General features: G+C 42.0%; 12 protein-coding genes and 1 long non-coding RNA gene across 13 annotated transcripts; 2 read left to right on the top strand and 11 right to left on the bottom strand.

Annotated features, from left to right (window-relative positions):
- Nucleotides 1–10649: 10649 nt before the first annotated feature.
- Nucleotides 10650–11601, top strand: LOC308097843 (DNA-directed RNA polymerase III subunit RPC8-like). Its single transcript, XM_080445942.1, has one exon. The coding sequence runs from the start codon at nucleotides 10844–10846 to the stop codon at nucleotides 11495–11497; it is 654 nt and encodes a 217-aa protein (XP_080302068.1). The 5' UTR covers nucleotides 10650–10843; the 3' UTR covers nucleotides 11498–11601.
- Nucleotides 11602–14751: 3150 nt separating this feature from the next.
- On the bottom strand, nucleotides 14752–15126 carry LOC308097856 (histone H2B-like; the record flags this gene model as incomplete). Its single annotated transcript, XM_080445955.1, has 1 exon — nucleotides 14752–15126. The coding sequence occupies one exon, from the start codon at nucleotides 15124–15126 to the stop codon at nucleotides 14752–14754; it is 375 nt and encodes a 124-aa protein (XP_080302081.1).
- Nucleotides 15127–17226: 2100 nt separating this feature from the next.
- On the bottom strand, nucleotides 17227–25363 carry LOC308097873. The gene is made up of 7 exons (XR_013934242.1): nucleotides 25269–25363; nucleotides 23699–23846; nucleotides 23006–23060; nucleotides 21525–21678; nucleotides 20838–20983; nucleotides 18867–18915; nucleotides 17227–17762 (listed from the first exon to the last, which is right to left on the bottom strand). It is a non-coding gene; the product is annotated as an uncharacterized lncRNA (long non-coding RNA).
- A 1173-nt stretch (nucleotides 25364–26536) lies between these two features.
- LOC308097863 (histone H4) lies at nucleotides 26537–26848 on the bottom strand (the record flags this gene model as incomplete). The annotated part of the gene is made up of 1 exon (XM_080445962.1): nucleotides 26537–26848. One exon carries the CDS (start codon nucleotides 26846–26848, stop codon nucleotides 26537–26539), a length of 312 nt encoding a protein of 103 aa, XP_080302088.1.
- A 1659-nt stretch (nucleotides 26849–28507) lies between these two features.
- On the bottom strand, nucleotides 28508–28918 carry LOC308097851 (histone H3.2; the record flags this gene model as incomplete). Its single annotated transcript, XM_080445950.1, has 1 exon — nucleotides 28508–28918. The coding sequence occupies one exon, from the start codon at nucleotides 28916–28918 to the stop codon at nucleotides 28508–28510; it is 411 nt and encodes a 136-aa protein (XP_080302076.1).
- A 1064-nt stretch (nucleotides 28919–29982) lies between these two features.
- On the bottom strand, nucleotides 29983–30366 carry LOC308097852 (histone H2A-like; the record flags this gene model as incomplete). Its single annotated transcript, XM_080445951.1, has 1 exon — nucleotides 29983–30366. One exon carries the CDS (start codon nucleotides 30364–30366, stop codon nucleotides 29983–29985), a length of 384 nt encoding a protein of 127 aa, XP_080302077.1.
- A 1398-nt stretch (nucleotides 30367–31764) lies between these two features.
- Nucleotides 31765–38538, bottom strand: LOC308099355 (uncharacterized protein; the record flags this gene model as incomplete). The annotated part of the gene is made up of 4 exons (XM_080448100.1): nucleotides 31765–32382; nucleotides 32498–32552; nucleotides 37949–38154; nucleotides 38242–38538. The coding sequence occupies 4 exons, from the start codon at nucleotides 38536–38538 to the stop codon at nucleotides 31765–31767; spliced, it is 1176 nt and encodes a 391-aa protein (XP_080304226.1).
- LOC308097860 (histone H2B-like) lies at nucleotides 34225–34599 on the bottom strand (the record flags this gene model as incomplete). Its single annotated transcript, XM_080445959.1, has 1 exon — nucleotides 34225–34599. The coding sequence occupies one exon, from the start codon at nucleotides 34597–34599 to the stop codon at nucleotides 34225–34227; it is 375 nt and encodes a 124-aa protein (XP_080302085.1).
- LOC308097866 (histone H4) lies at nucleotides 35772–36083 on the bottom strand (the record flags this gene model as incomplete). The annotated part of the gene is made up of 1 exon (XM_080445965.1): nucleotides 35772–36083. The coding sequence occupies one exon, from the start codon at nucleotides 36081–36083 to the stop codon at nucleotides 35772–35774; it is 312 nt and encodes a 103-aa protein (XP_080302091.1).
- A 2445-nt stretch (nucleotides 38539–40983) lies between the features above and the next one.
- On the bottom strand, nucleotides 40984–41394 carry LOC308097850 (histone H3.2; the record flags this gene model as incomplete). Its single annotated transcript, XM_080445949.1, has 1 exon — nucleotides 40984–41394. The coding sequence occupies one exon, from the start codon at nucleotides 41392–41394 to the stop codon at nucleotides 40984–40986; it is 411 nt and encodes a 136-aa protein (XP_080302075.1).
- A 314-nt stretch (nucleotides 41395–41708) lies between these two features.
- Nucleotides 41709–42092, top strand: LOC308097855 (histone H2A-like; the record flags this gene model as incomplete). Its single annotated transcript, XM_080445954.1, has 1 exon — nucleotides 41709–42092. One exon carries the CDS (start codon nucleotides 41709–41711, stop codon nucleotides 42090–42092), a length of 384 nt encoding a protein of 127 aa, XP_080302080.1.
- Nucleotides 42093–42889: 797 nt separating this feature from the next.
- LOC308097864 (histone H4) lies at nucleotides 42890–43201 on the bottom strand (the record flags this gene model as incomplete). Its single annotated transcript, XM_080445963.1, has 1 exon — nucleotides 42890–43201. One exon carries the CDS (start codon nucleotides 43199–43201, stop codon nucleotides 42890–42892), a length of 312 nt encoding a protein of 103 aa, XP_080302089.1.
- Nucleotides 43202–45352: 2151 nt separating this feature from the next.
- On the bottom strand, nucleotides 45353–65917 carry LOC308097834 (serine/threonine-protein kinase/endoribonuclease IRE1-like). Its single transcript, XM_080445919.1, has 13 exons — nucleotides 65893–65917; nucleotides 64116–64188; nucleotides 62938–63492; nucleotides 61204–61279; nucleotides 52127–52205; nucleotides 50915–51110; nucleotides 50607–50712; nucleotides 50361–50482; nucleotides 50093–50234; nucleotides 49752–49876; nucleotides 49382–49505; nucleotides 47647–47711; nucleotides 45353–47043 (listed from the first exon to the last, which is right to left on the bottom strand). The coding sequence occupies exons 1-13, from the start codon at nucleotides 65913–65915 to the stop codon at nucleotides 46807–46809; spliced, it is 1923 nt and encodes a 640-aa protein (XP_080302045.1). The 5' UTR covers nucleotides 65916–65917; the 3' UTR covers nucleotides 45353–46806.
- Between the last annotated feature and the right edge of the window lie 5012 nt (nucleotides 65918–70929).

Here is a 70929-nt window from a genome sequence, read left to right as displayed (position 1 = left end):
CCGCGTCATCAGCGCCCATACCCTAGGTGGGGTTGGCGAAAGGGCCTACTCTGTGTGGAGTTTGCATGTTCTCCCCGTGTCTCCTAGGGTAGTTAATACCCTCACAAAAACATGTAGTAATCCTGGTCGCTATACCGCCTCCCCCATGACAGCCGGGGCGGCTGATGGAGGGGAAGGGAACTGGTTGGAATAACGTGTTCCTTCCATGCGCTACGTCCAACCAGGGAAACTCCCCCCTGTCAGGTGACAAGAAGGTCAGTTGGCTCTCATGCCTGAAGGAAGCATGAGCTCGGCCCTGGCCTCCCTACTGTGGGGGACTGGTGTAGTGCTGGTGTAGCGCCCAGGATCACTTAGGAAATTGGCACCGGGTGAAAAAAATGGGTTACAAAAATCGCGGGATAAAATCGGGAAAAAAACTAAAATCGAGAAGAAAAAAAATAAAATAATAATGTTTCTATCAGTTTGTTTTCTATAGACACAAGTAGAAATATTATCTACCTCTCTCTGTACTAATACATCCAAGAATGACACTGATTCTCTACTAGACTCTAAAGTGAAGGATATCGATGGCATTCTAGAATTAATATAAACCTTAATATAAACTCCTCCAACTGTTCCACTGACCCAGAAAAAAATAAAAAAAACTTCATCAATATATCTAAACCAACATCTTAACCAAGGAGAAAAAGGATTGTTATTGTACACAAAGTCACCCTCAAATTTTCACATAAATAAATTGGCATAATTTGGGGAGCAGGGACATCCCATGCTCATCCCTTGACACTGTAAATTTGAAATAATTTTTGTTTAACACAAGTCGAGTCAGATCAGTGAGAAAATCGGTAGGGGGAGTTTTAGCCTCTCTCTGGTTAAAAAAATAAGTCAGGGCCTCGAGCCCTTCTTTATGAGGGACATTAGTGTACAGGCTAGCCACATCCATAGTACACAGGAGATCTGAGTTAAGAGTGTTCTGAACCGAATCTAATTTGTTTAGAAAGTCTGTAGTATCTTTAACAAAAGAAGGAAGCTTGGCTACCAACTGTTTAATATGTAGATCTATATATTTGGACATAGGTTCAGTCAAAGACTGAGTTCCTGCTACTATAGGACGGCCCGGAATCGGTTCAACCAAACTCTTATGTATTTTAGGAAGAGAGTAAAAAATAGGTCGCACAGGATGTATTTGAAAAATGAAGTCATATTCATTTTTTGAGATGAATTGGTCGTCCAGTGCCCTCTTAAGAAAAAACTCTATTTCTTGTGCGAACTTTGCAGTAGGGTCACTGCTTAAAGGTGTATAAAAGTCACTATTACTCAACTGTCTTGTAATTTCAGCTCTGTAAGACATTTATTCAACAACACTATCGCGCCACCTTTGTCAGCATTACGTATAACAATTGTCTCATCTTTAGCTAAATTAGCCAAAGCAAGCCTCTCTTGAGGAGTTACATTAGAGTTAACCTTCGACTGTTTGTTAGCATGAAAAACAGAAAAAACATTTTGTTCAACAAGTCTGCAAAAAGTGGCTACAGAGTGATTAAAACTCGGAGGGATAAAAGTACTTTTCGGTCTCAGAGTTCGTATATTTTCAGAACGAACAGGTTCTTGCACTCGGTTAATTTGTAGTCCATGTGTCGTATTCGGATTTCTACATCGCAGTATTGATACTTTTACTTAAGTAAACACCGTTGATCGCGCAAGATGCACAGCCATTTTCACATCGCTGCTGCACTAAACCTGATCCCAGGTCAGTCTAAAACATCACACACAAGTTAAACAGCACTTCATTGCGTTTCTCTCCTGAGTAGTGCAGCGGATCAGACCCGTACGGGTCTCGGGTCCTCTCGGGTATTTTCGGAATCAGGGGGGCTCTGAAGAGCTCTACTAGAAGGTCCTGGGTTCGATTCCCGCCGGGGATGCTGTGGGTGCTGGGGGCGTGGTCTCTCCTCCGCGTCATCAGTGCCCATAGCCTGGTGGGATTGGCAAAAGGGCCTTTCTGTGTCCCCTAGGATAGGTACCCTCACACAAAACATGCAGTAATCCTGGCCTCTATACTGCCTCCCCCTGGTCAGCCGGGAACTGGTTGGAATAACGTGTTCCTTCCACGTGCTACGTCTAACCAGGGATACTCCCCACTGTCAGGTTTGATAAGAAGCGGCCTGCTAACTCCTGTGTTGAAGGAAGCATGAGCTGAGTTCGGGGCTCTCCCCAGGCTGGCAGAGGGAGAGCAGCGCCCAGGATTACACGCTTAGGCATTGGCACTGGGTGAAAAATAGTAGTTACAAAATCGTGGGATAAAAAAAATGTAATTATAATAATAAAAACTGAACTAAACTAGCTTTAAAACTAAAATCGAGCAGGGGCACGGTGGCGCAGTCGGTAGCGCTGTCGCCTCACAGCTAGATGGTCCTGGGTTCGATGCTGTGGGCGCTGGGGGCGTGTCTTCTCCTCCGCGTCATCAGCACCCATACCCTAGGTGGGGTTTGCGAAAGGGCCTACTCTGTGTGGAGTTTGCATGTTCTCCCAGTGTCTCCTAGGGTAGTTAATACCCTCACAAAAACATGTAGTAATCCTGGTCGCTATACCGCCTCCCCGCTACAGGGTAGGCGCTACGTCCTACCGGGGAAACTCCCCCCTGTCAGGTGACAAGAAGGTCAGTTGGCTCTCATGCATTGAAGGAAGCATGAGCTCGGCCCTGGCCTCCCTAGTGGGAGACTGGTGTAGTGCTGGTGTAGGGCTGGTGTAGCGCCCAGGATCACTTAGGAAATTGGCACCGGGTGAAAAAAAAATGGGTTACAAAAATCGCGGGATAAAATCGGGAAAAAAACTAAAATCGAGAAAAAAAGAAAAATAAACTAGACAAGTCTCCGCCAGCAGACCCGTGCTATTTTAATATCACGGGTCGTCTTGGTAGAACGGGTCGTCTTGGTAGAATGCGCGTGGTTTTTGGTGTTCTGCAGGGGCGACTGAATATGTAGTGTCTGCATCTAAAAAATGTTCTTCTTGAAGCAATGTGTCATATGGGAGTCCTCGTAATTGACTGGTTTGTTCAAATGCTTGTCTGTCTTCTTCATCTTCATTGTCTTGAACAGTTTCAGCAGTTGATTGGTGTGTTTGATCTATGTCAGTTTTTTCTAGTGCTACATAATGTATTTGATCAAGGTGGCCAATTGTTACAGTATTAAGACTTCGGCCTTGTTGTGGGATCAATTCAACTCTATAGTCCTCTTCTGTGTTACTGTTGTAGATGAGTATGCTTTCTTAGCTTTGGCCTTCTGCGCCTTTGCTTGACCAATGTTAGGTGTTCTCAGAGGGACAAACGCACGGACGGGTGATTTGTACTGGAAGGTACTGTTCCAATCAAGACTGATTGATCCTGTCTTACCTCACTTCAAAAACATAAATGGCTTTTTGAAGTGACACACCTATTTATAGGATTTTATTTCGTCATGCGTCCCTCTAGCCAATCAAAGGCATTGGTGTCAACATATTGACAAGTGTCACGTGGAGCTTGACCAATGTTAGCTTGGCTAGGAGGGAGGTGAACACACGGCGGGACGAAGCGAAAACATACTCTCCGCCTCCGGCGGAGACAATAAATAATGAAAACTATAATAACCTTGGTGGAGACTGTTGTCATCAGTTGCTGTTGGTAGTCATGGCTGCCAGTTCCCACCTAGTGTCATGGGGGAGCTCTGACTGCTCCAGACCATACTGAATAACTGCTAGCTTGCATAACGTCTTCAGACTAGGATTTAAATCTAAGATATATAGCTCATCAGAGGGATTTTCTCCGTTGAATCCTCCAAAGGTGATGATATGATCTCCCACCATGCAGCAGCGTATGCTTGTAATAGATAAACCTGGGCCTTTCCCCTTTGCCTCAACCTTCTTCCAGGACAAGGTCTCTGGATTGAACTTCAACAGATAATTTTTCGAGTTTTGTACGGCAAATATGCACAGCTCTCCATTGTAGGCAAAAGAATAATACAACATATGTTTTTCTGGAGGCTGTGCAGAAGGTGTGTTCATCCAGCAGTTGGTCTCTATGTCAAATATTCTGATGCTGTTGTCAAATCCGTTGCCCTCAGCAAATACAAACATCTTTGTCCCGACGACGGTGGCAGAGTGCGTTACTACCGCGTAATATTCCTGAGTGCCTCTGCCATAAATTGAAGACCAGACCATTGTGGTGGTGTCCAGCTTGTACACTAAGTCTCTGGAGGCTGGATCATATGTTGTCTCTGACCATACACAAGGTACCCTTATATACCCTCCATAGATATACATGACCTTTCCGAGGACACAGGCTGAGTGAGCACACCTCGGTGCTGGAGCGGTCCCTGATACCGTGGGCTTGAACCATCTGTGGGTGTCGACGTCAAGTGCATAAACCACGTTGTAAAAGTCATTTGTTTGCTCATCATTACCCCCCCAGATGTAGGCGATACCCTCTATCAGCACAGCTGTGTGCCCGCAGCACAGTGGGGGAACCTCAGGCAAACGCTCTCCTCTTCCAGTTGTCACCGGAGGCAACTTCATCCAGCATAAAGACACTGTGTTGAAGATACACACACTAATCTGATCATGGGTGACGTACTCCTTTCCGAAACGGTTACATCCAAAGCAGTACACTTTGTTCCCCACTGCAATAGAAGCACCATGGTTGTTATGTAGTCCTCCGTTCAGATACACTGTGAAGCGCAACATCTCATAAAGCAGAAACAAACAGATGAATGTTAAAGTCCAGTTGTGTAAATGAGTTGAGTCCCACCGCGCATGCTAGCACTTATTTAACACCGCACAAACGACAAGCACAATCTGGCCAATCCACAAAGCCGATGGGTTGGGTTGGGTTGGCCAATCAGGGAAGTGGATGCCTGTTGACATTGTATTTATGTAAAGATATACTGGGAAGACTCCCACTAGACGTTCGGCCCGCATAGCCGGCCGAACTTCTAGTATCTTTACATAGGAGTGTTGCTTGATCCTGGTGGGCTGTTCTCACGCTGGTTGTTGAACTGCAGGGTGGTGGGGTTGGGTGTGGGGGGGGGGGGGGGGTCACTAACCCCTCATGACCACGCAGAACAGATACACAGTGTCACTTAAGCAGATAATAGGCCTGTTGTTTAGGCCACTGGCTAACATCTTGACTTCGCAATGGACAAATTCTACTGTAAAGACAAGATGTTAGCTTCTAGTGCAGGGGTCCTCAGAGCTACTATAGGGGGTCCACCAAATCTTTGTGTGATAGGATGTTTTTTTTTACATTAACCACTTGAACCCTACCATCCCTATTCTGAGGGAAACATTAGCCGAACATAGGAGATCTACAAACTCACATCGCGCTGCGAGGCGAGGCGGTGTGTGCTTGTAGATCGGCTATTTTCGGCAAAGAGGTTTTGAGGGAAAAGGGAGCAAATCGAGGTCTAAGTATTGAAGGTTTAAGTGGTTAAATGTCTGAAATGAACAAAAAACATTAATTTACACAACACTGATGATAGTCAATGAAGCTATCTATGAAATCTATGATAAAGTTGAATCCGCAACACAATTTTATACAATATAGTGTGTGTGGGGGGTCCCTGCTTCATCTCTCTCTCAGCTAGGGGGTCCTTGGCCTGAAAGGCCTGAAAAACGTTGAAGACCCCTGTTCTAGTGTAAAGACAAGGTGTTAACTTCTAATGTGAAGGCAAGAAGGTAACTTTCAGTGTAAAGTCAAGATGTTCAACTTCCGGTGTAAAATCACCAGTTTCACCATGTACTGTGTATCACAATATACTGTACTGATATACTGTCTTATCATGTGTCTCCCATGTTGTCCCTTTCTCTCTCTGTCCCTGCTTCACCCAGTCACTGATCCTCCTAGCGTGCGTGGGGGCGTTGGGTTTGGCTCTGAGCCTCCTGCTGCTGGCTGGGTACCTGTGCTGTCTGTGCTGCTGCCGCAGGGATGCGGCCGACGAGACCAAGAGACCCCATGGCTGCTGTGTCACCTGGGTCGCTGTCATCACGGGCCTCATCATATGGTAGGTCTCTGTGCTCGTCTGTCTTGTAGCCCAGAAATGCAAGGGAGAGTCCCAACAGTGTCCTCCTCTCTTGTGCGTCTTTGTTTCAGACTAAAATGAATAAACAATATTGCAATTTAATTGCTGATTGATTATGTTAAATTGTTAATTTTCTACCAATTTAGCCGTTGTGCCAATGGCCAATTCCCCCCCATGCAGTCCCTGTCACTGCTGTCCGCTACTGGTTTGTCTTGGTGAGGGTATATGTAGACCTTAAGCACTTGCCTCCTCAGATTCACGTCCGCTTCTTTTTACCTGACAGTGATGAGTTTCACCAGGAGGACCACGGTATTCTACCCAGTTCACGATTATGTCATTTTACTTAACGATTAATTGTTGTTCAAATAATTGCGATTAACGATTTAATGTCTGTTTAATGTTTCTGTAGTTGAACGTTGGAACATTATAAATACAAATTACATTTCTGTTTGGCTTTTAGATTTCGTAAACAAAATGTGCACAGGGCAGATATGATAACATACATAATGTAATAACTTTATACTTTATACTATAACTTTATACTATACTATACTTAAAACATGAATAGTGGACATAGCCGATCTACAAGCTCAAAACGCGTCACAATGTGACGCATTTGAATTTGTATAGATCTGCTATTTCCACTATTCTCAAAAATGGAAACCATGGAAACATGGAAACCACTATGACGATTATGCAAGTTGTGATCAAATAATTGTGATTAAGCGATTGTGACAGAGATCGTCCTTCCCACCACGCTTCACACACACACACACACAATCATGTTGGTTGGAAGAACGCCCTACCAAGCGAATCAATCCCCAGGCTCCAGGTGGGAAAGAATTGTACCCCTGCCTGCACCACTTGGATGCCGTTGGACAACTGGACAACACCACTGGACAACACCAAAGGCTTGGCCTTTGGTGTTGTCCAGTTTTTTTTTAGGCATTCGTCTTTAATGCCTGTGGCTCAGGGGTAGAGTGGCCGGGTATATAGAGTGAACTGGAAACCGCAAGGTTCTCAGTTCGATCCCGGGCTGGGGGGCTCCCCCAGAGTTAGTATCGAAGTGTCCTTGAGCAAGACGCTGAACCCCTAATTGCTCCCGATGAGCAGGTTGGTGCCTTGCATGGTTTCCATCGCTGTATGAATGTGTGTGTGAATGGGTGAATGCAATGCACAATCTATGTAAAGCGCTTTGGATAAAAGCGCTATACAAATGCACAATTTACCATTTGCCCTTAAAATTGACTTTGCCCCTAAAATGACGAAATTCCAGGCCTGACCACTGCACAAACCTACCCGCTGTAACACAGAAACACAGAGGACATGCTGTATAAGAAAGGAAATTCTAAAAAAAAATCTCTCCCCGTAAGACAGTTGAGTTAATGGCGCTTTACTGTCTTTTAAATCCCTTCACTAATGTGCCCAAAGTTGTGTGGCATAGGCCTATACTCAAAATACAAATTCATTCAAATCCAGTGTCAGTATCAGTGTTTATTAAAACTATAAGGAATATCCTTGCAGGCCACTTTGCCTTTGAAGAGGTGCACACAAGAAGAGGCAGAAATTGTACAGCATTTGTTACCATGCAGGGGTCTTCAACGTTTTTCAGGCCATGGACCCCTTAGCTGAGAGAGAGAGAGATGAAGCAGGGACCCTCCACTACATTGTATACAATTGTGTTACAGATTAAACTTTTTGCCAGACCCAGGGGGTCGGCCTACATGAGGCTTTGTCGGTCGGTCGGTCGGTCGGTCCCTCTTTTCCTCTGCACACGTCATGCGAAGTCCGGCCATTCAGATTTCAACCACTAGGGGTCTGGCAGTACCAGGTCTCCTGGTTCCCTAGTTAATGGATAGCATCAGCGTTGTGTAAATTAGGTCTAGGTCATTGGTTCTCAAAGTGTGGTCCAGGGTCCTTGCGGGGGGGGGGGGGGTCCTTGCGGGGGTGGGGGGGGGGGTCCCCAGCTAAATTATTTAATATAGCATCACAAACATTTTAACCACTTTAACCATATTTTATACTTTGGTTATTCAAAAATTGTGAAAACAAATATTTGAATACATATGTATTTTTAAAGTGAACATTTATAACTCTATACCAGATAGAAACAAAAATGTACGATGTAGGTTTGAGATGTCTTGTCATGTATGACACTTAATGTTTTTGTGTTTTTTTCCCCCAGACATTTATCCACTTGAACCCTCAATACTAATTAAACTTGACCTTTGGTTCTGTACTTTTTGCTCCTTTATCCGTTCCACACCAAACCTCTTTGCTGAAAATAGCAGATCTACAAGCTCTGCGAGGCGTTGTGAGCTTGTAGATCTGGTCATTATCTGCAGGGACAGACGGTAAAGAAAAATGTACTCTGTCTCCCGGTGGGAACTAGCTCCTCACTGGCAGGTGAGTCAGTAGCATACAACAGCAGTGACAACCATAGGCGCCGATAGCGTGGGGGCGTCGGGGCCCCCACGGCCCCACCCGCAATTGATCAGTCCCCACATCAATCTCAGATGTCAGGCTCAAACGTACAGTACCATTAGCATTACCATTACTATAGCGGGGCGCAGCTGGGTGTTAACGTGCAGTTAACACCTAGAACAATAAATACTAACTCGACAACATGTTGATAACATGTTAATAAATGAATGCACCTTAAAGCACCTTAGTGATTATCTATGTACCTTTTAAATGAGTAGGAAATGTCTCCTCTCAGTGAGTTAACGGTTGTCTCATAACATTGGCAACACTGGTATATTGTATATAGACGGGAACACTGGTGTACTGCTGCTATTGTGTACAGTATATGTACAGTATATACTGCTACATTGTCTGAGGAGCTGAACAATAACGCTTTTCACTCGTATGAACCTGTACACAAGACATAACAATAAAGCCTTGAATCGCCTTGAACCATAACTGTAAACTGATCCTAAATCCTCAATTATCAATGTAAACATATACCACATATTTAAGATATCAATCAAGCTCACAGAGAGGCCGGTTATATATATTTCCATTGACTTAATATAATACGGTCGAGTGCTGAATATTTAGCTGTGTAGCTTGATATACATTTTATACTTGCATATATTTATAAAAAGCCCACCTTCTCTTCTTCCTGAGGTACATTTCCATTGTCCTCTATGCTCTTTCCCTCTCCTCTCATGTGTCTGCAGGTCTGGTTCCCTGTGCAGAGCAGAGACAGTCACTCATTCATATAGTGACATGGTATTCAAATGTGTTCATAATATGTATTTGGCCACAGACCCCCATCTGAAAAGATTTTGTTCCAGGTCTCTCTATAAGACAAGATCTGTGTTTTAAAAAAAAAGTTATTTCAAAGATGTTTCAAAAATATTCTATAGCCACCATTTTCGAGTTTGCTGGGGACCCCCTGAAACCCCCCAATTTGACCCCCTGGGGTTCTATTTGAGAACCACAGACTTACAGCAACAGCGATCTGACAGTAGCCTTGGATCAAGACTGACTTTTCCTAAAGTCAGACTCGATAAAATACATCTATGATGATAGTCTTGATCCTAGGCTAATCTGACTGTAGCCCTGGAACATTCATGGATGAACTTCAACCTGGTGTTTGCTTTTTCTCCCTTTTTGGCCCGAACATTTACATAAACGTTCAGATTTCAAATATGAAGTAATCGCCCTATGGCAAATGGCTAATCGCCCTATTGCTACAATTATGTACGGGCCCTCAGAAGTACCCATATTTTCCGTATTGTTAAATAAAAAGCATTTTAATCCGATCGGTGGCCATGTTCTCTGTATTTTTGCCAAATGCTTTCAACTGTGCGACCCTATCGGTTGGGAGGTGTAATGCACTCTGTTTACGTTATAACTATATGAGAAAATGGCCACCAATCGGATTAAAATGCTTTTTATTTAACAATACGGAAGATACAGCTACCTCTGAGAGCCTGTATATAATTTTAACATCCGTGTTCATGGGTTAAGCACTTTATATTTGAAATCTGAACGTTTATGTAGATGTACAGGCCGTAAATGTAGAAAGTGCAAACACCAAGTTAAAGTTCATCCATGACTTCAACTTCAACTTCTAGTTGTTCCATGAGTCTGACGAACACATAAATAAACCACCCTGATCACTAACAGTGTTTAGACCAGACATAATGATGTTGAATTGATGTTATCTACACTACACCGATATGAAGTGTTTAGTTGCTTCCAGTTCCCGTCCTGCAGGTGTACCAAAACAATCCAGTTTGAGCCACACAACACAAATCTCACTTCAGATTTTGAATAATCACAACAGAACTGGAAACACAAAATCCTACATCATGAGGACACTGTTAATTAGATCCCCATAAGCTCCGCCCATGACTTAAACATGTATTATTGGGACTGATGCCGTTTGTGAGGACAGTACACGCAAAACAAACACAAGCACTATAATGAACTATTTAACAGTTAATTTAGGCATAAAGGGGACATGGACTGACAGATACAGAGATCTCCATATATGGGCATAAAAGGAACTGACAGATACATATATCTCCATATATAGGCATATCGGTATGCCCATATATGGCCATACTGATGACATCAGGGATCTCCATCACGCATGTGATGAAGCTGCATGTTGATTTTGTTGAAGATTCTTGCAATTGCAGTTAATTTACTAAGACTAACGTTATCTTAATTGTCAAATGTGTTAATGGTATTTGTGATTTGAACGTAAACAGAAAATGTCTTCAAGATCAGAAAGGAACAACTAAAACGTGACCACAGACAGACCCAGCTGAACCAACCTCATCATGTTCGTGGTTGTAGAAATGGTCGACACGGTCAAGATTCCTCCATGGAATTTCCAACGACAACTCAACGATGCAATAGCAGAAGAGCTTAACAAGAAATTGGCAAACAAGGTGGTCTACAAAGTTGGTCTCTGTATCTGCTTATATGACATCACCAAACTGGAGGACTCCTATATTTTCCCAGGCGATGGGGCATCCCACACTAAAGTTCATTTCAGGTATGTTGTATTTCACCCTTTCCTTGACGAGATCCTGGTTGGAAAAATCAAGTACTGCAGTCAGGAGGGAGTTCATGTGACCATGGACTTCTTTGACGACATTCTCATCCCGCCGGAGGCACTGCAGCAGCCTGCTAAGTGTGACGAGAAAGAGCAGGTGTGGTTGTGGGAGTATGAGACTGACGAGGGCGCTCATGACCTCTACATGGACCAAGGGGAGGAGATACGCTTCCGTGTCACAGAAGAGATCTTCTCTGATACATCTCCGACAGGCCCTGCTACCGCCAAGCCGGACGCTCCAGCACAACCGGGACAGTCCACCGCTCCTCCTCCTCCTCCACCAGTGGAGGAGGAGCAGAAGAAAGAGGCGCCATACACTCTCATAGGCACCATCTCTGAGTCGGGACTGGGGCTCCTATCATGGTGGAACAGCTAACGAAAGGAAGCTCTTTTGGAAGCTCGTATTGTTTTGTTTTGACAGAACAGTTTGAAGAGACAGCAAATAAACTGAGTGGGGGTGTAGCAGGTTTCCAGCCAGAATGGAACTGGAGACGTTGTAATTGGAGTCTGTGGTCGACCTACTACCAGGTCATCTATAGGCCCGCCCCTTTTCGAGTTATTTTTATGCAATATCATGGATAGCATGATGGTTGATGGAACCTGTTGCCATGGATACCGGACTGTTGATTACGGAGTGTCCTGAACAGAGGAACCTGGAGTTGCATCACTGGGGCTACACGGTTTAACTTCATTAATTCAATGTTTAAAAAAGAGAGAAGAAGGGTCGTTAGGTTACTGTGTCTTACTACCACTACACCTGCTAACATACCAGTATTTATGATTTGCTCGAGACAGATTCTTAGTTTCCAAATATGCCTCTGAGCTCACGTTGACATGTAAACTTTGCATGCATAATGTGAACAAGAAGTTCACATCAGGCTACATGGCTGGATTTCAAATAAGAATGTTCAGGGGGCACGGTGGCACAGTCGGTAGTGCTGTCGCCTCACAGCTAGAAGGTCCTGGGTTCGATTCCCGCAGGGGACGCTGTGGGCGCTGGGGGCGTGTTCTCTCCTCCGCGTCATCAGTGCCCATACCCTAGGTGGGGTTGGCGAAAGGGCCTTTCTGTGTGGAGTTTGCATGTTCTCCCCGTGTCTCCTAGGGTAGGTACCCTCACAAAAACATGCAGTAATCCTGGTCACTATACTGCCTCCCCCTGGCCAGCCGGGGCGCCTGATGGAGGGGAAGGGAACTGGTTGGAATAACGTGTTCCTTCCACGCGCTACGTCCAACCAGGGAAACTCTCCCCTGTCAGGTGACAAGAAGGTCAGTTGGCTCTCATGCATTGAAGGAGGCATGAGCTCGGCCCTGGCCTCCCTAGGTTGGCAGAGGGAAGGTAGTGCCCAGGATTACATAGACAATTAGCACTGGGTGTAAAAAATAGGGTTACAAAATCGTGGGATAAAAATTTAAGTAAAAAAAAAAAAGAATGTTCAGTTAATGCCACTCATAGCTATCCACACATGGATAGCTATGAGACTCACTCCACTAAAATGTATATTTGGTTGTACAATTAACCAAATATATGACATTTGAGTCTAATAAAAAAGAAATAAAGAAGAATAAAAAAATAAGAAGATAAAAATGAATGGTTATTATGTATGTGGACAATCAAAATGTGTACATGAAATGTGAATGTTAAAAATGAATGTTCATATTACGCCACACTGACTATCAAGAAAATAAAAACATGCCACTTCATGTCAGAAAGGTTGCCGACCCCTGCCATATACTCATGTCATCAGAGAACTCTGTATATGGGCACAAAAGGAACACAGATATACAGAAATCTAAAAATATGTGCATAAATAAAACATTGCATAACTGGGTGGGGCATGCATTTGTTATTTTATTGTTTGCTTAGGGGCATGAGTGCTACCACAGTACCACTTAAAAATGTCAACATATAGCCTAACCCTGTTTACAGCTATTGATAATACAAGCCTAGAAAATAGCATTAGCAAATATAGAGGAAGCTAAACCTGTAACTGCCATGCTTCCAGAAGTATTGAACCACTTAAGCATTACTCCTACAACTTGTATCACATACCATTACAAATCCATAGGCATTAATATGGAGTTGGTTACACTTTGGTTCTTTAACATTGGCTTTGATCTTGAGAATAGCTCTCCACACACACACACACACACACACACACACACACACACACACACACACACACACACACACACACACACACACACACACACACACACACACACACACACACACACACACACACACACACACACAGTGAAATAGAGTTTGACTGTGGAATTCACTTGAAAAGTTGGTTATTGTGATCACAATTATATTAAACAACATGCAACCTGGGATGTGGCAGCTTTCCTTTCAGTTTTCAAAATAAAACTTGCCAGTGCCACTGACACACTGCTGTTGATGGCCTGTTATCTCAAACATGATCAAATAACTGATTTGGCGCGCGCGCGCGTGTGTGTCAATGCACTGTGCACACACATAATAATAATAATAATAATAATAATAATAATAATAATAAAAATAATATTAATATTAATAATAATATTCAAATGTATTCCTCATTTGCATTACACCCATTTCACCAGCAGATGTCAATCACGTTGCATTTAACTCTACAGTGATCATTTTCATGATAGAAATGGGAAAGAACAATATGTGTTGGCTAGTGGGGTGCGCTCTAGCGAGACATATATACTTCATCGCGCAACGGTATTGCGTGCCGAGAACAGCTGACATACAAGCTCACAACCGCGTCACGGATGAGACCGCTGTGAGCTTGGAGGTCTGCTATTCTCGGCCGTTCTCTGCGCCTTCGCGGGATGGAGCATAAATAAGGCTCAGCTGCGCGAGCCAAGCAGGTTCTGGTGCCATGATCATAGAGCACTCCCTCCGTTCTGATGACAGCCACTGGAGGTGGGGTTTGGGGGACAACTGCTTTGAATTGTTATTTGTAGTTTGGGCCGGGCCTACGTTTATAGGTTATTCATAAATCCTTTTGCACATTGTGAAGACAGCAATGGATAAACACGACGCAGAAAAATGAACGTATGTGTTCGAGTGGAAACCATAGAGTTCAAAAGATAGGTGGAAACACTTTTATTCTTGGAATCTTTTTTTTGTCAGGTGGAGAAAGAAGAAAAGGTGTGGAAACTGTCTGAAACTGATGAACGTTGCTGCCCTCTATAGGTAGGTTGGGGCATGGCAGCATCAACTGAACGCTGCATACACGGATTTGCCATCATCTCCATCTTCCTTTTGACTCTATTATGTTTGACTGTAGGCTATGCATATTGTGCAATAAGATAGCTGAGTAAATTGATATCTAGCCAACATTAATAATCTGTGAACAAAATCTGGCATAAAGATAAATTGAGTCAGGGGCTCACAAATACGTGTCAAACAAAACAGAAGCTACTCAAATAGACCAGTTCAATAGCTTTATGAACACTCGAGGCTATTAATGTACAGCCAGTTTGTCAAGCAAGGCCTATTTCTAAGTAGGCTGATGTTTAAATGTTCAGCTTCTAATGCACTTGTAATCCAGTTTATATTTATAAATGCGGATCAACTCTTTCTTGATAATATGGGTGGTCCTTAAAAGGACCGTTGTGTTTAGAGCAGACTGTAATTTACTTGGAGCTGGTGTACTTGGTCACAGCCTTGGTGCCCTCAGACACGGCGTGCTTGGCCAGCTCACCGGGGAGCAGCAGGCGGACGGCGGTCTGAATCTCCCTGGACGTGATAGTGCGGCGCTTGTTGTAGTTAGCCAGTTTGGAGGCTTCACCGGCGATGCGCTCAAAGATGTCGTTGACAAAAGAGTTCATGATGCCCATGGCCTTAGAGGAGATACCGGTGTCAGGATGGACCTGCTTCATCACCTTGTAGATGTAGATGGCATAGCTCTCCTTCCTGGACTTTCTGCGCTTCTTGCCGCCCTTGGCAGCGGACTTCGTGACGGCTTTCTTGGAGCCCTTCTTGGGCGCTGGCTTGGCTGGTTCAGGCATGGTTTTGTAGTGAAGAAGTGGTTCGAAGCCAGCGTTGCACCAGCATTTATACCAAGCCAATGCAAATGAGGTGTGCTACTCCCAGCACATGATTGGTGCCACTGCCTATGTGACCCACAGAGGGAGGTGTCTTACACTGTCTTTGTCTCTGCATAATGTTTTACCGCCTGCATCTATTTGTCCCGCTAAAATATAGACATGGGATAAAGTATAATAAACATTTAGGGTAAATTCATGTTTTAATTGGAATTAATAGTTCTATTCCACGCTCCAATTTCAATCCAGACACCAGTTGTAACTTCCCAGACAGCACAGCGACATAGCGCCGATGTAGTGCCTATGCCTACGTCCCTCTGTAGCATTGTAGGGGCTATGTCGCGTGGGGAGCGTTTGCTCACTGGGAAGATGTCTCCGCGACGTCGCTGGCCGCTTTTGCGCCGACATCGCTGCTCTCTCTGTGCGATCTTAATTCCGACGGTTGGACGCTTATCCTCCCTTCACCCTCTCCTCATTCTCTCCTCGTCCTCTCTTTATCCTCTCTTCTCACGCTGTCAATTCTACACTTATTCTACACTACTCTACATGTGCAAACATTGTTTTATGATGGTTAATATTTTCCAAAAATCTAAAATGAATATATCATTTATTAAAACAAAAACATTTATTAGAAAAAGTCCTTACCTGCTGTACCTGGTAATGGAAGCCTTTCATATGATAAATATAAATTAAAATGTCTTGGTCTCTTACTGGATATTTAAATATAAGTTAGTGGAAGTAATAGTTTTCCATTGTTTAGCCTACCACTGCATAGAAATGACACATTTTCTTACTATACCTTTTAAAACTGTTCTGCAAAATTCTACTTCATTCACAATGTCATTTCAACAAAGAAACATTTAGCAAAGCTTTGTACGAAACCTTTTTCTTTATGTAGTCTGTTATTTTCAGTGCAAATATAATCATAATATACAGAGCAGAATATACAAATAAAACAAGTCCAAAAAGTGCAGTGTCACAACACCAGTGGTGGAAAGAGTACTCAAATTTTTTATTTAAGTAAAAGTATCAATACTGCAATATAGTACTCAGTTACAAGTAAAAGTCCGGAATTCAAAATGTACTTGAGTAAAAGTACAAAAGTATTGGCATCAAAATGTACTTATTAAATGTACAAAAGTACTCATCATGCAGAATGTCACAAATGTCAAAAATCACAGGCAATTTTTAAATAGTCTGCATTGTGGCTTGCAGGGATCCCAGTCAAAAGCTTTATTGTATGATATACACCAGGGGTCTTCAACAGGGGCTCCGGGACCCCTAGGACCCCTCAGAGATACTGAAGGGGGGCCGCCAAATCTTTGTGTGATAGGGATTTTCTTTCTCATTTTTTACATTAACCACTTGAACCCTTGCATCCCTATTCTGGGGGGAACATTAGCCGAAAATAGCATACGAGCTTGTAGATCTGCTATTTTCGGCAAAGAGGTTGTGTGTACAGGGAAAAAAAGAGCAGGTCAAAGCTCAAGTTTACAAAGTATTGAGGGTTTTAAGTGGGTAAATGTCTGAAAACACACATTTAACATGAATCCAGTATGTAGCGGGGGGTCCCTGCTCCATCTCTCTCTCAGCTAAGGGGTCCTTGGCCTGAAAAATGTTGAAGACCTCTGATATACCCAATAAAGCTTTTAACTGGGTGCCCTGCAAGCCATAGTGTGCAGACTATTATTTTAGAATATTTAGTAAATTAATGCCCTACTTTGACATACAAGAGCTGGCTATAATAATTCCTTTCCTTTTAACAGGTCGTTCATGAAAGTCCTTGCGGTCTTGTTTCCAATGAGAACCTGTGAGCAATTGGGGTTAAGAGTCTTGCTCAGGGACAAATTTCATATCATCGGCACATATGCTGGGATAGCCTGGAATCGAACCTGGGGCAACCAGGGCCAGCTGGTTCCCTAGGCGGGCTCACTAACCACTCAGCTATGGCCGCCCCTAAGTGTCATAAGTGTCCTTGAGCAAGACACTGAACCCCTACTGCTTCCGATAGTAGGTTGGTGCCTTGCATGGTTTCCCTCCGCCATCGGTGTGTGAATGGGTGAATGTGAAGTACATCGTACAGCGATTTGAAGGGCCGGAAAGACTATAAAGCCGTTAAATGCATAAATGCAGTCCATTTATCTGTGCACAAGATGTAACAACATAAAACAACCTTGAACCATGAGTTTAAGTAGCAAAAACAGTGAATCCACAAGCTCACAACGCATAGCGACAGAATGTGAGCTTATAGATCTGCCATTTAAAAAAAAAATTTAAGCGAAAGTGGTCAAGTGTGTCTGTGGGTTTAAAAAATATTTAACCAATGAAAAGAGCTTGTGACTAAATACTACATTGGAACACAGGTTATTTTTCCCCATTTCCTGAAAACGAAACAGTTTTAGACATGCAAGGTTTCTGTTTCACGGCTTGATAAAGCTGAGGAGCCCACAAAGACAAGAAGACCACTTCATTCTGTTGTTGATTGCAGTCAGTTTCTTTAGCCCCCACCACCACTTTCGACCTGAAGCCTGTTTGAAGTGATCGGTCATGGCGCTGTTGACTTGATGCTTTGTAGCATGTACATGTAGTCCCAATGGCTTCTGCAATGAAAAAACAAACAAACAAAAAAACATCAACAGCAAATATACTGTAGATGTCGCGTAGTACAGACAAGAAAAAAAAATCCTTCATGACTATACATCTTATCAATCACATGTGTACACCGTGAAGAAGCAATCAACAGATAACTCTTCCACTGACAGAATGGATGGCTGTCTTTCTTTTTAAGATATTTTTGGGGGCTTTTTCTGCCTTTATTGATAGGAAAGTAGACTGACAGGAAACGGGGAAAGAGATGGGGGGTGACACACAGCAAAGGACCACTAGGCCAGCGGGCGCCCCAGCGGCTGTCTTCCTTAAGGCGCTCTTCCCATGTTGTAAAACAAAAAAGGCTTGCACACTGTGGGCTCCTGTTGCAAAGTGCTTCATTGCACCCGAGTGCTGCTGTGACGTTTCAGGCTTTCGCCATTCTCCCGTTTAAGGAGAAGAGCATTAATATGACCACCTCGTCGTGGAAGCCTCCCAATATGGTGTTATATACACCAGTGGTTCTCAACCTTTTCAGGCCGTGACCCCCCAAAATGATCATATTTGAACGGGACCCCCTCACCCTGATAAGCACTTGGAATGTAAGGAGTTGAGGCATTCAATTTAGTTTGACTCGGTTCCACAGATAAATATTGTGAAAATAGCAGATCTACAAGCTCAAAATGCCTCGCGTTGCGAGGCGTTGTGAGCTTGTATATCGGCTATTTTCACAATTTTGTTATATTAGGCTATAGCCTAAGGCTATAGCTGATCTACAAGCTCACAACGCGTTGCAACGCGACATGTTGTGAGCTATAGATCGGCAACTTTCACAGATGGTTTGTCTATTATGACGTGTCCAGAATAGGGACTATAGGGTTAATGTGGCTAAAATGTACCTTGTGCAGTCTTCACTCTTTGCTGTAAAGGAATATGGCCCCAATGTTGAATACAAAATACAGTTTAACACTTTCCAGCTCTACAGATTGTTAGCCCTGTGCCGTTTTCTTCAAGAGGGCCTAGAGCATATTTAGTTTTTGGCCTGATAATGCATGTGAGAAAACGAATGAACAAAAACAGTCAACATAAACAATATTTTAATATATACATATAGATACCTTGTGCTTGTTCTGGCTCTTGATGTGCAGTAGAGAGTACTTTCAAGATCTACAGCAGAAAACACAATGAAATAAATTCAATGTTATGTGGTTTGACATTTATACTTATAGCTGCTGTAAAGATTGACATTACGGTATCAAGCTATTTTGATTGATTGAATACATTTCTGGTGTCAAGCTTAGAAGACTTGTCTAGGACCAGTTGCAAATTGCAGACAGGTGCTCTTTATGGCGGTTTTGAAGGAGGGTACGGAGTCTCACTTTTTGATGGGTGTTGGTAGGGCATTCCACATTTTGGTGGCATAACAGAACAAATTTAACCCCAAGTTTGTGCCGAATCTGGGTTGAACGAGTTCAGTGGAGCTCCTTCTGGTGTTGTGCCTGCATGTGTCTCTCACGTTGTTGAAGCAGTTAGACAGGTACATGGGCTCAATGATCCCTTGAGTATCTTTAAGACCAGGCCCATTGCAAGTTGCTGTACTCTGTCCTCTACCCTGAGCCATCCTGCGAACAGCCTTTTTGCATGTAGTTTAAGCGCAAGGTGGCGGGTGGGGAGAGAGCCTGGCCAAAGATTGTTAATATAGAAAGATACACATTCTCCATTGGAGCCACTAGAGGCGAAGTAGTACACAAATCCTACAAATGGTCTCCTAAGTAGGCGTAGTTGTCTTCTCCCCCGACCATCCCACCACCCTCCCCCTCCCCTCTCCCTGGCTGACAACGTCATGTGGATGTGTATTTGTGTATTTTCTTCATTAAAGAAAATAAATGCTTTACATGTTTGAAAGTGCACTGTTATTGGCAAAGATGATTTTAAAGAAACCCCCAAAAATCCCACCACAAACTCACACGTATTATTCAGTCTTATCTTCTGCTATATATGCTCCTAATTCTGCTCAACATTGTAACAGGTCCTTTTATTTATAAGGTATATATTTTACCACTATAGACTATAATGTGTTTAGCATGAATGTTTAGCAAAATGTCATGATTCCCAAATCATACCCATCAACCAAGACAGTTAATAATGGAACATGATATTATTGAGCATTGGAACACACATTTTATTTAATTTTTGAAATGTCCATAATGATTTCACGTAGGCCTACCACATTCACATATAGAATCTCAGTTTATTAGTTTTTAGAACATCTTATGGGGACAGAGCATAAGAGTTCAAATCTAATATAATAATACAATATAAATAGTATAAGGGACAGACAGAGCCCTCTATGTCTCGTCCGTCAGACTGCAGATGGACTCTTCTGATATCTTCCCAGATCTCGCGAGAGTGTGTTGCTAGGATAGAGAAAGGTGGATAACAAAGTAGATTTTATCCTAATTTGTGTCACCAAAAAAAAAAGGCATTTTAGTATGAAAATCGTGCATATTTTGTGTCTTGTGACGATCGGGTCCAATATTTAGTTCAGTGACCATGGAGCTAAAGAATGGTTCAGAAGCTGTGTTCACGTTGACTCTTCCATTGGAATCAAATAGACTCCAACTTGCTTCCTGTCTCCTAAAAAGGTGTCCACCTACGTCACGCAGAAAATAGGAGAAACGGGAAGTAAACCGGAGAATGCGCCTCTTGCTATTTTCCTCTTGGGCCTGGCGACGCGAGCTATGTTAGTGCTATGTTAGTGCGTCCTGACTCTTCTAATGTAGAGGAAAGAAGTCCCCACCCGCGTGCCCGCCCAATAGGGGAAGCCTCGCCCCTTCGGGGGGTTAGGCGAGTCCTAGGTGTGAGGTTTAGTTAGTAACCTGATCAGTTTGTTTGGGAGTTAATCAACATAGCCTTTCTTTAAGTATACCTGGTGTTGAGGTGTGGGGAGGGGCTGTCACCAGCATATTTGACATGGCCGGCATGTACCTGGGAGGACACTTATTCTATATGTACAGTGGAATACAGTCTTCATAATTGGCTACAATGAGGACACGTTGAATAAAAAAAGATACAAATTGAAAACTTACATTTAGGTGTCTGGTGTTGGCTGAGCTGCTCTCAAGTCCCCTCATGCCGTGGTCGCCTGCCGCTAGCTGCATATCCTTGGTCTTCTCTGGTCATATGTCTCGTTTATAGATCACAGAATCAGTACCAACAGCCATCAGACAAAAATCTTAAGGCACCAAGCATGACACACAATAACAGATAAATGTCAGTATTAACAGATGAAATGAACATATGGTACTGGTTGCTGTGTTTCTCTGTACCTTTATCAGTCTATTTTTAAATAAACATTTGTTTATCATTCAATTAGTTCTTTTTTGTCAAGAAACATCTGTTTTTTGGTTAGTTTTTACACACACACACACACACACACACACACACACACACACACACACACACACACACACACACACACACACACACACACACACACACACACACACACACACACACACACACACACACACAGTAGCTTATTAAAAACGGCTTAGGTGGTAGGGATCATAAGTCAATCAAGATAGCCTTTCTTTAAGTACAGTATACCTGGTGTGGAGAGGGCTGTCAACAGCACAACAGTGTCATGCTGGCATGGCCAGCATGTTACCTAGAGAGGATAATTATTACAAATGTACAGTGGAATAGATAGTCTTCAGTCTTCAGCTACAAAGAGGACACCATTGAATAAAAAAGCATCAAAATTAAAAACTCACATTCAGGTTGTTGGGATACAAGTCTCAGAAATGTCTGGTGTTGGCTGAGCTACTTAAAAAGAAGATGGGAGGCCTCGAGTCCCGTTCCCGACGATCTTTACTGCACGTCTCTCCCCATCTCTCACATCTTTTTTCCTGTCCTTCTCCACTATACCTATAAATAAAGTCAGAAAAGACCCCAACAAAAATCTTTTAAAAAAGATGGGAAAAGAAAAATGGAACACTTGGCAATACAACAAAGGTTTACAATTGAACAAAGTTTACATTTTGATGTGTCAATATAAGTAGTCAGTGTAGTATAGACCAATTATTTGTTAACAAACATTGACACTGGTGACTGCTTCATGTAATCAATTCCCAACAGATCGCCAAACCTGCTGTTTTGGGGTGCGCTGGTTTTAGTTCATTCAACTTGTGTGTTGGCTAGTGAGGTGCGTCCTAGTGAGACATATGTACTTCACCCCGCAACGGTATTGCGCGCCGAGAACAGCTGACATACAAGCTCACAACCACGTCGCGGATGAGACTGTTGTGCGCTTGGAGGTCTGCTGTTCTCAGACGTTCTCTACGCACCTTCGCGGACGGGCTGCAGCTGCGCGAGCAAGAGCAGGTTCTGGTGCCATGATCATAGAGCACTCCCTCCATTCTTATGACAGCCACTGGAGGTGGGGTTTGGGGGACAACTGTTTTGAATTGCTATTATTGTTTACACACAACAGAAACCAAGGATTATATATTTCAAGAGCGAGAGATCACAGTAACAATCCTAAGCATTCTTCCTCCATACTGGGAGAAAAACAGCATCTGAAAGTTTAATGGGATGCATTTTTACGCGTGAGGCTGTGACCACTTTTACATCGCATCTTATGAGCGGTGGGGTTCAGTTGGTGCTAGCCTGCGTGCGCATACTGGTTCTTATTAGTGTGACGTAGTCTGTTAAGGCGTCTATATAGTCGCTGGTGAAGTCTAGGGTGGTAAATGGTAAATGGTGCATTTATATAGCGCTTTTATCCAAAGCGCTTTACATTGATTGTGCCATTAACCCATTCACACACACATTCATACACCGATGGCGGACGAAACCATGCAAGGCACCAACCTGCTCATCAGGAGCAATTAGGGGTTCAGCGTCTTGCTCAAGGACACTTCGACACCAACTCTAGGGGAGCGCCCCAGCCCGGGATCGAACTGGGAACCTTGCGGTTTTCCAGTTCACTCTACCCGGCCGCTCTACCCCTGAGCCACTGCCGCCTGCACTGCAGATCTACTTTGAAAGCTCAACGTGTTGTGAGCTAGTATAATTGGCCATTTTTGCTAAATGTTCACCCCAGAATATGGACTCTAAGGTTCAATGTGTAGACACTAGTGTAGGTAAGATTACCTTCACTTGAATAGAGGACACTTATGAAGAGAACAACAATTTAAGCTAACATGTACACCAGGAGATTAATTGTGCAATGTATAGACATCACTGAAAATACCTTTTACTTCTGCGATGGTGGGACAGATGTTGGTCTGGTCACCAAATATTTGAGCCTGAAAGACATTTACACATTTAAGACGTAAGTGCAATGAAAAATAAGTTTATCACACTTTAGAGCATATCTGAGGTCTTAATGTCCATATTAAGACCTCAGATATGCGCAGCATGTTTTCGTTCACATGATGTATTTAAGATTGGACGATAAGATTTTGATATACAAATACACAAAACATTTTTTTTTGGCATCTGTTGTTGGGTATGTCCATATTAAGACCTCAGATATGCTCTAAAGTGTGATAAACTTCTTTTTCATTGCACTACGTCTTAAATGTGTAAATGTCTTTCAGGCTCAAATATTTGGTGACCAGACCAACATCTGTGCCACCATCGCAGAAGTAAAAGGTATTTTCAGTGATGTCTATACATTGCACAATTAATCTCCTGGTGTACATGTTAGCTTAAATTGTTGTTCTCTTCATAAGTGTCCTCTATTCAAGTGATTTTGTGCTTTTTCCAGAGCAGCCAAAGGTAATCTTACCTACACTAGTGTACATTGAACCTTAGAGTCCATATTCTGGGGTGAAAAATGGCCAATTATACTAGCTCACAACACGTTGAGCTTTCAAAGTAGATCTGCAATTTTTGGCAAAAAGATTTAATGTAGAGGGACATATAATAGCAGAGTACGTACCATATGCACAGCATACTTTCTCAGCCTGGATCTCTCGTGCCCTGTGGTCGCCGGTCACTGACTGTATGTCCGTGGTCTTGTCTGGTCATGTGTCTCATTCGTAGTTCATAGGTCACAGAATCAGTCCCAGCAGCCATCAGCCAAAAATCTAAAGGCACCAAGCATGACACACAATAACAGTTTTAACAGATAATACTAGTTCTGTACCAGTACCAATCTCTTCCTTTTTTTCCCTTATTTTTTTTGCATTTTTCAATTATATAAAACAGTATGGCTCTTATGGTATGGAAAAAAAATGCCTATAAACAATCAAACAAAAACAGAGCAGATAGACATCACATAAAAATACATACACAACATTATAAAAAATAAATAACAATTTATTTATCATTCAATTTGTTCAAGAATCATCTCCAACATGTCAGGTTAGTACACACACACACACACACCTCTCTCTCAAGGCCAAATATATACACACAGTGACCCTCACTCTCCACGATAGCCCTGAAACATGACTGTCATACCATGACGCTTGTATACAAGCGTCATGTGAACCATGGCTATCTCCACGATAGCTTTCGTACAGAGTGAGGTTCCAAACAGGGCTAGGAGCATACCATAAGCTAAGCCTGGCACTCTTTTCCTCATGTGTACAGTTAGCTGTAGAATACAACTCTCGTAGACGTATTTATGATTCTGACGTTTTCAATCTACGAGAGTTGCAGGGTTCACGCCCCATGGACACAGGGACTTTCTGCACTATGCCCCGTAAACACTCCAAACATGTACAAATTGAAAATAAAGGTGCTTACCCCCAAGCCCCATATGTTAACTGTCTCTACGCGGTAGTAGTTTAATGTAATAATCCATATCTTTCAATAAAGAAGTGTTTTAATGCCGTCTGTGGCCGAACGCCATTTTTTCACCCTCGTTTACTTCCTGTTTACATTTAGTGTAATTCCGGGTTTCACCGGATGCGCCCCGTCACTACCTATCACTACCCCCCATTGGGAACTTCCCGACAGAATCGGCCACAGACGGCATTAAAACACTTCTTTATTGAAAGATATGGATTATTACATTAAACTACTACCACGTAGAGACAGTTAACATTTGGGGCTTGGGGGTAAGCACCTTTATTTTCAATTTGAACATGTTTGGAGTGTCTACGGGGCATAGTGCTGAAAGTCCCTGTCTCCATGGGGCGTGAACCCTACAACTCTCGTAGATTGAAAACGTCAGAATCATAAATACGTCTACGAGAGTTGTATTCTACAGCTATGTACAGTACAATGTGTCATTTTGAACCATTATCTTAAAAAATAAGCTGTCAATGAGTCGAATATTAAATAGAAAAACATGTGTAGCCATAAACCAGGTACTGCCCTGTGTAGTGTAGTGTCTAGTGTAGTCTAGCGTGGCGTACGGTACTTTACTAACAGAACTGAAGTTTTCAGCTTGATATAACGTCAAAAATAAACATATTTGACATATCATCGATGAAATTATGAAGTTTAGAACATAACCTAACCATTTCTAGTGCATAACTGTGATGTTTTACATTACAAACCTGTTTTAAACAGCTGAAATGAGGAGAAACGACGGTCGGCCGGAGAAAATGTTGATATTGTTAATATCACCACCAGCTGAGCTCAGAGCAGCTCAGTAGTAAAGTGGGAGTGGTTCACAGCTCCTCCCTGTGGCCTGGCAGGCAAGTGAGGTAACTGTTTAAGTTTGATTAAAATCCATCCTGTTGACCGCGACATAGCACCGATGTAGCAGCAACATAGCCCCTACATAGCCAACACAGGGAAAATAAGTCGCTCTGCCGATCCCCTAGCAACACCCACGCTATGCACATAAATCGAACGCGATGTATCGGCGATATGACGCTCTTATTCTGACGTCGCAGCGACGCTGGGTGCTGTCTGGGTTGTAACACACTTTCTATTGATGCATAATTTATACAGTATAATCAGACAATCACAATTTTGAGGTATTCAGAGGCAAACATTGTACTTCTACTCCACTACAATTATTCGAAAACTTTAGTTACCAGTTACTTTGCAGAAATAAATGATTACACTATAAAATATACATTAACCACTTCAGCCCTATTTTATGCCTAAGCTATTTGAAAATAACCGATTAACAAGCTTGGCATCGCAATACATTGTGAGCTTGTAGATCTGGTATTTTCAAACCGTTTTTGTACTTTAAGTACATTTTAATACCAATACTTTTGGTATTTTAACAATCAAGAATTGCATTTCATCATGTTCATTATAGCTGGGATGGGATTTGGATTCAAACACAAAGGTGGGTGTGAATTTAATCTGCATTCAACTGTTATAGTCCTAAAAAATAACAAATAAAGTCACTCTCCAGCATTTTCCTATATTGTCTAGTCTAGTCTCTAGACTAGACAATATAGAAAAAATGCTGGACTCATGGACTTTGGTTTCCCCATTTTAATTCCGTATCTTAAAATAAAGCATCTTTAATTCCGTATCTTAAAATAAAGCATCTTATAACAATTACAGTCTTGTTATATTAATTATCAGCCTAGAATTTACTGCGTAGCTTGCTGGAAGATTTCAATGTGCAAAGTGAGTTTTACCGTCTTGATAGCCAGATAAGGGAGATTGTGTCAAGACCATGTATCACGGTTCTTTGTAGGCTATACTGCAATTGTATACGAGGCAAACTATTACATATCTAAATAAAAGTTTCGCTAACTTAAATTGCTCATGATTCAATACTGGAATACACTCTGTAAAACAGTGTGGGTGGCTCTTAAAAGAGCCTTTGTGTTGTTGGTAGATCAAGTCAGCATTATTAACCCCCGAAGCCGTACAGAGTGCGTCCCTGTCTCTTCAGAGCATAGACAACATCCATGGCGGTCACGGTCTTTCTCTTGGCGTGCTCGGTGTAGGTGACGGCGTCACGGATCACGTTCTCCAGGAAAACCTTGAGGACACCGCGAGTCTCCTCGTAGATCAGACCGGAGATACGCTTCACGCCGCCACGGCGAGCCAGACGGCGGATAGCGGGCTTTGTGATTCCCTGGATGTTATCACGAAGCACTTTGCGATGGCGCTTGGCGCCTCCTTTTCCAAGACCCTTTCCTCCCTTACCACGTCCAGACATATTTGCTCGGTAGATATTACAGACAGAAGTGCTGAGAAACTTCAAGCCTCGTCTATATATTTGGGTTCTGAGGACGTATAGGAAGACAGGCAGCCTGCTCTGCACTGGGCGTTGCCTAAACAGTTGCAGCCCACCCCCTTTATTCTGTGTTCTGCATGACAATGACCTCTCCAACGGTTAGAACATGGTTATAAAGCTGAGACTTGGTGGAAGCATTTAACTATTCCCACTTTTAACCGGCACTATGTATTCAATGTCTTGTTTAACAATACAGTATTATAAATCATTATAATTCAGGCATGGACTTCAACATGAATAGTGAAAAATGTACATAATATACAGCTATCTATCTATCTACACTGCTATTTTAAAACAATTGTGAAAATGAAATCCACATTGACTGTATACAAAAGTTATATCTGACCATTATATGTTTATATAACATCATATGTTACTGTTTAAACTTTGTGGTGCTGCTATTCTTGTCTCTCTTATAAATAGAACATTTATTTCAATGGGACAAACATGGATAATCTATCCTAGATGAGCTCTAGAATATTTCAAATGCATCACCTGGGGCTACCTTATGAGACATTGAATCAATAAGCCATTTAGAAAGACCAACTTAAAATAGGGGGTCCCCAGATGGCAGTTAAGTGACAATTTAAGGACTATTAGGACAGAGAGAGAGAGAGAGAGAGAGAGAGAGAGAGAGAGGGGGGGAGGGAGGGAGGGAGGGAGAGCGAGGGAGGGGGAGAGAGAGAGAGAGAGAGAGAGAGAGAGAGAGAGAGAGAGAGACTAATATCTACTACAGTGAGTGTTGCAGTGTGTGTGTGTGTGTGTGTGTGTGTGTGTGTGTGTGTGTGTGTGTGTGTGTGTGTGTGTGTGTGTGTGTGTGTGTGTGTGTGTGTGTGTGTCTCTGTGTCTCTGCTGATGATGTCACTGCCAGGGGCACATCGAGAGAGAAGCAGTTTGTTCTACTGTTGCAGACACAATGTCCATCTCTGGTCATTGTAATATGCAAAGGTAAAAGGCAGTGAATCAGGCAAAACAGCGAGGACATGAATAACAACACAGAGATTTTAAAAAAATCAACCAAAAGCAAGAGTGAAGAAATAGGAATGCATCATGCAATAACCGTCAGCAGATTACCGTCTGTCTGTGTCCCTATAATGCCTATGCAGATGTCGTAACCCCGTTATAACTCAATTGAGCATGTTAAGACTCTTTGAAAACACACACCCATGGTCTTGGTGACCATTATTTTTCATAAAATATATTCTTCTTTAATCGACAAAACAGAAAGGTGGCCCTCTCACGCATTAGGATAGCAGTAACCAGGGGAGATAATGGTCTTTAGAGGGGATCTATATTCGAAAAAAGTTTTATTTTGTGTTTACAAGGGCTGCAGATGGAGGGGAGACCCGTCACTGATAGCTCATATAGCCGAGTAGAGCCGTTATGGGAATTGTCTTTTAATAATGGTAAACAAAACACAAATGCCCTTTAAAATATTAGTAAATTATACTAGTGTTTATATTTTCACGGTCTTAAGGTTATGGCTGATATGACTATAATGGTTTTAATAAATGGAAATCTTTTAAAGAAATGAGTGGGTGGCTCTTAAAAGAGCCGTTTTGGGGGTTGTGGCAGATGAGTTTAAGCACGTTCTCCGCGGATACGACGGGCCAGCTGGATGTCTTTGGGCATGATGGTCACCCTCTTGGCGTGGATGGCGCAAAGGTTGGTGTCTTCAAACAGACCCACCAGATAAGCCTCGGCAGACTCCTGGAGAGCCATGACGGCGGAGCTCTGGAAGCGCAGGTCGGTCTTGAAGTCCTGGGCGATCTCCCTCACCAGGCGCTGGAAGGGCAGCTTACGGATCAGCAGCTCGGTAGATTTCTGGTAACGACGGATCTCCCTCAGAGCCACAGTACCAGGCCTGTAACGGTGAGGCTTCTTCACTCCACCGGTTGCCGGCGCGCTCTTACGCGCTGCCTTGGTGGCGAGCTGCTTCCTGGGGGCTTTGCCGCCGGTGGACTTACGAGCGGTCTGCTTGGTTCTTGCCATGGCTTTCCTGAGGTTGAGAGTAGAGTAGTAATGCAAGAACAGAGCAAACTGCTGCCTTTTATTAGCGCTTCTTGAGACGCCGTCGTTCTCTGATTGGTCTCTGGTCAGGAACCTCCTTATTTGGGGAGGTACCATATACGTCACTGGTATCGATTGGAGGAGGGGATCTCTTACAAACTTCATACTGAACTATGAAATGGTCGTAATGACTTGCAGGCATTTAATATCCTTTACATATTTATAGTTAGAGCCACATTGCATGGATTACATCAGTGCCTATTATTCACTGCCTAAATGCAAGGTAGTCCTCAATCCAAAATTATTTGTAGTAAAAGCAGTCATTGTCCATATTGGAAGTTGACACTTGTTTGACAACATCAATATGTTGTGAATCGGATGAGTGTTACATTTTGATTTAATTAAGACAATATGTGCCTACTTATAACTCGTATACACCATAATCCTTGTGTTTTGTCACTCAAGTAGAAATATTTATTTCTTTGCCCCATGTCATAAAACTCACAGCAATGTATTTTCACTTTGCTGTAAACTAGTAATATTATCAGTGGTGGAAGAAGTAATACAAAAATGTAAAAATACTCTATTACAAGTAAAAGGCCTGTGTTCAAAGTGTTACTTGAGTAAATGTACAAAAGTATTGCTATCAAAATATTAGTACCAAAAGTAAAGTTACTGTAATGATTGACATTTGCAGATCTACAATGAGCTTGTAGATCGGCTATTTTCAAATGGCCCATGTATAAAATAGGGCTCATGTGGCTAATGTAGGTTTTATAATACAATCTGCAAATTAACTAGTTTTCAAATAATCGTGGAGTACAATATTTGCCTGTTATAAGCAGGGTACAAGTACTGTATTTAAAATACTTCAGTAATGTATGAGCTACTTTACACCGCTGCATAACAGCATAACATTATGCTGAGTCGGTTTATATAAACTGAGCACAGTCTATATAGAATGGAATAGAATTCATCTTTGTATTGAATGAGTGGGTGGCTCTTAAAAGAGCCTTTGTGGGGTTTGTTAAATGAATGAAGCAGATTTATTTCTTTCCGGCTTTCTCGGTCTTCTTGGGGAGCAGAACAGCCTGTATGTTGGGCAGCACACCGCCCTGAGCGATGGTCACTCCACCCAGCAGCCTGTTGAGCTCCTCGTCGTTGCGGACGGCCAGCTGGAGATGACGGGGGATGATGCGAGACTTCTTGTTGTCACGGGCAGCGTTTCCAGCCAGCTCCAGGATCTCAGCGGTCAGGTACTCGAGAACAGCCGCCAGATAGACCGGGGCGCCGGCACCAACACGCTGGGCATAGTTGCCTTTACGCAGCAGCCTGTGGACACGACCCACGGGGAACTGGAGCCCAGCGCGGGATGAGCGGGTCTTGGCCTTAGCCCTGGACTTTCCACCGGTTTTGCCTCTTCCTGACATGGTTGGGTTTTATTTCTTGAGACGTAGAGAGAATAAATGTGTCTGAGGAGAGGAATACAGGACTATTTATGTCCTCAAGTGGGCGGGGTTAAGTTTGTAAATGCTCCCCACCAATCAGAACCAGTGACGTACTGTTCCTCCCCCAGGAGGTTCCTGACCAATCAGAGAATGACGGCGTCTCTCAGTCAATGTCCAGTTTAGACAGTTATCAGGCACTATTCATCCTAAATGTGTGATTTACATTTTACAAAGTGCACAATCAGAGACGACATATAGTAAATGGTCACATAGATAAAGGACAACGATTTGGTGCTACAAAGTTTAACTTTGAAACTTAAAATGTGGCATCTGTATAATAGTGCTACTAAAATAACATTGTCAGTATTAGTGGTCAAGCTAAATAAAAGGTACAACTAACCAACATGAACAGGCTGCTGTGAATAGGATCCATTGTAACGATGAACATATTTTAAAACATATTACTGGGACTTTAGAGTGACGTGTGACAATATTACATTGTTAGTACAATTGTTATAATTAATGTTATTACGTTGTAATATAATCAAAAGTAAAACGAACTGTTTGCTGAACATAATGCCGTTTCTGTGTGATGTATCAGTATGTAGATATGCCAAGGCTTTAGATTTGATTAAAACATAAAATTGTTGAATTCATATTGAATATGCATATTTATATTGTCTCTTAATATCTATTGCCACACTATATTTTGTATATTAATCATGTTTTCTCATGTATCACTTTATGTTCTCTCTTGGACATCATGCACCTATATTCGATCATAATGATTTTATATATATTATTACATGTATATGTTCGCATGTAATATACATATCAATAAATATCAGTGTTTGTAAAATTACCATATTTAATTTGTAGACAATCACCCTGATTGCATGGGCAGCCTTATCTGTATTAAAACTCATACCCAATGCTTGTAGCTGTTGTCTTTGTGTTGAATGTTTTAAATGGACCACAGTGGGCTTTCATCCATTTGGTGCTTTTTGTTGCACTGTGTACTTTTAAAGATTGTTACATGGGTATTTATCCATGTTCGTGAAAAGAGATCTACAAGCTCACAACGCCTACCGACGTACAGGCTTTTGCGCTCATGTGGCCTCTTTTGGGGCTAGTTTTCATATAACTCGTGCTTATTTCTCACGCAAAACCTAGAAACATTGATCATTAGTTCCCACTGCTGACAATCACATAATCCCACCCCTTCTCTCTTTGCTCAGTTGAGTTAATACATTGATAACCAATTCTAAATGTCAGCGCCAAGACATAGAACAATAATAGATAAAAAGGAACTCTTTAAATACAGTTGTTGGTGGCTCTTAAAAGAACCTTTGTGGGATATACAGGTTGCTGTGTGGATGTTTACTTCTTCTTAGCGGCTGTCTTCTTGGGTTTCACTGCCTTGGGCTTTGCTGCTTTCTTTGCTGGTGCTTTCTTGACGGCAGCGGGTTTCTTCACCTTCTTGGGACTCTTGGCCGCCTTCTTGGGGCTCTTGGCTGCTGGTTTCTTTACAGCTGCAGGCTTCTTTGCCTTCTTGGGTGATTTCTTAGCGGCTACGGGCTTCTTGGCTGCTGCCTTCTTGGGGGATTTCTTTGCCGCGGCGGGTTTCTTGGCTACTGGCTTCTTGGGTTTGACTGCCTTCTTAGCGGGTTTCTTCACCTTCTCTTCGGCCTTCTTGTTGAGCTTGAAGGATCCAGACGCACCGGTACCCTTGGTCTGGAGCAGGGTGCCCTTTGCCACCAGGCTCTTCACGGCGATCTTGACGCGGCTGTTCTTCTTCTCCACGTCGTAGCCACCGGCGGCCAGAGCCTTCTTGAGGGCGGCCAGAGACACGCCGCTCCTCTCCTTGGAAGCGCTCACAGCCTTGACGATGAGCTCCTGGACGCTGGGACCGACCTTCACGGGCTTGGCCGCGGTCTTCTTCTTGGCTACTTTAGCCGGGGAGGCAGCTGGGGCTGGAGCGACTTCTGCCATGGTCTTCTGGTTGGTGTTTCAGATGCACTGAACTAAAGTCTGAATAGAGAGAGACTGATGGAATAGAGGAGGAGGGGGTGGAACTTAAAGGATGTGTGAGAACCATGTAGACTCAACCCACTGGGTCAGTGCTCTGTGTGCTGCAGAATACTGAGACACTTGTGTTTTCTCCACAACTAAAACCAGATAAAATACAGACGTAGAAATGGATTTAAGTCAAAACAACAAATGGAGCAGATGGCAGACAAATTTCACTTCATAATCAAATCATGTGGAGCGCTGAGGACTCCTGCGTTTTGTTGGAGACGTTAAAAACCTCACATATACACCATTACAAGGAGAGGAGTTTGCCAGCTTTCCTCTGTCATTTGTCGTTTAAAACAGTTTAAACATAGAATATCAAATTCCCTATTTGCTGCAGATCAAGCTGAGATGTCTGACTTTGAAACAACAGTTAAACAGATCCTCTTTGGCAAAGCGTTTTGTTTTAAATTTCAAACTTCCCAGTGTCTGCAAACACAGTGCTGCTGTTGTCCTTCCTGTGGCATGGAGACTTATGAGAGGATGGCCAGTTGAGAGCAAGCTCCACTTTTCCAATGGTGCCATTTACAAAACATATGGCATATTACATAATTATGACTTGACATCATTTAAAATGTATAAACACAGCACACCATTTATTTACAAGCAATTTACATAGCACATGTATACCCAGATTGCTTCATAATTTATTATAATAGGCAAAATGGGTATACAATATATCTTCTTTAATTTGATCAAAAGTAATACGGTAGCCAAGGAGCACAGCAGAGGAAAAGAAACACCACACGTGTTTCAGTTAAATGTGTTAATGTACATTAGCTGGCCACCACTGACACCTAAATTAATGATGGCAAATAATGCCATGACCAGTGTTCAGCTGTCACGCTCATGCACGCTCATGCATATCATGCTTATGAGGTCTGATCACTCGCTATGTGCGTAAGACTACACAATGTATGTATAGGTATATACTATATATAGGCCTACTCATTAATAAATTACCCTACTAAAGTGTTCACAATCACCCATTGCATGGACAGATCTAAACATCACATCATAATTTATAAATGCTAAGTTTATTTAGAGTGTTTACATGGAACACAGATTGTAATCCATTTTAGGTGTTTTTTGTTGCACTGTGTACTTTTTAAAGGTGTAACTGTAAGGTCCATTCTGCCATCTTATGGCAAATATAGTTGCTTGTTTTTTTTCATATTGTTCATGAAAGGCGCTAAATAAAGCTATCATTATAGCGAGTCCAGCGATTTCCCACTAGATAAAAAATACGCTTGGTGTCCACTACATTGTTTTAAGTCAAGCCTGGTTACATCAAGGTCTATTTTGAATGAAGGACAATCAGCAGAAACCACTCCAGTCAAAATCAAGACAATCAATGGGACACTAGAATATGCAAAAGAACCCTCATGGGGGGTAAAGTAGACTACTCATATTATAGTACAAGAAGCCTACTGTAGGCTATTTTTTAACAGTAGGCTACCTACAATCCATAATTTTATTTGTGGCCGTGTACTGTTTAGCTAAACTTTCTCTTAACATTGATTATTTAGGTATAGGTTTTAGGCATTTATATTTGACCATTTTTTAAGGCAAGAAATATAGTACAAGAAACGCTTTTGTTATCAGTTTAAACAAATGGGGGGGAGGGGGTACTTGACAGTCAAGTATCCACTGCATTTCTAATAAATAGCCCAACTAGTTCAAATTAAAATCTATATGGATATGCCCTTTCTTGATAATATGGGTGGTCCTTAAAAGGACCGTTGTATTTAGAGCAGACGATGTCGTTTACTTGGCACTGGTGTACTTGGTCACAGCCTTGGTGCCCTCAGACACGGCGTGCTTGGCCAGCTCACCGGGGAGCAGCAGGCGGACGGCGGTCTGAATCTCCCTGGACGTGATAGTGCGGCGCTTGTTGTAATTAGCCAGTTTGGAGGCTTCACCGGCGATGCGCTCAAAGATGTCGTTGACAAAGGAGTTCATGATGCCCATGGCCTTAGAGGAGATACCGGTGTCAGGATGGACCTGCTTCATCACCTTGTAGATGTAGATGGCGTAACTCTCCTTCCTGGACTTTCTGCGCTTCTTACCACCCTTGGTGGCGGTCTTAGTGACGGCTTTCTTGGAGCCCTTCTTGGGCGCTGGCTTGGCGGGTTCAGCCATGGTTCTTCCTACGAGGGTTGTAGTGGAGAGAAGTGTTTCTCCTAGGGCGTCGCACCAGTACTTATACCAGGCCAATGCAAATGAAGTGTGCGACTCCCAGCACATGATTGGTGCCACTGCTTATGTGACCCACAGAGGGAGGTGTCTTACACTGTCTCTGTTTCTGCATAATGTTTTCCCGCCTACTAGGGATAAAGTATAATAAACATTTAGGGTAAATCTATATTTAAATTGGAATTAATAGCTGTTCCACGCTCCAATTTCAATCCAGTTGTAACATACTTTTCAATCGATACATAATGTATACAGTATAATCTAGTTAATCCACTAACTGCAGACTATTGCTAGTTTGCTACTAATCCGAGATGATACTTCTATCTGATATAAATGAAGTAGATGGTTGTACACATTCCCGTATGGTCTAGCGGTTAGGATTCCTAGTTCTCATCCAGGCGGCCTCGGTTCGACTCCTTAGTCTCCCACTATGGGAACTTATTCCAAACTGAATCAGGGAGCATGACATGGTGCTGGCAAGTGAATGTGAATTTCATCTGCGTTCAAAAAATAAGTATAATAGCCTACCACGGTCAAATAAAGTCACTCTCTGCACTACTAGACAATATAGAAAATGCTGGACCAGTGGACATTGGTTTCCCTATCTTAACTCCTTATCTTAATCTTGACAAGCTTTTATAAAGCTTCTTATAACAATTAAATTCCCTGGAATCTATTGTATAGCTTGCTGAAGATTTTCACAAGTTAAATGTGAAGAGAGTTGTACACCCTCAACTTTGAGTCTCATCATGGCCACTGCAGTGTACTTTTCCTTGATCCAACCCTGTCCCCCACTGGCGACTCTTTGAATAGCTTACATACAAATGAAAACAGACAGGTTATCTTGGCTCGGGTATGCACAACTAGGATGTACATGTTGGGAGATTGTATTTAAACCCGTTCACTATAGCCTCGGGAATCCATGCCTTTTTAATCTTTCGATAGAAAACACCCGTTCACTGACCATTAATCATTTATACGAGGCAACCTGCAATTCATTTGCTTTAATAAGTAAAACCTGAAAGTGCTCACAATTACATAATGGAATAAACTCTGTAAATACATGTGGGCGGCTCTTAAAAGAGCCTTTGGGTTGTTGGTGGAAGTCAGTCAGTCATTTACCCGCCGAAACCGTACAGAGTGCGTCCCTGTCTCTTCAGAGCATAGACAACGTCCATGGCGGTCACGGTCTTTCTCTTGGCGTGCTCGGTGTAGGTGACGGCGTCACGGATCACGTTCTCCAGGAAAACCTTGAGGACACCGCGGGTCTCCTCGTAGATCAGACCGGAGATACGCTTCACGCCGCCACGGCGAGCCAGACGGCGGATAGCGGGCTTTGTGATTCCCTGGATGTTATCACGAAGCACTTTGCGATGGCGCTTGGCGCCTCCTTTTCCAAGACCTTTCCCTCCCTTTCCTCTGCCTGACATTTTGATGATGCTGTTGAATTCAAGTAATTATTCTGGCAGAAGCCATGCCATCTTATCTGTGTTCTGAGGACGTATAGGAAGACAGGCAGCACTGGGCGTTGCCTAAAAAGCTGCAGCCCCCCCGCCCCCTCTATTATGTGTTTTGCATGACAATAACCTCTCAAACGTTATATGGGCATGGTTTTAAAACACAGACTTGGTGGAGGCAATTAACTATTAAAAGGGCTACTATCTCTCTATTTATACTGCTATTTTAAAACAATGGTGAAAATGGAATCCACGTTGACTGTGTACAAAAGTTATATCTGACCATTATATGTTTATATAACAATATATGTTACTGTTTAAACGTTGTGGTGCTGCTATTCTTGTCTCCCTTATAAAATAGAACATTTGTTTCAATGGGACAAACATGGATAATCTATTCTAGGTTCACTGAGCTCTAGAATATTTCAAATGCATCACCTGGGGCTGAAGTGACTAAAATAGACCTAATGAGACCTTAAATCAAAAAGACATTTAGAAAGACCAACTTAAAACAGTGGACTGGATAATTAAATGATCATTATTAATAAAATAAATCACAACAAATCACCCTAGTTTCTGGGGCTTTCATCCATCTCCCTTGTCTTTTGTAATGGCTTCTAAGTAAGGGTTATAACCATAGTTATAATATATCGGTTAAAACAGCATCCCTTTCTGAGTTTGCCCTTACCCTTAAGAGTTCACACTTGCAACTAAGCGCAAGCACAAATGTGTGTGCTTTTTGTAATGTCCATGTTGTGTTTTTTCCCCAGCTTTTTTTCTTAAATGTATTAATTGATCTGATCTGAGAGACATAGATATGTTTGTATATATTTTTTTAAATAATTTCTTTAGAGGTCTATGTATGTGAATGTATACTATGCATTGCTGTGTATGCATTACTTCTACATTGCGTTATTGCTGCTTTTATTTATGTATATATAAGGGCCACATCACCCATTTTCATATAATTGGTCCTCTATTGTGATAACGTTTTTCCCCCGACTGGCACTACTCCATGTAATTTTGGCTGTTATCTATTTTTTATTAAAACGTATATGTCATCAATCGCTAAACCAACGATGTAATGGTTAATACAGTTAGAGTTGGAGGGGGGGGTAATTTTCAAGCCGCAAGCCTTTACTCTAAAGCAGCGCTACTCAACCCGCGGGCCGCATGCGGCCCCAACGCAGCGTCTTTTTTTTTTTTTTTTAAGCACAGGATAAAAATATCCATTTCCGTTCAAATATATGGGTTGCTAAAAAAAAAAATCAAATAAAAACAAACATCAATTGTTACAGGTATGTTTTCTATGCATTTCGGGTTTTTTGGGGGGTTTGACCCCCATTTTTTTCCGGCCGCGCGGCTTTGCCGCGCGCCCAGGGTAGGTGTCCCTTATTTCAATCTCTGGGAGTTGGCAACCCTAACCTTGCCATACCTTAGCTTTTGCTGAACTGATGCCACTGGACATACACACAAAATAAACAGGTATAGTGAAAAGAATATGATGTCAAAATGTACATTTTCTTATAACAATAAAAATACAAAATCGAAAAATCCAAAATAGGACCGTCATTTTTAGCTTGGGGCCCCTTGGACTTTTGGTATTTTGCTGAGTGGCCCCTGAGCCATCTTAAGCAGAGTAGCCCTGCTCTAAAGAGTCCTGACGGTGGAGACAGGATCTGGCAGGAGAGCTGAGTAGACACAGCTAACTCCAAAACACGAATGGTTTATTGTCATTAAACATGTGAAAATTAGGAAATAAAAACTCTTATAAAAAGTTGTGGTTGGCTCTTAAAAGAGCCTTTTGTGGATGGTGGGACAGGTTTATGACAGTTTACTTCTTTTTGGGAGCTGCCTTCTTTGCTGCCTTGGGTTTGGCAACCTTCTTGGCTGGGGCTTTCTTGGCTGCTGCGGGCTTCTTGGCTACTTTCTTGGGGCTCTTGGCTGCTTTTTTCGGGCTTTTAGCTGCTACCTTCTTGGCGGCAGGCTTCTTGGCTTTCTTCGGCGATTTCTTTGCGGCCACGGGCTTCTTTGCTGCCGCCTTCTTTGGTGCGGGTTTCTTGGCAGCAGCGGGCTTCTTTGCTTTGACAGCCGTCTTTACAGCAGGCTTCTTCGCCTTCACTGCTTCTACTTTCTTGTTCATCTTGAAGGAGCCAGTCGCGCCGGTACCTTTGGTCTGAACCAGGGTGCCTTTTGCAACCAGGCTCTTGACGGCGATCTTGACGCGGGCCTTGTTCTTCTCCACATCGTAGCCGCCGGCAGACAGAGCTTTCTTGACCGCAGCCAGGGACACACCGCTCCGCTCCTTGGAGGCGGACACGGCCTTGACGACAAGCTCAGCGACGCTGGGGCCAGTCTTCTTGGGTCGAGGAGCTGCCTTCTTCTTGACGGCCTTGGCCGGTGCTGGAGCTGGTGCGACTTCTGCCATGATTCTATCAGATTCGGGTAGTAGCTTGTCTTAATGCAAAGTATTGGTACAATAGACTAGACTGACTGGTGGAAAACACAGTGAAGGGGCTGGACTTAAACACAACATGAGAACCATGTAGAGTCATCGCACACAGAGCCCCTCTTCTCTAGGTGGCTTAATGCGCCACTTGTGTTTTCTCCTCGACAAAAAACAAGATATTATAAACGACCGTGTATATTATGAAATGTAACAAAGGGCACACTGCTAGCACACTTGTGCCTTTTTGTCATGAACATTATCTGAGACGCGAAGAACGCTCTCGTTTTGTATTGATAGGCTCAACACCTCACTCTTCAACGGGCAAAACACAATTCCCCCATCATTTTCCTTCTAAAACAATGTTAAACTATGTTACATTAACACCAATCCTCGTAATCCTCTTAGCAGACATACCCGACGACAGGATAACATAAACTATACTCTTGTTTTATTATCCGTTTAGTTATAAATAGAAGGTTTTCTGACCTTAGTAAACACACTCCAGTTGATGGCAGCGACTCCCATTGACAGCTATTGAATGGTGAAAAGCAAAGATCAAACTAAAGTAAACAAAATAAAGCTTATCTTATACAATCAACTGTCGCTGTCTGTACTTTGCTTGTGGAGACAGACATGCTGGTACACAATTTTAAACACACATTTTAAAACTCCATGATGCAATGTATATCCTGCTGCATGATTAATTATCATTGCGTTCTGTATGAAAACAGTGGGACTGCCATAGCAAATATGTCCATCCCCATATCAATTAGGCCTGCCTTAATAGCAGCATGGGACAGAACTGGTCAGTAAATATATCACAAGTGAACTGTTGCTGTAAGTTATTTTCTTTGGTATAAAGCTACCTGGGAGCAAATATGTACTCATATATTTGAATTGACACATCGTCTGATTTTGTTGATTGAATACTTTATTAACAGTTTGCAAATAACACAGTGGTACAATTGTATAATGATGCTAAAAGGATAACACAAAAATACGTTGTTCCATTACAATGATATAGGCTACAAGACATCTTCAACACCATAGCAATAAACATTGGTCATTATGATTATGCATGCACTTCATGGTATCACAACACCTCCAAGGCCTTAAAAACAAGGCTCCAAACATCCCAAAACAAACTTGTAAGGCTACTTCTTGGCCTCAATCACAGAACCCATCTAACCCCTGCTCATTTTGCTAGGATTGGATGGCTTAGGGTTGAGGACAGAGTACAGCAACTTGCTATGGGCCTGGTCTTCAAGATACACCACAACATTGGGATCCCCCTGTATTTGTCAAAATACTTCCAAAATGTTAATGAAGTCCATGATCATAACACCAGAGGCAGCTCCACTGATCATGTTCAACCCAGATTTGACTCAACTAAGGGTATGAACTCGTTCTCATGCTATTCAGCAAAAATGTGGAATGCCCTACCAAAAGGAGTAAAGGAGTGTAAAACCCTACTCACTTTCAAAACTGCCCTAAAGATACACCTTCAGGAGGCTGCAATTCGAAAATGGCCCCTGTCTAAGTCTTAACCTACCCCCCCCCTCCTTCATTTTCCTCTTTTGTATATATATATTTTTTTTTCTCTCTCGTCATACCAGTAACCTGAAAGCTGATTGTATGACATTCTGTATAGTAGTGTGTATATCTGCCTGCCTCTTATATTTCATCATGATTTGTGTGCATGGGGTTCTCATCTTAAACAAGCGTTATGCTTAATGAGGGTTTCCAGTTTAGTAGACCTTGTATTGTGAATTTGTACTTCCATGTACTGTTATGTACTGTCATGTACTATTCTCATGTCTTTCTAAATAAACTACATCAATCAATCAATCAAAACGTATATGCCCTTTAGGGGGAGGTAATTTCTGGTGTTAGGCTTAGATTAGTTTTCTAGGACCAGTTACTAATTCATTATGCTCTTCTTTATTTAACTTCAAATGCAGACTTGGAAAAAGCCACTCGGCTTATTATACATTTGTTTTTAGGGTCTACTCACAACAAATAATTTGTGTCTTAATATTTTTATTTGATTTTTTTCCCCCAACTATATATATATATTATTTTTTAATTTAAAAACTAAAACGTGGCCCTCTCATGCATAAGGATAGCAGTCACTAGAACCAGGGGAAATAATGCTATTTGGAGGGCTCTATACTCCTTTATCAATCATTAGTTTTATTTTGTGTTTACCAAGGGCTAGAAATGGTGAGGACCCCTATATCACGGATCAAATAGCCCAGTCCCTTTAAAATGGTAATTGAATTGAATTGATAAATCGTTTATATCTTCCCTGCTAGAATTACAGCCATAACTGTTGGCCGATAGTTTGGAGTGGAAATCTTTTACAGAAATAAGTGGGTGGCTCTTAAAAGAGCCGTTTTGGGGTAGTGGCAGTTTCAGATGAGTTTAAGCACGTTCTCCACGGATACGACGGGCCAGCTGTATGTCTTTAGGCATGATAGTCACCCTCTTGGCGTGAATTGCGCACAGGTTGGTGTCTTCAAACAGACCCACCAGATAAGCCTCGGCAGACTCCTGGAGAGCCATGACGGCGGAGCTCTGGAAGCGCAGGTCGGTCTTGAAGTCCTGGGCGATCTCCCTCACCAGGCGCTGGAAGGGCAGCTTACGGATCAGCAGCTCGGTAGATTTCTGGTAACGACGGATCTCCCTCAGAGCCACAGTACCAGGCCTGTAACGGTGAGGCTTCTTCACTCCACCGGTTGCCGGCGCGCTCTTACGCGCTGCCTTGGTAGCGAGCTGCTTCCTGGGGGCTTTGCCGCCGGTGGACTTACGAGCGGTCTGCTTGGTTCTTGCCATGGTGGAGTTCTACGGAGTAAGAATAGGAGTTATAGTGATGTTGACGCAAAACGCTGTTTTTATTTCAGCGGCTCTGAGGCGCCGTCGTTCTCTGATTGGTCAGTGGTCAGGAACCTCCTTCTCTGGGAGGAACCGTTCACGCCACTAGTAGTGATTGGAGGCGAACTCAAACACACTCACCCCGCGCTCTCATTCATATGTATGATTGGTGGGGCGCTCACACACAGAGTACTGAGTTGAAGATATAAAAAGCTTCGTGTCACTGTTACACGGTACATTTCTTTGCAGTTCAACTCTAGAAATATATCTACAAAATGTCAGGAAGAGGGAAAACCGGTGGAAAGTCCAGGACAAAGGCTAAGACCCGCTCATCCCGTGCCGGGCTCCAGTTCCCCGTGGGTCGTGTCCACAGGCTGCTGCGTAAAGGAAACTATGCCCAGCGCGTCGGTGCCGGCGCTCCGGTCTATCTGGCGGCTGTTCTCGAGTACCTGACCGCTGAGATCCTGGAGCTGGCTGGAAACGCTGCCCGTGACAACAAGAAGTCTCGCATCATCCCCCGTCATCTCCAGCTGGCCGTCCGCAACGACGAGGAGCTCAACAGGCTGCTGGGTGGAGTGACCATCGCTCAGGGCGGTGTGCTGCCCAACATCCAGGCTGTTCTGCTCCCCAAGAAGACCGAGAAAGCTGCTAAGAAATAAACCTATTCATTTATCCAACAAACCCCACAAAGGCTCTTTTAAGAGCCACCCACTGTTTCTATATAAAGAGTTCATATACTTACTACCCCTTATACTACAGTCCACATTAATTTGCAACAACATTATTAATATTTGTATTGCATCAACACAATATACGTGAATACGCTTAAATTCTTAAGTCGTTCAATGATGTTATTGTACAATGCACCCACGCATAATTATGCACGCTGAAAGTATTGGTGTGAACGGTGTTACATTTAGTCTTATCCATGACACCGTAATCTGTATTACTAGTCCAGGCAGCAACTAAAATGTAGTTATACAATGTATCAGCGCAGTACACCTACCAACCGGTAGGGCAATTGAAAGCACTATGGAGGAAATATGGAGAAAATGGCCATAAATCTGACTAAAATGCTTTTTATTGGACAGTACAGACGATACAAGTACTTCGGACGGCCCGTACATTATTGTAACATCCGTGGCCAATGAGGAATGAACTTTATATTTGAAAGCTGAACGTTTATGTAGATGTACGGACCAAAAAGGGAGAAAGTGCAAACACTAGGTTGAAGTTCATCCAGGACTGTCATAATATGATAGTCATGTGTCAGGGCTATCAGAGCGAGCTTGCTTCCAGAAGATACTCTCTATTTGATATAATGTAATAAGGCTTATATTTGAGCAGTAAAATTAAAGACTGTTTATTAGTGCTTTCATAGGAATACACTCTGTATTGAAAGTGTGGGCGGCTCTTAAAAGAGCCTTTGGGTTGTTGGTAGATCAAGTCAGCATTATTAACCTCCGAAGCCGTACAGAGTGCGTCCCTGTCTCTTCAGAGCATAGACAACATCCATGGCGGTCACGGTCTTTCTCTTGGCGTGCTCGGTGTAGGTGACGGCGTCACGGATCACGTTCTCCAGGAAAACCTTGAGGACACCGCGAGTCTCCTCGTAGATCAGACCGGAGATACGCTTCACGCCGCCACGGCGAGCCAGACGACGGATAGCGGGCTTGGTGATTCCCTGGATGTTGTCACGAAGCACTTTGCGATGGCGCTTGGCGCCTCCTTTTCCAAGCCCTTTTCCTCCCTTGCCACGCCCAGACATTTTTGCTTGATAGAAGATACAGACAGAAGTAAGTGACTATACTACTCAAAGACATGTCTATTTATGTGTGTTCTGAGGACGTAAAAGATGACAGGCAGACCTTGCTGTGTGGGCGGTGCCAAAAGCTGCAGCCCCGCCCCCATACCAGTCTTACACCCATTCACAGCCACTTCACTCTGGAATGTGTGAATGACCCAGTTTAGCTTCATGGACACATACACATTGTCTGATGACTCCCTTTGTTCTAATACAATAGGGAGAGCAGCTATGGACAATTTTAGTTATTAAAGTATTTAATATAGCATTTTTCTCCCCTTTATTACAAATGTATTTGTGAGTAGTAGCTGTTATGCAATTGCAAAGCCTCTCAGCAAGTCCCGACTGAGGAGTTTTGTATTTTTAAACTGGGAATAGTGTATAAACTGTATTATTTGTTGTGTGACGTGCTGTGAGCTTGTAGAATGGTGACCTGTAGAATAGCCTAAGTATGATGTTGGGTTTAAGTGGTGAAACTGATATTTATGCTATATTAATTAACTAATATTATTGGGGACCCCCTGGAACCACACAGTGAGAACCAGAGCTGTAGGAGCTACAGCAGATTGGGAGGACACACACAGGTGGGGCTATAGGACCCCACCAGCCTCTCACCTAGTAGTAGATAAAATAGACTTAGACTTCTTAAATGAATGGAGTGGAATGTTCTTTTAATGCAGGGGTCTTCAACATGTTTTAGTACAATGACCCCTTAGCTCAGAGAGAGGGATGAAGCAGGGACCTCATAAAATTATGTTGCAGATTAAACATTTTCATAGATTTCATAGATAGCGTCATAGACTTGTTTGACAGCACTGTCATCAGTGTTTTGCATCAGTGTTTCAGACAGCCCTCCACTTGTGTACCTTTGGCTCTGTACTTGGTATGCTCTTTTTTCGCTCTACAAAACCTCTTTGCCAAAAATAGCCTATCTACAGGCTCACAGCGCAAAGCAGTGCGGCACGTTGTGAGCTTGTACGTCTAAGATCGGCTATTCTCAGCAAATGTTCTCACCAGAATATTGCTCTTTGATTTTAAGCATCTCACAACAGTATGTCTAATTCAGTAGAATGCATTATGCTATTAATATTGCTATATTGTCCTATTATTTTTCACATGTTTTTTTTTCATCCATGTATCTGGCCTGATTTTCCTTGGCTCCTATTTCCATGTATTGTGATTTTATATTAAATCAATTTCATCCATGTATTTGGGCTGGATTTGCCTGGACCTTAACCCTATCCACTGTATCATATGGATATTTCTTCATGCATAGGACAGGCCATTATATTGCCATGAGGCACTTTGAAACCCTCTTAATGATTTGTAATGTTGAATACTGTTACACGTTCACAGTGAAGTCGCCTCATGCAGAATACTGCACTTCACACCTCATTATTGATCAACTTCAGACATTCACTAATTGAAAGGATTGACTCTTGTTACTCACAGCCTTTTAAAAACCTGCTTAACCTCTGTTCTACATGACTCTGATGAAAATACACTTGACATCCAAACGTCAGTCACCTGTATACTTAACATCTAGTCAATAAAGACATTTAATGGTCTGGGATTATCCAGTGATGTATTCCTCTTGTCTGCTGCCATAATAGACTGGACCTGCTGTTAAAGGACGACTTCACCCATTTTCAACCTGTCTTCATATAATTGGTCCTCACTAACGCTTAGTATAATTTTTGTCTATTCACTCTGTGTCTCAGAGGAGGGCTGTGGACAGTTCAGAAACCTGTCTACCATCATATCATCGCTGCCATCATGGGGAATCCAAGCTAAAAGAAACGGCAGACTTTCTATTCCTGGAAAGTTAGCATGCTATGATGGAAGCCATTGTTCTTACGTTAATAAAAATTAAAATACAAAATGTGAAATATTGTTTGAAAAAAAAACTCCCTAACGATGATGTCACTGGTAGACAGGTTTCTTAATTGTCCACAGCCCTCCTATGAGACAGACAGACCGAGTAGATTTGTGTTTTTACCAGTTTATCATGAGCAATAGTGAGGACCAATTATATGAAGATAGGTTGAAAATTGGGGAAGTCTTTTAACTCATTGCTAAAATAAACACAAGGAAAGTCAACTGTTAAGACATAACACTCATCAACTGGTTTATATAAATTGCCCAAGATAGTTCAATGATACAAAATACAACAATACAAAGTAGTTCATCACAAGGCAAGAAGTTCAAGGGGCTGGCACCATAGAGTTAAAAATAAGGCTGGCACATCTAAAAGCCATAATCTATGAAGGCTGGGAGAAATGGATAAAGGGTGAAAAGGCCCCACAGTGACACTCGCAGGAAGGTTTTGGTATGACAACAGTTATAACATTACATTAAGTAACAGAATCAACATCATCAAGTCCTTTAGGGGAAAGTATTTGTAATGTATGTGGCCGATAGGCAGTGGTGGACAAAGTACTCATCTCCAGTACTTCAAAGTCAATGTCAAAGTATAGATACTCCTGGTCAAATATTACGCAATTACAAGTGAAAGTTACAAAGTCAAATTTCTACTTGAGTTAAAGTGCTGTAGTATTTAAAGTATTCAGATGTAAGGATACCAGCTTTTTAAAATACCTAAGTATTTTAAAGTACATGATTGATTGATTGATTGCATACATTCCTATGCATGTTTTTTGAAAGAATAAATTAATAATGTATTTAACACTATATAAAATAAAATAAATGTATTTTATTTTATATCATATTGCAACAGGCATGATACAATAAGCCTGTTTACAATACTTACAGATTTCTAACTACAAACTACCTCACAGGGATTGGGGTGTGTGAACTGGATTCAGATCATCTTGAACACAAGTTGTGATATTTAGTTGAGCTTGCTCCTGATCAGCTTAACAGTAAAAACCTGTCTCCCTGGTTGGAAAAAGGGGCATTAAATTGGTTTAAAATAACGGCTTCAGATTAACTTTTTCAGTATAGTGTCGATTCCATACCAAGATGCTTTAAGAAAACTATGCTGATTTCTGTCCATTCAGATATTGTTTAAGTCAGATATTGTTTCACTCCGGCGTTGTCGAGCGTCTCTACATAAACACAATTGGTCTGTGTTCGGGAGAGGGAAGCTGGGCGGGGAGGGTGATAATTGTCACTGCACGTAATCCTATGGGCTGGGGGGGGGGGGGGGGGGGGCACCTGTCAGCAGGGAGTGTTGGGCGGGAGGAGTAGGACGAAGGCTTTACGTCCTCCCGGTGGGGGCTCCTCACTGGTAGGTGAGTCAGTAGGATAGAACAGCAGTGAGAACACAGACATGTTAGTGGGAGGAATTAATTGGCATAATGACTAAATTGGGGAGAAAAAGGGGTAAAAGGGCAAACAAAGAAAACCTTTCACTGTCAGTCTGTCTATTTATCTATCTACTGCTTAGACAAGTGCCATACATTGCAGACACTTACTTTTGTCAGAGAATCGTGATGTATAAAATGCCAAATTGTTCACAATATTTCAGCCGAACAGCTTTTGCAAATGGTTTTCTGTGTGTATTTCTTTGTGAGGTTAAAATATGCCCACACTGCAGTGCAATTGCCTCAAAAATATATATTTTCAAAGTCCTGCTGAGTCATTTCGGTGACTGGATATTTAGTGCATCTATAATCTCTCGGGTAGTAAGACTGGAAGGGTCTCTCGTGGGAACAGGTGCTCATGGCCTCGTAGGTGTGTATCAGTAGGAATGGGAACCGGGAGGTGAAATAGGAGACAAAGTCATCAGGGGGAAAACCCAACGTCTCCTGGACTTCATCAGGCAGCTCCCAGTAATGATGCTTCTGTTGGAGACAGAACGGTAGAAACAGATTGTCTGTATCAAGTCTGTATCAACACGGGTGTTCAAAGTGCCACACTACAGCTTAATACAGCCTAAGTCCTATGACGTTTAGGGCTTAATTATAGATCAAGCATACACATTTGGATATGATAACTGCTTTTTAGTTTATTGTGTTTTATGCATACAGTACAGTACTATTCTTGTTATTCTTATTATCTAGTGTGTATTGCTGAGTACACAGTCTTGCAGACCATGTCACAACAGCATTTCGCTGCTTGTCACTGTATGAGTGAGTGACAATTGAAGCCCTATTTATTCTCATGATTCTTGATAACACTGCAAGGCTGTAAATAAATAAATAAAAGACCATCGGCTAGCTGTGAAGATCCAAAATGACAGGCAGACAGACGCAAACAAAGTCATACAGGTATTATCCAGTTAAAGGAAGGATTAGCCACGCCCTCTTCCGTGTCCAACCAAACGTATGACCAATCACCTACATGACCCATGACCTGTAACCTACCATAACAGTCTGACACACATGTACAAAAGATTTGAGTTAAAAGCAGGTAAAGTGTCTTTGCCAATGGGGACACAGTCTTACCATGTTTCTTATCACACGGAGAAGACCTTTGACCTGGCGTCCGTCACGCTTGCCTTGAAGGAGATCTGCCAACGAGACAAGTCACACCCAATGTATTAACCACAAGCTGGGTTTGAACAGTTGAATGCACAACACCATCACACAAAACACACACAATGAAAATGTCAGGGAATAAAAGCATTTCATGATTATTCTTTTGTACCTCTGGAAATAAGATTTGAATGTTTGAATTTAGGCTTACATTTAACAACGGGAGGGACATGCGTTCCAATGGGCATCTGTCTAGTGTTTATAAACAATGGTTGGGTTTGGTTCAGGCTTGGTTACTACTCTCAGATTCAGGACAGATATAAAGCCAAATCCACACTCTAGGACAAGGGTCTTCAACGTTTTCAGGGCAAGGATCCCCTAGCTGAGAAAGAGATGAAGCAGGGACCCCCTCTATATTGTATAAACTTGTGTTTCAGATTAAACTTTTTTTTCCCCCCTCTACACCAAAAAGTACGCTGGAGCTTGTAGATCTGCTAGTTTTGGTAATGTTCTCCTCAGAAAAGGATTCAAGTGGTTAATGTAAAAAAAAAAAATCATATCACACAAAGATTTGGCGGACCCCCTGTAGTAACTCTGAGGACCCCCTAGGGGTCCCGGACCCCCTGTTGAAGACCCCTGCTCCAAGTGGAAGGCCTATGATCAAGGATGGCGATGGTTGATTCCTTGCATTAATTATGTTTGAACAGGGTTGGACATATCAGCCTGGGAATAAAGTAGTTGGAGCATGTCGCCAAAGCACATCAACCAGCTGATCAGTCAGTCTATGCAAGTAGTACGAACTAAAGGGACCAGCATGATGTAGGGGTGTGTGTGTGTGTGTGTGTGTGTGTGTGTGTGTGTGTGTGTGTGTGTGTGTGTGTGTGTGTGTGTGTGTGTGTGTGTGTGTGTGTGTGTGTGTGTGTGTGTGTGTGTGTGTGTGTGTGTGTGTGTGTGCGTGCGTGCGTGCGTGCGTGCGTGCGTGCGTGCGTGCGTGCGTGCGTGCGTGCGTGCGTGCGTGCGTGCGTGCGTGCGTGCGTGCGTGCGTGCGTGCGTGCGTGCGTGCGTGCGTGCGTGCGTGCGTGCGTAAGTGCGTGCGTGCGTAAGTGCGTGCGTGCGTGCGTGTGTGAGGCAACGCTTCAACGCGGTGGTGAGCAGTAGGCTTGTAACTAATATGTAGAAACTTCAGAAATAAGAACAAAACAACTGCACAAGATGTTGGCGTAGCAAAGAGATTCACTGAAAAATGCATTGTTTGAGTTGCACAGAGTTGCACATCTGCAGCCGACAGGGGTGAGTCTTAGCTCGATCAACTTGCTCATGATGCAACAGGATGTAGCAATCACAAAACAATGTCCAACAAATTAAAGCTCAGCTCAATTAAAAAAGTATTTATCCAGGGTAAGTCAAAATATAAATGCTCTATTTCACACTCGGATAATAACACACTTTCACACCGGGGAGCTTTCCGGTCTTTTACTGTTGGAGCAGTTTTGGGGTTATGGTATATGCCTTGCTCAAGGGTACTTCAATGGTGGATATTGAGGGAGGGGTGAGTTTTACTCATTTACTTCCACACCCTGATTTATTTCATGCCAGTCTGGTGTATGAAACCTCCATCTTTCCGGTCATAATGCTCTTAACATTTAGGATGGCACAGCACAGAAGATAATATCAGTATGTGTGCTATGTTAGTTAGGTCCCATACATGTCTGTAGAGGCTCTGTGATGTGCTGTAACCAGTCATCCTCGACAATGTCCTGCTGCCCTCTTTCCAGCCGTGTCATGATTTGTCCATCCAGCAGCTCCTTTTGAAGTCTGTCACTCACTTCCTGAATAAAAACATTGACAATATTTTCAGTCAGCTGCCAAGCGTCCTCGAGTGTCTGGTTCTGAAATCATTTGGACAATACTCTGACCATCACATATCCAAAACACTATTCTGAACACACCTCTCTTGGTACCGTTGAGAATATAAACTACGGTATCCATCCATGTCAAATACAATATATATGTGCAGCCGATTACCATGAACTTTACTTGAGAATAAGTGTATTTGACCTGAGAAGAACACTAACCTGGAAGAAGTCTAGTACCTTCTCCGACTTCCAGAAGAAGGGGAGTTTCAGGAGTTCCTTTAGTGAATGCGTTCGTACTTCAATCGACTTCATCTTCGATGCAACATGCATCATGGCCAAGTCATCTGGAGGGGACAGTGTTAAAACAAGCATGACGGTCATTACAAGGTAGTCTCTATCTACTATGATGCACCTCATAACAGAGTGACTTTCATTGCCATTTTACAATCCTTCTCATACAGTATAGTTCCATTTGCATTTGTCCATGTTCATTTTTGAAATAAAATATTTTGTTTTGCTAATATTACTAGAAAAAATAAAATAAAAAAAGATTCACAAACCATATAAACTTCCTTTGTGTAAAGTGGAGGACATGATTAAAGTGTCCTCACCACGGCTTGGGTCGGCCTCAACAATACAGATGGGGGATGCCACCCACCCGAATGCCTTTCCCGCTCCCATGATGTCATCTTTGTACCGGAACTAGAGAGAAGAAGGGTAAAGGTCATGACCTAGTACCACTGTGAGAATTTCATATTTTATAAGTTGAAATTATTATTTTGTGCTCCACATAGTTCTGCTTCTGATCATTCATTACAACTGACTGACCTCGAGTTCACTGCCCACAGGAACCTTCTCTGCCTTTTCAAACCCAGAGATCATGAGCCTCCGCTGACCGCTGGGATCAGGGGTGGACACCAGGAGGGTTCTGTGCTCTATGGCATTGTGAACTGGAAGAATCAAGTGAATCATATGAAGCCAAGACGTACACTGGGCATGAAGATGTTCTACATGAACAATAAATAATAATAAACAATTCCAACATGTTGTTGTACTGCAATCAGTAATAGTTACCTATTTTTAGAGAGTGTAGGTGATCTAGTCCTTCTATGATCTGTTGAAGCACCATCACTGGCTCTAGATCAGATTGAAAATCTCGATGATCATACCGGGCTATGTACTGGAAAAAGACACAAGGCACCATTGTAGTGAAAGAAGGACAAAAAGTGTTAAGAGTGGTCCAGTGCATTTCTAAATGATAAGATGCTTCACTGTTTGTCACCAGGTTTGAAGTGGTTTTACAGACTTCTCTCTTATCCTGCCTGCTAAACCCAGACATAATGTTCTACAGAGGTCAGTCAATCTGTTATGTAGTGCAGTACCTCAATCAGTGTTGCTTCAAATGAACTGAAGGCGATGTAGTGGAACTGATGGTCCTTAGTGGAGACAAAGAGGCGAACAATGTTGGGGTGATGTTGGTCGTCTGCCTCCCTCATCAGGTCCAGCTTCTGGTCGATACATCTAGACTCATCTAGGGGAATTCTCTCGACTGCCACCAGACGTCTGTCAAACTCACCCCTGGTGGAGAAAGTACAGACATACAAGGTTTAATGGGGAAACAGAAAAAAACATGCATAATTCTATAATCTATCTATAATGGATAAACATGCAAGATCATTATTAAGATGGATCTTCCAAATGCCCACGCACGCAATTCTGGAGCCTGGAGGGCGGAAGTATCGCGAGACGAGACTTCCAACGTGATTTCAGTAAAACTGATCTGTAAACAACAATGGCGCCGCCCGTGTAGCAATAGCATAGCAGTGACACCAGACGGACCACACACTACAGATATATAGGAGAAAAAAATATTTTCCAGCGACGGAAATAAGAAGATTTAGCCTAGATCAAGACGGCCGTTCTGAGCTGCGGGGGGCATCATAACATCACTCAATATGAACTGGGGGTCCGGGACCCCTCATCATGACTTAATAACATCAAATCAAGGTAGGAAAACGCCAAGGGCGAAATTCTCCTTTAATTTATACTCCATCGCGCATGACGCAATGACAACTTCGGTAAATGATAATCCTGAAAAGCGTTGGTTTGCTCAATGTTGACTTCTACCCGATGCCTGTTGATTGATGACTTATGATTTAATATGCTGAGATGATCAGATCAGGTAATAAAGTTAACTGACTGAATATGAAGTGATATGGCGTTAGTAAATAGACAAAGTTATAGCAAGAGTATGCTTTGAGACCTATAGACTTCCATTGTAAACAGAAAATGTTCAAATAATATTCAAACATGTATTGCCAAAATCAACTGAACAGTTAATTTGGAATTTGTTTGAGTGTTCAGAGATAACAACAAGAACCAGATAAATGCTGAAGTAACGTGAACACGTTGCAAGATCAAAGAGTGTCAGTGAAACCTAAGTACTGGTAGCGCCAAATAAGATAACTTTAGTTTATAAAACTCTTCCATCATTTAAAAACATATAATAAAGATGTACATAAACATTCAGCAGCGGCGCATGTAGATGAAACTCTTATCATAAACAATTATTATTAGTAAAGAAAATTACTTACCTGAACACAATGCCACCAAAAGTACCATGTCCCCATGTATCCCTGTGGTACACAGTTATGCCACCCACTTCCACCTCATCTGAAATGACACATGCAGAATGCAGGTCCAAAACATTCATTTGACCTCATATTGACTGAAAATGTATGTTCTATTTTTCACCCCATTCAGCCATGTCATCCTTGTTTTTTCAACTATGCCTAAGGGCCCCTACACACTCCCCGACATTTGAAATGGTCGGCGAGTGAACAGATCATTAAGCATTTCACATTGCACAAGTTTTTCTCTTGAAATCGGGCTAAATATATCGTTGTGATTCTCGCACGATTGATTGGTCGGCGACAGCGGTTCAATGATTGCAAGATATTTCACCATGATGTGATCCCGACCCAATACATACAATTGTTTTTATTCCAAACGTCTCACGAAAACGTGAAAGGCTCCTGTGATATATGCGCGAGACCGAGACAGGACGCCAATGATTGACATTAAATAATTCTCTCTCTCTCTCTCTCTCTCTCTCTCTCTCTCTCTCTCTCTCTCTCTTCCCTCCTCCCCCCCCCCTCTCTGAACGTTTCAAAAGTCAACCAGGGTGCAATTCAGATCAGAAGCAGTGTTGCCGTGTCCGCTTATTATAAGAGAGTTGCTTGTTAGCTTATTACCAAAGTGTAGTTGCTTATTTGGCTTTATATCTTAATGTTTTTTCTTCTTTGTAAATAGCTGCGACGCGTTGTGAGCTTGTAGATCGGCTATTTTATTTGTATATAGGTTTAAAGTGCTCATGCAGCCTATAGTCGCTTTTGTTGGGCTTGTTTTCATAGACCTGGTTGCTTATTTCTCACGCACGCACGCACGCACACACACACACACACACACACACACACACACACACACACACACACACACACACACACACACACACACACACACACACACACACACACACACACACACACACACACACACACACACACACACACACACACACACACACACACACACACAAGCCCAGTGTCGGCCCTATGGGGGGCAATGCCCACCCAGATTAGACTTTGTGCCCCCCCAGTTCAGATTGGCCAGAATATATATATATATATTTTTTTATTAACATTTATTTTACAGACATATTTTTTGGGGGTGTTAAATATATATGTTCTTTGTGATTATTATAAATATTTACAGTTTCAAATAATTAATAGTTTAATGAAAATGCAATAATAAAAGGTACACTCCAACACTGGCACCGCCACTCCACTGCACCGAGTCGGATTTGTTTTGAGTTGACCACCTTCTTGATCACACCTCCGTGCGAGCAGTGCCAGTGCGACGTCACGTCATTACCTCTGTGTGTGTTGTTGTGCTTGTCAGGCACGTGAATTCAAATCTGAGAGAGAAGAAAAAAGACCACCAGACTGGACATAAGGAAGTGGCTCAAAACGTCACAATCTAAAATCAGACCCACCACGCTGCTGCCTTTCCTCCCGCCGTGGAGATTGCGACATAAGACTCTTATGTTATGAGTGATAAGACACTAGGCCTATACGAGGAGGCACAGTGGCGCAGTCGGTAGCGCTGTCGCCCCACAGCTAGAAGGTCCTGGGTTCGATTCCCGCCGGGGACGCTGTGGGCGCTGCGCGTGTGTCTTCTTCCTCCGCGTCATCAGCGCCCATACCCTAGGTGGGGTTGGCGAAAGGGCCTACTCTGTGTGGAGTTTGCATGTTCTCCCCGTGTCTCCTAGGGTAGTTAATACCCTCACAAAAACATGTAGTAATCCTGGTCGCTATACCGCCTCCCCCATGACAGCCGGGGCGCCTGATGGAGGGGAAGGGAACTGGTTGGAATAACGTGTTCCTTCCACGCGCTACGTCCTACCAGGGAAACTCCCCCCTGTCAGGTGACAAGAAGGTCAGTTGGCTCTCATGCCTGAAGGAAGCATGAGCTCGGCCCTGGCCTCCCTACTGTGGGGGACTGGTGTAGTGCTGGTGTAGGGCTGGTGTAGCGCCCAGGATCACTTAGGAAATTGGCACCGGGTGAAAAAAATGGGTTACAAAAATCGCGGGATAAAAATTAAAACAAAAAAAAAGACACTAGGCCTATAAATTAATGCTCAACGTATTTATGTTGTTGGTGCATAGTCTTTCCCCCCCTTTTCCTCCAGCCGTGGAGATGGTGTCATTATATGATTATAATGCTCAACATAATTCATTGTATTTGTTGTTGTTGGTGCGATGCGATCGTGCACAGTGTGTTACTTTTTTTGTATAGTTTTCGTTGTGTCAACTGGACTGCAGTTACAGTACTAGACTGAAGTCAACCTAGCTAGAGTGTTATGTGCATACAGTATGTATATTATGTGATGTCATAAGTGAAAGCCCACCTGTTATGTGCGCAGCAGCGCAGTAAGCTGCCTTTTTTTTCTCCCGCCGTGGAGATGCGATGCCGACATTACATTAAAGACATTATAATGCTATAATTGTATTTGTTGTTTGTGCATAATAGTAGCCTATACTACTTTTCAAAGCACTTTCACTGTGTTTATTGTATAGGTGACGATTTGCTTGCTATATATAGGGGCAAGGTAAATAAACCGAATTAACAGAAATAAAGTTACAAAACACCCCTAAAAAGTAAAATATCCACCCAATAACCAAAAAATCACACCCAGTGTGAGTAAGCGGTGCCTACTCTGTTTGATGAGTGTGTGCTGTCATTCAGTTGGTACAAATCTATTTGATGTGTGGGCGCCATAGAGGTATAATATAACTAGAGGGCGGATTGCCCCGCCCCCAGCTATCATTTCAATGAATGTGCTCAGTGGCGTTTTGAAGCACCCGGAAACCTGCCGGAAGTAGAATTATTGGTTCGATTTTGTATCCCCATAGAGTTATGAGCATGCGCACTAGTGTCCTTTTTGCGTTCTACGGCAGCCTGTGTGTCAAGGATTGAACGCGAGATATTTATTAAATACACTCGAGATACATATTTATATGTAAATGCATATGTATGTATGTATAATATGTTTACATATTTATATGTATAAATATAAATATCTGTCAGTATGTTTTGCGCGTGCATGTATTTCTCCCCGCCTGCAGTTCCAGCTTTGGCCACTGGGGTGGCAGCTTCAATGTTTCTCAGCAACTCTGGGGGCTTGGTGGGCGCTGGCATTCAGACTGGTATTGAGGCGGTATTAAAAGAGTATTTGTACTTTTTTAATCGACTTTTAAGTATTTATACTAATTTTAAGCATGTTTAAGTATTTTTACTCATTTGAAGTACTACCGAGTATGTTTACTGAGTATTTTTACTCAATTTAAGTACTCTTAAAATACATTGACTTAAATCAATGTATTTACTTGAAAGTATTTTTAATCACTTTATTAACTTTAAAGTATTTTTTACATATTTTTACAACTTTTAAGTACTTTTACTCTTTTTATCAACTTTTAAGTATTTTTACTGTGTGTGTGTGTGTGTGTGTGTGTGTATGTGTGTGTGTGTGTGTGTGTGTGTGTGTGTGCGCGTGTGCGTGTGTGTGCGTGTGAGCATGTGTGCAGTGTGTGTGTGTGTGTGTGTATGTGTGTGTGTGCGCGTGTGTGTGTGTGTGTGTGCATGTGTTACTTCTTAGCTGTGCTCAAACATACGGACGGACACACGGACACGGTCAAATGTAGAGCGGCTGGCACCGCTAAAAAGATTGCGCGCCCGCTAACCCTAACCCTATCGGTCATATCGGTAAATATCGTACAGTGTCTTTAACCTAACCTTAACCCTAACAATAACCTCAGTAAGATTATGCCTAAACCTAACCTTAACCTCATTAAAACTATGCCTGCCAGGGAGCCAATCAGATATAGGTAAGGCGGGTCTATCCTATAACGTTGGTGGAATTCATAATCACGCGTCCCTGTCACTTCCAACCCCCTCCACTGATCTGGGAAGGGTGCAGACGACTGATTCTCAACCTTTTTCGAATAAATGAAGTTGTTGAAGTCGTTTGTTTTCTTCTTCTCCCCCCCCCCCTGACATATATATATTTTAAACAAGCAATATGTGCTTTTTGGGCGGTGAAACCGCCCCTATATGTGAGGTTTGGACATCGACCCCCATTGCACCCCCCTAACCCTGCGCTGTGATTGGCCACCAGTGTACCCCCCTAACCCTGCACCGTGATTGGCCAACAGTGGTGGACAGTAACGGAGTAAATGTACTTGAGTACTGTACTTAAGTACAGATTCTGAGGATCTGTACTTTACTTGAGTATTAGATTTTTTTGTTACTTCTTACTCTTACTTGAGTACATTTCCGAGACAAATATTTTACTTTTACTCGAGTATATTTCTAAGAAGGCTGTAAAGTACTAGCTTTTAGGTTGGCTGTTTCTTTTTTCCACACTTTCCACACTTCCACATCAGTGCAGGTGGTTTCAGAGAGTTACTTATCTGAAACAAGAGTTATGAGATCTACTTAAAGAGGCACTATGTAACTTTTTTTAAATGAATGAAATGTAATTTTGTCGAATCTGTATGGTAGAGTGTGTTAATACAATATAACTTATCCAATTGGGGTGGTTATATTTTGTCTCCCTGCTCTTCTATTGAGACATTTAGATTGTGTCAAAGGTCATGTCTCACCAAGACACAGGATCTGACATGAATTGCGACCTGATGTGTCAGTATAGGAAATGAAAGGTTGTTTGTGTGGAGACCAAGCAAGTCGACTTGGCTGTCTGCCATCTTGTTTTGACAGGGTGAAGTTCACCGCTGTGCATGTCGGCGCCATCTTGTTTTGACACGGTGAAGTTAACGGTTGTGCGTGTGGGTATATATGAAACATCTTCTGCTCTCGTGCGTGTGGGTAGGTATGAAACATCCTCTGCTCTCATGAGAGCAGAGGATGTGGTCACAAAGAACCACATGCCTTGCAAACAACACCTGCCTCTCTGCAACCACCATCTCTGCAGGCATGGATGCCGATTTATGTTGGGTGGGTAGGGTACTCAACAACAAGTCACACACACATCAACCAAGTTTTAACCCCTTAATCAGAAATACCTGATGAATGTCAGTTGGAAACATTGTACTCGCAATAAAATACTTTTTTGCTGTAAGTGAAGACTGTGTGTGCGATCATCATTATTTCCTGTCTCATGCACTGGCTGCCTGCTCCTACGCACCTGTCCCAGTAGGTGTGCAAAAGGACCTTCTTTTTTTACTACATTTAAAGTCAGTGATGTTGCTAGGTTTTCAATCTAGTGAGTCCCGGGACTCACTGGTGGTCATTTGAATGAGTCCCAGGGACATTTTATGAGTCCCTCAAAAATTCAAACCCTTCGTGGTGCCTGGTGCTTGGACCCGGTTTGCTGCCCCCCGGGACGGTTTTGTCAACGGGGGGGGGGGATGGGGCGCGGACCCGTTCGTTGCCCCCTGGGACGGTTTTGTAAATTTTATTGTATATAAAGTAGGATAGAGTAGGACGTGGCCATGCAAAATGGTGGTGTCCCGTGGATTTTAGAGGTGCAAGATATTGTTTTTTTTAAACCGATACCGATATCTTCCTGCTTCTCAAGACCGATACCGATAACCGATAAATACAAATATATATACATATATTAAAAATCATAAATATATATATTTAAAATGTATATGAATCTGTAGTATTAGCACACCTTATGGTAAGAAATACTAGTAGTGGGCAAAGGTGGATTTAACATAGCTTTGACCTAACCAAATACAGTATATCATGACATCATCATTTAACTTATACTGTGTTTGTTACATTCTTCTTGAAAAGTAATGCAGATATTATAACAGCAGCCAGTGTGGTACACTGAAACTAAAAATAATTCAAGAACCAACGATTTGGATGTTACAGTCTGTTTGAATCATAATGCAGATTTATGACTGCAGCCAGTTGTACATACAAGCTAGATTTATACAGCGGGTCGTGTGTCGATATAGCAGATCTACAAGCTCACAATGCCTTGCGTCCGCGACGCATTGTGAGCTTGTCGATCTGCCATTTTCGGTGCACGACACCTCGTACAACGAGGCTGCAACACGTGCAGTGCTGGTGTCGGGGTACTATAGTAACGTGACGCCGCGCTGTCAATGAACAGAGATGATGAGACAAGACTGTCTTTCTGCTCCCGTGCACCTCTCACTGACCAAACTAGTTTACAACGAAGAATTCGTTCTTAATGGATATTATTTTTCAGGACTAAGATAACAGGCTCGCTAGGAGATGAAGTGAAGTTGAAGCAGCTGTAGCAGTTTGGCAAAACACACCCATCCAACTTTTCTTTTTTCTTTTTTTTTTACAGGCACAACGTTTTTTAAGATAATAAAATAATAAATAATGGCGCTGCGACATAATCACTCTCCCGGGCCGTCCTCGCCCCCTTCCTCCCCTCCTTCCTAACTAACTCACTAATGCTCGTGGGTAGCGAACTCACATTTCAAATTGCATTGATTGACTGACTGGTGGTGATATAAACATACCTGACACAAGTTGTAATATCTAGATTTGACAGCAACACGAACTAAGTGCATGACCTGGTGAGACCGCGGGACATGCATCCCAGCGTTGTCAAGCTTGCAATGCGCATCGGGGATTTGCAGAAACTAGAGTTGGGTTTCATTTTCGTTTTTACGGCTCGTGTTGGTAACTGGAAGCCTCGCCCCAAAACATAGTCGCCCCCATTTTTCCCGCGGAGGCGGCCGTTCCGAGGTCGCCGGATTAGTCCCAGGGCGACTGTGTTTTGGGGCGACTGGCCGGGGATTGCATATACTTCTCCATACAACGGTGTCAAACCGAGAGAGTTGTACTTCTCCACACAACGGTGTCTAACCGAGAGAGTTCATGCAGATCACAGCTGACAAAACAAATATTATATATTATCGGAGCTATAATTAATTTTATCGGTTTTATCGGGATGACGTCATAATTCCTGATATCGGGCCGATACTGTGGATTTGTAAAATATTCGCGGTAAAAAAATATTTTACCTGTTATTTCCTCATGAGAAAATAATTCTCTTTTGAGGCACTGGGGTTCACACTGGTCCCGAGGAAGACTAAGCTGATCGCGCTTTTGTGGTGGCCCACATCAGATCTGCTAAGTTCATCGACATTTATAAGTCCTTACAAAAAACTCACCTTCTCTCTGGCTTTTAACAACATCCACTCCTAAATATTCCTATTTTAACTCCTATCTAATGTTTTCTACCTTCTGTGTACATACTGTGTGTATGTAAATGAACAATCTCGCTCTATGTCTGTGTCTCCTATATGCATGCATGTTATATGTTTTTATACATGTTTTTGTTCTTTGATTTGATGTATTGCTTTTCTTTTACCTGTGCAGCACTTTGGTCAACTAAGGTTGTGTGAAAATGTGCTCTATAAATACAGTTTGATTGATTGATTGATAAGCTAGTAACTCCCATCATAATGACTGACTATCAGATGACATTACCTGAGTCTCAGACACAGCAGAGAATGTAAGGGAACTACTGGCAGTAGAAATGGAGTGCAGGAAGATCTGCCTCAAGCTCTATAACAAGAAAACTAAAGTATGGGTATTTAACACAGAGGACATCATTGCCACTGCCGACGGGACAGTGCTTGAGCTTGAGGTAGTCGAGGACTTCAAAGGACTTTTACTTTTACTTGTACTTTAAGTATTTTTTAAAGCATGCACTTTTGAATACTTAAGTATATTTAAAAGCAATTACTTTCTTACTCTTACTTGAGTAACATTTTGACTGAGCTACTTTTACTACTTGAGCTACTACTGTACTCTTACTCAAGTACTGGGGTTGAGTACTTTGTCCACCTCTGTTGGCCAATCACAGTCTATTCAGGACTGTGATTGGCTAGTGAAACATGACACATGTGCATAGCCCAATAAATAGGACTATGCACATTTATGGGTTTTTTTTAAGTTGGGTGAACTTCCATCACTGTGATGACCACTGTGACCACACCGCCCACTTCACACTGGGTGTGATTTTTAAAATACAATTTGAATATTGACCAGGGAGCCAAGGTAAGGTAACTGCCACACCTTGCCATACACAACTGACAACTGATGGACCAATTCTGCCTCGAGCACAGGGCAGAGATCATAGTTATACTGTAGCTGCCTGAAGGACAAACTGAACCATAACAAGATAGGCTGTACCAAAACAATAGCTATTAGGCCTAGTGGAGACATTTAGGCTCTTACAAGCTGTCAAATATTAGAATGTATTGTAGAAGTATTATAAGTGATGGTAACATATAAAGGTTAGTTATAAGCAGGCTGAGCCATATAACTTCTTCCTCAGTTCCTAATTCCTAAACTATAGTTAGGAAGTAGGAAACAATTGGTCAATTTAGCTGGGGAACCCCTGGAACCCCTGGAACCCCCTGAAGGACCCCTGGGGTTCCCTGGACCCCACGTTGAGAACCAACACCCCATTTGGATGCTATCAATGCATTGAATGGGACATTATCACCTTTTATCAGACCATTGAATGGGCGAAGAAGGCGACATACTGACCTACCCGCCATTTATCAGACCATTCATTGGGTGTTATCAGGACCATACTGACCTACCGACGGAGATGACTTAAAAAGTTCAGTTTTGTTTTCGGACCATGACGGAGGCGCCTTTGGAGTTATGTACCAATAGGCACAAAATCGTAAATTGTGTTGTGGGGACTGCTCTGCCTCTGAGTAGGTCAGTAGCTCCTGATTACGCCCAATGAATGATCTGATAAATAGCGGGTAGGTCAGTATATCGCCTACTCGTCGCATACTCGCCCATTTAATGGTCTGATAAAACGTGATAATCTCCCATTCAATGCATTGATAGCATTCGAAGCCGGTGGAACCAATGGGTTCCTCCTCCGATACACATTGAGTCACCAGACACTTTTCACAGCACACGGAGGTTCACACCATCTCCCCCAGATCCCCTCCCTACTGAACAGGCACCTTGTCTGACCAGCAAGGGCTGCTAGTCCGGTGAATAGGATGTGAAACTGTATAAACGAACACACTTAACTGTGCATGTGAGTAATGTTCATCCTTACCTCTGTCGTCATCCTCGTTGGCAGGTTTGTGTCTTGAGTCTCCTTCTAGTGGTTTCACCCAGGACAAGAGCTCCTCCTAGCAGGAAGGGGGACAGAAGGATACAGGTTTACATTTTGGCTTTGAGGTTGAACCACTTAAAGGGCAAGACCACTTTGGTAGAGGTTTGGGTTGTGTAGTTACCTTGCCATGATGTAACTCCAAAAGTGGACAAGAAATAAAAAATAATTGCTCCATTGATTAGAAATTGATAATTCAAAATATGCTCCTCATTTACTTACCGTACAATTTACTTTGTACGGTAAAACAGCTCTCAAAGTCACTCTTTTAGCACATAAACAAACGCAAACAAAGTTGATTCAGACAATATAGAACATCACCAAACCCAGTACTGTTTTGATTTTTTATAAAAATATTAACTTCCTGTTGATTTTGCTATTTTTATTAAGAACTGGACTGGATTCGCGGATCCGGATCCGGATCTTCAAATAGTAAAATAAGAAGGAAGTTAACATTTTTATTAAAAAAACAAACAGTACTGGGTTCGGTGATGCTCTATATTGTCTGAATAGGCTTTGTTCGTGTTCGTTTACGTGCTAAAATAGTGAGTTTTAGAGCTTTTTTACCGTACAAGGTAAGTCAATGAGGAGCAAATTTAGAATTATCAATTTCTAATCAATGGAGCAATTGTTTTTGATTTCTTCCACCTTTGGAGTTACATCATGGCAAGGTAAATACACAACCCAAACCTCTACCAAAGTGGTCTTGCCCTTTAAACCATATACTGTACTTAACCCATTATTAACACATTTTGGGCAGGAGCCCCTATTTGTAACTATACTTATACCTTTTGGGGTTCCTGTTGCTATGTACAGTATATAGCAACATACATTTGTTGTAATTGTTTGAATAAATATTAGAAGTTTTTCAGAAAACTTAGGTCAGGATTTAGAAGGCGTTTTTAAAATCGTCCTCAATTATTACATTTGTTTCCAACACTTTCAAGATTTTTCCATTTCTTTTCAAAAATAGCAGATGTACAAACTCGCAGCGTGCTATGAGCTTGTACATCTGCTATTTTTGAGAACCACTGTTCTAAACCACTGCTCTAAATCCTTAAAAAAACGGTTTTAATGGGTTAATTGACCGGCGTCCTCCAAGGGTCTATCCTTTGCCCCCTCCCTTTTCCCTCTACACCAAATCTCTTTGCCAAAAATAACCAATCTACAAGCCTCACAACGCACCACAATGTGACCCGTTGTGAACTTGTAGATCTGCTATTTTCAGAGAATGTTCACCTAATTTGACCAATTGTTCTTGAAAAAAGTTTTTGTGTAACCACAGTTAAATGGTCCTTAGTAAAACTCTCCTGTAACAAAGCATGGCTGCTAACGGACATTATTTAACTGAATCCAGAATCTGATTCAGAACCAGAAGAGGCTCTGGCAGGAGTTCAAACATTACGAACGCAGCAGCATGTTTCTAAATGGTTAGTTAACCCTTTAAGACCGGGTAAGCATCTGTCATTTTAAGATTTCTTTGGCTTTTCAAAAATAGCAGATTTATGAGCTTGTAGATCTGCTATTTTTGAATGGCCAAAAACAAATAAAAAAAATGGGCTAAAACCCTCATGGTATTTTTTACCTTTTTTTCCCCACTCTCAATGTCGACAATAATCTAATGAGACAGATAAACAACACTACTGTTACATGTTGCAATTGGTAACAGATAGTGACCTGGACGCTGCCTGCTGTGTCCTGCTCTCTCCTGGCTTGGATTGTCGTCTGGCTTTTCGGAGCGGCTGCCTGTCCACTCTGCTCTCCTGCTGGCTGGGGAATTACATGTATGTTCTCTTTGGAGCCGTCTGGGCTGCAGGAACGTTGTCTGTCTTTGGACCTGCTCCTGCCATGGGCGCTCCTGTCCTTCACAGCTGCATCCTTGCTGCTCTTGCTTGTCTTGTCTTGCTTAGGATCCTTGGTCATCCTGTCCTGGGATTTACTCCGGCTGTGGAGTTCGGAGCTGGTCTTACTGGCCTCCACCGAATCCCGCGTGGAGCCGTTTCTTCCAGCCCTGGGTGATGAGGATGTTCCTACACTGACCCTCCTCAAGGATCCGCAAAGATCCTCCAGCAAAGCCTTGTGGTCCAGACTGGGTTTTCCAGAGGAGGGGGAGGGATCAGTCTTGATGAGTTTGTGGTTCTTGTTCTTGCGGTTCTTCTTCTTATGTTTGACACTGCTGCTGTGATGTTTGGACTCCTCTTCTTGTTTCACACTTTTAGTCTCTGCTTCCTCCTGAAGAAAGAACCACATAACAGTATAACACATCTGATCATAGCATTATTATGCATCAATCTGAGCACAGTAATTCACACAGTAATTTCTTTTCATCAATTAACTACAGCTCACAAAGAGGCCTGTTATATATACATTTCCATTGACTTAATATAATACAGTCGGTGTTGAATATGACGAGCCGTTGTATCAAGTGTATTGCAGTTAATTTATATTTTTCTTTGCTCTTCCTCATGGGCCTACTTGCGGATTATTTTTATTGTTTTTTCTAGCCTTAACTAGTCCATAAGTATATCATGCACAGTATACAGTACATCTGCTGCTATGCTTATGCACCTTATATCTTATCTCAGGTACCATGTGTAAATATGGAGATAACTTGGTTGTTTCTTTTTGTAATCTTGTTTGATTTCCTTTCCCACTTGCCCCCTCCCTCCCTCCCTCTTCCCCTTCTTTTTGTCTATGGAAATAACGCTGGGAACTATGCACGGAAACCAATATCACCCACTTTGTTCTACTTCTGTAAACCTGTGATGTGACAATAAAGCTGATTCTGATTTTATTTATTTTTTACTGTGTAGCTTGATATACATTTTATATTTGCATCTATTTAAAAAGCCCACCTGCTCTTCTTCCTCAGGTATATTTCCATTGTCCTCTTTCCCTCTCCTCTCATGTGTCTGCAGGTCTGGTTCCCTGTGCAGAGCAGAGCAGAGACAGTCACTCATTCACATACAACAACAGTGACATGGTATTCAAATGTATTCATAATATAGTATTTGGCCACAGACCCCCATCTGAAAAGATTTTGTGCCAGGTGTCTATATAAGAGAAGATTTGCGTTAAAAAAATAAAAATCTGTAGCCACTATTTTGGAGTTTGCTGGGGACCCCCTGGAACCCCACCCCGGAACCCCTGGGGTTCTGTTTGAGAATATGCTTATGCTTTCAACTACGAGACCCTATCGGATGGGAGGTGTATTGCGCTCTGTTATACGTTATAACTCGATGAGAAAATGGCCACGATAGGATTAAAATGCTTTTTTATAGGAAGATACGGGTACTTCTGAGGGCCCGTACACAATTGTGTAACATCCGTGGTCATGGGGTAAACCCTTCATATTCTAAATCTGAACGTTTATGTAGATGTACAGGCCATAAAGGGAGAAAGTGCGAACACTAGGTTACAGTTCATCCATGACGGCGTGTGTGTGACACAGTGGCGTACCCACCATAGAGGCAAGGCAGGCGGCCGCCTGCCCAACTAAAATCTCACCATCTCTAGAAAATAAAGTAAAAGACTGACAGACAGCGGCCGGCGTCATTCACGCGGGCAGGCAGTCAATCACTACCGTATCCATTCAGCAGAGCGACCCTCGCCTATAGTGATGCAAATCATGTATGTCATTGTCTTCATGGGGTACTAGGAGTGCCAGGAGTGGGGGTCTACTCTGGGCCATCACCTGTACTCACCTGGCATAAAAAGTACATGCAGAAGTACAATGACAACCTCTCACCTAGTCTGTGTCTCCTAGCGTTTGAGAGAAATTTAACTGAAGGTCTGAACTACGATTCAGTTTTAGGGCGGCCATAGCGGCCATAGCTGAGTGGTTAGTGAGCCCGCCTAGGGAGCCAGAGGCCCTGGTTGCCCCAGGTACGATTCCAGGCCACGCCAGCATGTGTGTCGATGAAATGAAATTTGTCCCTGAGCAAGACTCTTAACCCCTAATTGCTCACAGGCCCTCATTGGAAACAAGCCCGCAAGGACTTTCATGAACGTCCTGTTAAAAGGAATTATCCTTATAGATATTTTCAAGTGCAGCAAGCCCTGTCGTCTCATGTTTTGAGACATCACTACATGCTTGAAAACTATTTGATTTGGCTGTTATTGTCACTGTTGTAATCGCAATTCTGAAATGAGTCAATCATTTGTGCAGGACATCATGTTCGCCTTTTCTGTAATGCTGCTTTTTTTTTAATAAAAATACATACATTGATTATACTTATTATTGTTTTTATTAACGTTTTTCAGTTTTGTAGTCAGGTAGTGTTGTTGTGTTAATTTGTTCCCCCCGAGATTTCCCTCCGAGTACCCCCCCCCCCTTCGGAGGGGGGAGGGAGGGGGGAATCTCGCCTGCCCTAAATGTAATTTCTGGGAACGCCACTGGTGTGACATCCATGGCTAATCTGACAGAAACTTCAAGAATGGATGTAAACAAACATTCACGCTCTGTCCCTCGGTGAGGCTGCTAGTTCCTTAGCTTCCACGAATCACGATACTAACTAACTAACTAACTAACTAGCCAACGGCTAACGCTGACTACATTCCAATGAGAAAGGACAGTTCGTTATAACACAGGGTGTAATAATGTCAAGTTAAATGTTTCTTAAACTTCCTTACATGTGTTGTCTGTCTTCGTTCATTCTTCTAGACGTGTCACGTGATCTTCTCCACCAGTGTTGCCAGATCTGGCAAGGGGAATAAGCAACCAGGTCTATGAAAACAATTGTTGGCCATTGTTTCCCAAACAGTGGGTCGGGACAATGTTTATGTTCCGCAGGTAAATATGTATCCCCCACTTTTGAAGTGTCCTACATTAAAATATACATATATATATATATATATATATATATATATATATATATATATATATATATATATATATATATATATACATGTGATTTAAAAATATTGTTTATAGTTTAAATAAATACAAAATCACAACTTTTCATCAATTAAAAACACATTTTCAAAAGTATTTAATTCATAATAAAATGAATAAATGAATATGAATAAAAATTAAAAAAACGTTTAAGAAGTAGTGAAAATAGCAGATCTACAAGCTCACAATGTGAAGCGACAATTGCAATTACACATTAATCCCTAAGTCCTTGACATGAAAATGTTTGAGAAACGCTGGTTTAAACAACATTTAGGAAACAAGCCCAAATAAGCAACTACACTTAAGAAACATACAAGCCCAATAAACTGCAACCCGCAACCACCAATAATTACAAGCAACTTTACAGAAAAACAAGCCCTAAGTCGCTTATAATAAGCAGACATGGCAACGCTGAGAGCTAGCCTTCTGGCTGCGCGTTCATGAGGCAGCGCCCAGATGCGCGTACACTGGGAGGATCACTGTGTAAAGTAACTAACTAAATATATTTACTCAAGTACTGTACTTAAGACTTAAGTAGGCTACAATTTTGAGGTATTTTTTACTTTACTGGAGTGTTTCAAATGTTCAGTAGGCCTACTTTTACTTCTACTCCACTACATCTCAGAGGCAAATATTGTACTTTTTACTCCACTACAATTATTTGAAAACTTTAGTTATTAGTTACTTGCAGGTTTTGATTATTATTATTATTATTATTATTATTATTATTATAAAACATGCATTAACCACTTCAGCCCTATATACAATTCGGCCATTGGAAAATAGCAGATCTACAAGCTCATTTGAAAACTTGTGAAATGGGACATTCTGCATAATGAGTATTACTTGTGGTACTTTAAATACATTTTGACACCAACACTTTTGTACTTTTACTCAAGTAGGCAACATTTTGAATTCCGGACTTTTGTAACAGAGTAGGCCTAGCCTAATACATTGCAAAACAGAAAACGTTAAAATTGTATTTGTTCACACAAAAAGTGATGTAATATGAGTTATACATCCCACACACACATATATACAAAATATTATATTTGTATATGAATTTAAGGGCTTTTAAGACTTTTTAATACCCAAAAGGAATCAACAAACTATACTATAAAAACGGGTCAAACATTGGACAAATAATTGTCAAATAATATAATAAAGAGGCAAAAATTGTGAAAATAGCAGAGCTTGTAGACCCGTTAGGGTTATTTTGGTTCCATGTGTACACTGTCTGAGTTACAGACCCATAAGGGTCCATCTGGTTCCAACTATCCCCCTGGAACTCCCTCAAGGACCACTTTGAGAACCACTGCACTGCTGTATGCGTCCCACAGCCACAACCTGCAGTGCTTTGCTTCAGGCAGGTCTATTGTCTAATGATGAATGACACTGGACTCATGGCTAGACAAATGTTATGAAACACTTCCTCCTAGTGGGTGAGTATAGAATTACAGTAGGCTATTGGCAAACCTTTTATTTGTTTATTTACAAAAGACGCTTAAATTAATACTGCAGATAATGTGCCATTCATTTCCATTTTACAATGTATTTATCCTAATACTGGCACCTATCAATAATAAACAATAAAAACATGTTTGTCATACAAGAAAATGCCTTGACATTTTTACACACCTGGCAGCCATATATTCATACAATGTACACTATTTAGAGCATGTACAGTACGTATAAAATGTGTGTTAATTGATATTAAAGATGATCAGAAATAACAAATGCAATGTATGTACTTATAGTTCATACACAGTCATTTCAAGTGTATAATTTAAAGGTAGGGTAAGTGATATTTTTGGGTTAAAACAAAAAGTATTTTTTTAAAAGGTTAAAGCACTATATTCTGATAGTAATCATTGCTATAGAGTGTTTGTTCAGTAACAGATGTCTCCATGTCTCTCCAGCTCTTTAATAAACAGAAAATACATTTTTCGGTAGGTGTCAAAATCTCAGCCAATCAGGAGAAAGTACCCATTTTTAAGCTTCATTTTTATACTGTTCCAGTTCAAATTTTGCATGCTCATTTCTTAGTGTCATCACTTCCAATTTCACTTGTTTAATCTATATCCTGATTGAGTTCTCTATCCTGATTGGATAAAATTGGAAATGAAACTGAAACTGAAACGAAAATGCATTTTCTGTTTTATAAAGAGCTGGAAAGACATGGAGACTCCTTATATGGACAGGACACTCTATAATAACGAGCACTATCAGAACATAGACCCATTTTGCAATTATTTGAATAATTGCAAATCACTTACCCTACCTTTAACTCTGAAAGTATAAATAAATACTGCAAGTGTTCAATTTGAACCTTTCAGAGTTAAATTAATACACAGTTAAGTTGTCACAACTTGTCTGTTTGGTCATTTATCATCTAAAATCGTATCCAGAAGCTTGGACACAATTGTTGTGAGCATAGTGATAGAATCCAACATGATGTTACATCTATATTTTATCATAATCTATTATCTTATTGTAGGCTATATTGTAATTGCAGAGCACACCACACCAACATAACACTGGCTATACCTGTTTGAGTGAGTGACTAATAAACCCTTCTTGATTCTCTTTATTCTTGACAAAAATGAAATAGGCATTAAGAAACATTCCACTAATTCACAAAATAGATCAAATTCTTGTCCACAAAGCAGTTTGGTTTCTTGTTCGCAGGTGTGTGAAGAGCAGTGGTGGGAAAATAACTCAAATGTTTCACATAAGTAAAAGTATCAATACAGCAATGTAGAAGTAGCCTACTCTGTTACAAGTAAAGGTCCGGAATTCAACATTTACTTGAGTAAAAGTGCTGGTATGAAAATGTACTTACCAAAAGTAAAAGTATTAAAATGTTTGAAAATAGCAGATCTACAAGCTCATAACGCGTCGCGATGCGAGTCATGCGACGCGTTGTGAGCTTGTAGATCGGCTATTCTCAAATAGCCTATGTATAAAATAGGGCTAAAGTGGTTAATGTATGCTTTATAACGTAATAATTTATATCTGCAAAGTAACTAGTAACTCAAGTTTTCAAATAATTGTAGTGTTGTAAAAGTACGATATTTGCCTCTGAGATGTAGTGGAGTAGAAGTAAAAGTATTGGAAATTGGAAATACTCAAGTAAAGTACAAATACAGTACTGAGTACATGTACTTAGTTACTTTCCACCACTGGTGAAGAGGAGCCGTGGTTATTTTCATGAATAGAGATGTTTTATTTGTCATTATACATTGTTATTACATCATCATATAAATAATAGAGGATGTTGTCTTTGTACAACATGATGTCACATATAATCCACCCATAACAAGAGTTCTATTCATTTTCAGAGTAATGCTTCATCTATGGGCTCAAAGCGCTGAAAATAGCAGGTGCATGATTAGTTGTGAGCTTGTAGATCGGCTATACTTTCGGCGAAGACACCATTGTATGACAAAGAAAAACAAATCAGGCTATAGCAAGGTTATCACAAAAAGTCTCCAGGGTGTAGCAATTTAAAGTAATCTATACAAATACAATACAATTAATACTGAATAGTGTCTTGTTGACTTGCAAATAAATGCCAAATGTAGTCTGGGCCGGGCCTACGTTTATAGGTTATTCATAAATCCTTTTGCACCTTGTGAAGACAGCGATGGATAAACACAACGCAGAAAGAAATTACGTATGTGTTCGAGTGGAAACCATAGAGTTAAAAAAATAGGTAGAAACACTTTTATTCTTGGAATCTTTTTTTGTCAGGTGGAGAAATAAGAAAAGGTGTCGAAACTGGTTGAAACTGATGAACGTTGCTGCCCTCTAGAGGTATGTTGGGGCATGGCAGCATCTACATTGCAATGAATGAGCACTGAAAAGCATCAGCTGTCAGACAGACAGGACATAAAACCCCAAAGCCTGTTTAGGGTCACAGTCTACGCATGTCATTCCTCTACCTTTCCCTGTAAAGCCTGAATGTAAAGCTGCAATCCATAACTTATTTGAGTGAATAAAATATTATTTTGACCAGTCTGTATGGCAGAGTATGTTAATACAATATAACTAACACAACTGTGGTGGTTGTAGCTGGTCTTTCAGAGCTCACGCGGGGGAACCCTGGTTCAAAACAGCAGCTTTAAAATACCAAATCTGTGAGGAATGTTTTTCCTGCCCTCACTCAGGTGGTTACAGGTGACGTCTTGTGGCTCTTCTCCATCACAAGAACTCTTTTCCAATACGTTACGTTTCAGATGGTTCTCAGAACCTAATTTGGAGCGTGCTCTGGAGGTGGAACTAAACCCTGAGTTTTGGGAACCCAGGACTTAAACTTTAAAAATGTTATGAAAATGCAAAAATAGCCAATCTACAATCCTTTTTTTTAATGTTATTATGATGTATACCTCCAGCTTTCAGGAATGCTTCTGGTTATAATGTAAACGTTAAAGGTTTAATGACATTCACTTTTACACCACATTCAAAGTCTTTGTATTGGTCCTTCAAAAGTGTACAAAAAGTTTTAAGTGAAAATTCCATTCCAGTGATCAATGGCAGGTGTTTTTCTCACACATTTCTAAAGCCTTTTCAACTGCAATGAAAAAAGAAATCTTTGCCTGCGGGTGTCGCTGGTGAGGGATTTTGCCTGTCAATCATCGCCTCTGCTCCGCCCCCCCCAAAGGAAAGGATAGGGGAGGGGAGGGGAGGGGCGAGGAGGAGAGTGGGCGGGATTATTCGACAGTGACCTCACTGTCGAAGGGCCAAGCTCAGATTACTTTTCAGCCTAATTATTC

Source organism: Gymnoscopelus braueri (assembly GCF_963280865.1).
Source record: "Gymnoscopelus braueri genome assembly, chromosome: 13".
Lineage (NCBI taxonomy): Eukaryota > Metazoa > Chordata > Actinopteri > Myctophiformes > Myctophidae > Gymnoscopelus > Gymnoscopelus braueri.
Note: the sequence above shows the minus strand (reverse complement) of the source record. Positions and strands in the feature narration are given on the sequence as shown.

Bases quoted from the DNA above. Each gene is read 5' to 3' on its own strand.
- LOC308097843 (XM_080445942.1), top strand. From the start codon at position 10,844: ATGTTCGTGGTTGTAGAAATGGTCGACACGGTCAAGATTCCTCCATGG.
- LOC308097834 (XM_080445919.1), bottom strand. From the start codon at position 65,915: ATGAACGAAGACAGACAACACAT. The intron at 64,189-65,892 runs GTAAGGAAGTTT...TGCTCTGCACAG, and splicing joins AACGAAGACAGACAACACAT to GGAACCAGACCTGCAGACAC. The intron at 61,280-62,937 runs GTCACTATCTGT...CCTTCCTGCTAG, and splicing joins ACACAGCAGGCAGCGTCCAG to GAGGAGCTCTTGTCCTGGGT.